Genomic DNA, 65,623 nt, shown 5'->3' on the forward strand with positions numbered 1-65,623 from the left:
ATTAATCTAACAAGGAACTGAATTCTAACCTCTAAGAGATCATTAGCAATTATGTACCGTATACACGAAGATAATTACAGGAGTCACAATTCAGAATTCAGATTCACGATAACAAAACTAAATCAACATCAATGTTTTCTTGTACGCTATTTAAAATGCGTACACTGAACAGGATGTTTATTGTGTTGGTAATCTAAATCGTAGAGTGTAACATATTTTAGTTGGAACACTTTAAGTGAAAGAAAAAAACATTGCTATAATTGCAATATTCAATCTAATTCAATGCTAATAAGATTATTTTATGTTCCAACCACATTCAATTTACTCACTGTTATGTATCTAATTGTTTTGCTTAAGAAAAAAATTTAGAATTACGTTTTGACTTTGATGTTAACTGCAACCTAACTACAACTAAACTGACGGACGGGGGCTAAAAGTAGTACAAATTTGATAACTATGGATAGATAGAGAGATAGTTGAATACAAACACAACAGAAAGATAAGGATTAAAACTGATTAGAAAATAAATGAAGGTTTTGTGTGCTGGTGTGGTAGGATCCTATGATAAATAGGGTGTTCAATGCAGATGTGGGACACTGAACGGTCATACAGCACTAAGGAATACTAATCAAACTTAGTTGGTAGATTATGAGAACTATTTATAGATAGTTCGGCTAAAAGACGTTTTGCACAGTTCAGAATTTACATTTTGATAAATTAGGCCAACAAATTTCAAGCAGAACGTTTTTGTTTTAAATACAAATCTTTGATGATTCCCAATGCAAATAGTTCTTGATTGGCGCCACACTGAGCCTATCCAGCCTAATCTTGACAACCATGTTTGTTACCTAGGACAGTATACTTTGAAAAGTGTATGCATTTATTATGCATATTATGCATATTATGGGTGAAGGAGGTTTTGGTAACATTTTATTTGATAAACAATTAGAAAGTTAAAAGAAGAAGGATACGCTTGCTGTGTACCAGGCTCACCAGAATTCTGTTTTTGTTAATAAAACCTAGTTTTCTTTTGATATTAAATGATTAATTATAATTTAGTATATTTTTATCCTTACTAAAACTTTCAGTTATAAAAAGAATTAAGAATCATATTTAAATTTCTCAAGAAGACCCAAAATAAAAATAAAACATACAGAGATGCCCACAAAGGATGAGACTTTGCAGAGAAGGTTGATATGATATTTATTCAGTTTTTTAACTTTTATTCATGGTTTCTTTCTTTACTAAATCATTATAAGGTATACATTAAGAAATAATTAAAATAGAATACCAAATTAAACTTCCGATCGTTAGATTTAGAAGAGTTTCAGGTCGTCAAAAAAAGCTCAACCTTTATGCGAAACCTTGTACGCTCCTTCAAATTTGACATAGATAAGGAATTTTCGATTCAAGAGTTACTCACTCCCTTCAACTTAAACCATGCTGTGGGAGGGGGGAGGGGTGGATGGTATTCCCATAGCTGAAATAAGGTTATTCACATATTCATCAATACAGAACCTTAAAAAGGATAAGGGATTTTGGGGGCGAGCCCCGGCCTTGCATAAAAAAGTTTATTATATTTTAAAAATCTCAGCACTCATTCATATGAATATCAAATCAGTTGTTGTCAGGCAATCTAAGAATTTCTTTTCAAAATCATATTAAATTACCTAATAATTAATTCAAAGATTTGAATAAGAAGTTCAGTTTTATAAAGGACCAAGGGGGGCACAAGAACCCCCCCCCCACCCCCTATGAGATACGGATCAGTATTTGTTAATCAAGCGCTTTACACTGTAAACATCAGGAGACAAATACATATAAATTTTAGAAGTCTAGTTAAAGTGGTCACGGGTCAGGGTTTTTACATATCTGCAAAAAAATATTAACATTAAAAGGGAGGGTTCACGATATACCGATTAACGGGGATGATAGCAATGAAGTGATTAATAGCAAAGCACAGTTGTGCCCCTCCAACCTTTTACCAACAAGAAACGCCCCTTTTAACGGATGGCCAAGTGCTAGAAATGGAGTATGCTGGCAGTGAATATAGTCCATAAAGAAACTTTCTTTTAAAATAAGAAGACTGGAAGATTTGAGGAAGGAGGAGCTCCCCCCCACCCCTCTAGTTGGATACCTAGAGTATAAGAGATTTATTGTTACGGTTACATTGTGTATTTTATGACCTTAATCAGAAACCAAAAAGCTTCGTGGAAAAACAAAGGAAAAATTAACCTGGAGTGAATTGACCTTGAATACATTTACTGTATTACACTTCAGTTTCAGGTCCGGAAAAACCAAGAATTCAATTGATGACGTCAGTCTAAATTCTAAATCTGTAGAATCTTCTCTCCGAGATTCTTAGAGAATAAGTATATATAAATGGTATATACTTTGTCCGATTTGAAGGCAAGTGCCATATTTATCGGCGACGAAACAAGCATTTAAGTGTTTAAATATAAACCAATTCTTAAAGGAGACTTGGCTTGGCCCCATGGATGCATGCTCTTAGCTTGCAATTTTATAAATCCCTGACAATGTAAAAAATATGCCATGTCGAAAATACAACTAAAAGTCAAAAATATCACTCGAAACCTTGAGCAACATGAAGTTATACCATGCTAAAAAAGAAATCTTCAACAGAATTTTTATTATATTCATTTATATATTCTCGAAAATATTGTAGAGATCAAAGAAATACGTAGGCTATAGATGGAAATGGACAACTATTCGAGTTATTGGGAGTTTTTTTTTAAACTAGCTGAAGTGCCCGGCGTTCCCTGCGGAATAAAAAAATCGAATTTTTTAGCCTTTGTTGCCCACAGGATAATAAAAAATGAACTGAACTTTTTTTAAGAAGATATATATACATTACATATGTGAGCGAAGAGCTTTACCATAAAGATTTATGTTATCAATTTTAAAAATAACACACATTAAACAAGTATTTTCAGATATATCCGCCTTGGGAGGGGGGGGGGGCGTATTAACGAACCTTACTTTGGTGAAAACAGACATTACGATTTGTCGTTTTTCTTTGTTCTTATTGTTTTATATGTTGAAAATGAAGGGAGAAAATATGTTTCCAAAGCCGAATACCCGCCGTTTTTTAAAAATGAAAGAAATATCTATAAATATAAAAATATTAAAACTGATAAGATTTGTTTGCATTCCAAACTTTGATTTCAGGCAAACTGCAACATGTGGCATTCATTCAGACTTTTTATCAACACTTACTTTATAGACTGAAAATAAAACTACAAAATAAATCATTGCTGTCCCATCTGTTCCTCTTTCGATTCTTGAGCCGTTTATTTTTTAAACTCTAATTTTTTACCTTATTTTGCAGACATAATTTCTCTATGAATCGATGAATTCGTAAAATAATAATAATGAACAAAAAGCGTATTAACTATTTACATACATTTTTTCAAGTTAAAAATCCAAAGCCCAGAGAATTCTGTCAATTCATAATGTATAATGTATATCTATTGGATAAGGATTGTATATGTATTATGTATATCAATTTGATAGTTTTATATATCTATTGAATAAGGGTTGAAGATATCTATTGGATAAGGGTTTAATATATCTATTGGATGAGGGTTGTCTATATCTATTGGATAAGGGTTGTATATATCTATTGGATAAGGGTTGAATATATCTATTGGATAAGGATTGCATACATCTATTGGATAAGGGTTGAATATATCTATTTGATAAGGGTTGTATATATCTATTCAATAAGGGTTGAAGTTATCTATTGGATAAGGATTGCATATATCTATTGGATAAGGGTTGAATATATCTATTGGATAAGGGTTGTATATATCTATTGGATAAGGGTTGAATATATCTATCGGATGAGGGTTGTCTATATCTATTGGATAAGGGTTGTATATATCTATTGGATAAGGGTTGTATAATCTATTTGATAAGGGTTATATATATCTATTGGATAATGGTTGAAGATATCTATTGGATAAGGGTTGTATATATCTATTGGATAAGGGTTTTATAATCTATTGGATAAGGGTTATATAATCTATTTGATTAGGATTGTATATATCAATTAGATAAGGGTTGTATATATCTATTGGATAAGAGTTGTATATATATCTAATGGATAAGGGTTGTATAAAACTATTTGGTAAGGGTTTTACATATTAATCTATTGGATAAGGGTTGTATATATCTATTTGGTAAGGGTTTTACATATTAATCTATTGGATAAGGGTTGTATATATCTATTTGGTAAGGGTTTTACATATTAATCAATTTGATTAGGGTTGAATATAGAGCATCGATGTATATCTTTATTATAGTTTTCGTTATCTGAATTCTACTGGATTTTGAATTTTCACACTTAATTCTGGATCAATATCCTCAGATTTGTGACTGAATGCAGCCTCTAATATAAATAAGAGCCTCATAACTGATGTAGTAGGAAATATATACTAAATATTATCCTTGGTATTTTTCCACCCCCGGCCCCACACACTAACCTCTTCCTTTCTTTTTATCCCATTTCTAGCTCTCCTCTTTTCTTACGTGGCACTCGCCATTCTCATAAATATAAATTAGATGTACAGGGTGTCCCACGAAACATGAAAGTTGGTGAATAGTTTTTAATGTCTAAATTTCACATACCGTATTAGATATTAAAGACTTTTTGCAGTTTATTTCTTTTAAAAAAATGTTTAACTCATATATATTTTACTGTGAAATCAATTTTACCGTAATATAACTATCATATAAAAATTTTTTTAGTCTATCAAACAACTTATCAAATTATGGAAGAAGAAATTTTAAACTATTCACCAACTGTCATGTTTTGCGGGACACCCTGTATGTTGATATTCATATATGAATATATATATCACAATTGACAAGTTTTGAAAAAAATTGAATGTTGTCTTTTAACTCTGGATCAATAGGACCAATAAGCAAGAAGATCCTTGGAAATATTGTTTGGAAGAGTAATATACTGGTCTAAATCACTGGAAATATTGTTTATGAAGTAAGGAAGAGTAATATACTGGTCTAAATCACTGAAAATATTGTTTGTGAAGTAAAGAAGAGTAATATACTGGTCTAAATCACTGGACATATTGTTTATGAAGTAAAGAAGAGTAATATACTGGTCTAAATCACTGGAAATATTGTTTATGAAGTAAAGAAGAGTAATATACTGGTCTAAATCACTGGAAATATTGTTTATGAAGTAAAGAAGAGTAATATACTGGTCTAAATCACTGGAAATATTGTTTATGAAGTAAAGAAGAGTAATATACTGGTCTAAATCACTGGAAATATTGTTTATGAAGTAAGGAAGAGAAATATACTGGTCTAAATCACTGGAAATATTGTTTATGAAGTAAGGAAGAGTAATATACTGGTCTAAATCACTGGAAATATTGTTTATGAAGTAAGGAAGAGTAATATACTGGTCTAAATCACTGGAAATATTGTTTGTGAAGTAAGGAAGAGTAATATACTGGTCTAAATCACTGGAAATATTGTTTATGAAGTAAAGAAGAGTAATATACTGGTCTAAATCACTACAAAAGTTTTGAAAACTTTGACAACAAATAACCACTATCTTTTCTGAAATTTGATGTTGTATCATTCTATCCAAGTTTATCTCCTAAACTATATAAGGATGCTATAGATAGGGCAGGAAGTTTTACTGAGATTATTAACAGTCAGATGAACACTTTAGTTCATTCAAGAAAATCTTTTCTATTTTCTAACCAAGACCGTTGTGTGAAAAAACTGGTCCTAACTTTGATGTAACTATGGACTGTTTAGATGGTGCTGATCATGTGAACTAGTTGGCCTTTTTATACTCTACAAACTAGAGTCAATCATCAAAACAACACACATATAGGACTATACAGAGATGATGGATTAGCTGTTTTAAACTTGCCTGGCCCCCGGTTCGACATAGTTAGAAAAGATATAATTCGGATTTTTAAAGAAGTGAGACTGCGAGTAACAATCGAAACAAACCTTAAATGTATAGATTTCCTAGATATTCATTTCAACCTTGCAGAAGAATCCTACAAACCATATCGAAAAGAGAATTCAGAGACTTCTTATATAAACGATTCTAAGACTATACTATCAAGCAACTACCTCAGATAAAAGGATATAGAATATCTAAACCCCTCCAGCTCAGTAGAAGTTTTTAGGACAGAGATTCCGTCATACATAGATGCACTCAGGAGATCTGGGTATGAAGAAAAAACTGTATTTCAATCCAAAACCCCAGAACTAATAAGAAAAGAAAATATAATATGGTCTAATCCACCTTTTAGTAAATCAGTTTCTATAAACCATGGTTCCAAGTTTTAAAATCTTGTGGATAAAGGTGCAATACTAGGAGAAATCTTTAATAGGAATACCATCAAAGTTTCATACCCTTGCATGGATATACTCTTGAACACCGAGGGGAGGAAGGCCAGTCACAACAATTTCTTGTCCGAGCCAAATTCTCCTCATTTTATCGTCCGAACCACCTCGAAATCCTCGTCCTTCGATTATTATGTGTTTTAAAGTGTTTATACTTCTTGAAGATAAAACTAGTATTAAGAAATCTTGCCACGTTAGGACATTACATAAGGGTAGAATAAAGTATTGCAATGATTAAATCATGTTTAAATCTTTACAGACATGAGAATGATGTCAAACTTTATTTAGGTAAAACTTAAAACTTTTCTGCCTCCGTAATGGCTAACCTACGCGATATAAAATAAATAGCAACTTATTTGGCATAACTCTGCCTATCATTTTCCTCCATGGAAGTGGAACCACCCGGAAAAAAATGCGCATAAAAAAGGTTAACATTTTAAGGACATAGAACTCGAAAACTTTTAATCAATTGAAATTATTTTTTAGATTTACTAAAATTCAATATTTCATGTATGCCTTAACGTGGCCTGATTCTTATAAAAGTTGTCCAAGTTGTCCTACTTGTCCAAGTTGTCCTAGTTGACCAAGTTGTCCAAGCTGTCCAAGTTGTCCAAGATTTCTGATCATAACTACATATGTCCAAAAGGGTCCGGGTTTCAGAGCCGGGCATATTTTTGGAATTTATTTTCATAAAAACATTTTACAATTGATCTGATATCCGAACTATAAAAAATTAAATGAATGACATGAAATGCAAACAATATTCACAATTGTAATGCGTGACATTATAAGATCATAATTAATATGTAATTTCTTTTGATCGATATTCTGAATTTGTAATTTGTGCAAGTTTGCAATACAAATTTTAGAGATAATCCAGTATTTTTGCCAAATGAATGTATCTACAAATTCACAGAATATCTTAGATTTTTTCTTTTGTTTATATTAGTACAATATTATACCGTAAAGAAATTGAGTCTTTGCCACAAACTCTGATTTTTTAATCCCTATATCTTTAGAACCCAATGTCATAGACCTTAGATATTTTAAACTATGAATTATGTTAGTTCAAGTGATCTAAGTTTGAAATATAAAAGGTTTACACCATTAGGTTGGCAAGATATAAGCATTAGAAAGTTTGAGTTTGTGACAAAAAGTCAATTCCTTTTGCAATAATTAGAAGTAACTCTTAAGAAATGAATTCAGTCAGTCTTGAAAAAAATGGATATTTAAAAGCAAATATAAACACTTATTTTTAACGATGATTGCACAACTTTTTTGAGTCAATTAATTGTTAAAATATTTTAATTTGAAATTAATGATTTATTAAATTGGCCATGCACATTATTTAAAATTACGAAAAAAACACTTTAAATCAATTTCAATCCAAAGACTAGTCCACTGGATTAACAATATGTTGAAAGCCAAGTTGAAACCTCCCAACCATGTCAAGAAGCTTTTAAATTTAGTCAAAATAATGCTAGCATGAGCTGCTTTGAATTTTTAGAGAGCTGTTGAATATTTCAAGTAGCTGTTGCATATTTTCTTGAGTTGTAAATCATTTTCACGAGATATTTACAGGAGCTGCTGAATAATGGCATAAGCAACTGAAATTTGTTATGAGATTTAATATAAGTGGTTTGAAATATTGTCAAGATATTTTGCATGGGGTGAGAGAGCTGCTAAATATTGGCAAGAGCTGCAAAGGATTGTCAAGGAACTGCTGAAGGTTGTCAGGAGTTGCCAAATGTTGTCAGGAGTTTCTACATGTTGTCAGGAACTACTAAATGTTGTCAGAAACTGCTAAATGTTGTCAGGAACTGCTAAATAATTATAGGAGCTGCTAGAGATTATGTAGATCTGCTTATTGTTGACAGAAAGACCGTGCGGAGATTTCATAAGTTATATCTGATAACAACAGAAACAAATAATATTTAATTTTGAAAAAGTTCGTCCAAACATTTAAAAATGAAAAAACATCTTTTATTCTAAACCAACACAATTTTCCTCAAAAATCGTAATTTTGTCAGCTTTATCTTTTTCACATTAACCTTCATACCGTTATTCATACTTTTTTAGACTGCTCTTCAAAAGACTATTAAACCCTGCTTCAAACCTTTCTTTTAACTAAAAGTTCTTTAAAGTCTAAAAAATTTATTTTGACTCTGTTCCTTGATACAGCAGCAGCAAGACCAGCCCCACGACCTACAATTAAATATATATATATATATTTATTAAGAGGGGGGGGGGTGCAAATTTACACCGAAGCAAAAAGTAAAATGTATTTGGGTTTTTGCACTTTGCATAAGCACCGTTTCATAACCCCCAAACTTTAAGAAAATCAACTTGCATGATGAAAGATAACTTTTATTTTCAAACCTGAAAACCCAACTTATAAGTACAGGAGTTCTGAAACCGGATTTAATAAAAAGCACAAGTAGTTGAACTACGTACTGCCATTTAAACCAGTTCTTCTGAGTATCAAGTCAAGCTGTGGAGAGTTGGTTAGATGGATTCAACGTTGTTTAACTATTTCTTCTATTCTGCATAATCTACTTTATCTAGACTCTTTTCAAAATCTATCATCTACATAAGTACTACAAATACGTAAAATTTACACTGTGTCACAAAGTTTTTTTTTCAGGTCTAGAAAGTAGGAAGAATACTTGATCTTGAACGTGCTTTGGGTTCCGTCTTTCTCTATTACCTGATCCGTCTTCTGAGAGAACCATTTGAAACTGTATTGAACTATCTACAAGCTGAGCAATCTAAAATCAAAAGCATCAGAAAGTTTTTTTTAAATGTGTATTACACAAAAAGTGTATTTTGATGCAACCCCATAAAATTTAATGTGTTCTGAATGTTTTCTTTACCCAATATGCAATAAGAAACGATCATTGATATGTATATATATATATATATATATATATACATTTAATTTATTATTCAATCAAAAACAGATAATATCTCCAGACAATGTGGAGAAAATAGTTTTAATCAATTCTTGCAGAATGTTCAGTATGGGAATTGAGAAATGAGATAGTTAACATGTTCTGTGAATGGTTTTTTCAAATACCCATGTCATGAAACACCAGTTATAGAATAAATAAAATAAATAGAGTATGATTCGAAATTCGAGAAATCAATTTCACAAATCAAATAAAGTGCACCTTTGTAACCATCCTGCTGTGGAAATGAGGATGAAATTTGTAAACAGAGCCATCCATACCAACAGTTATTCTATTTAAAACAAAGAATCATTGGAAATGAATGTGTGAATTGCACAGAATTGGCTTTTTCCATGTCTAATTATTATTATTTAACAGAAATGAATACAACTAGTAAACTTTTCCGCTTTTAAAGTAAAATTAAAAAAATTTGCTTTCATTCTTATTCGTTTAAGGAAAGTAATTTTATATCAAAGGAAACCTAGAAAATGCTAGTCAATGTTTTTTCCCTAATCATTCTTGTAATGCCAAGTGCTAAATTACTAATTGTTGGCAAGAAAAACTCATGTTCATCCTCGACAAAGTATAAAACATTTATGCATATATGAATAATTAATTCTGAATAAAGTTTTCCTACTTTTTCCTTGCCATCTTGTTTAGTAAAGCTGCTATACCCGCCCCCGCCAATACTGCTGCTCTAGTCGAGACACATTCACAAATATACCGTAGAATCTAGAAACAAGATAATCAAATATACCGTAGAATCTAGAAACAAGATAATCAAATATACCGTAGAATCTAGAAACAAGATAATCAAATATACCGTAGAATCTAGAAACAAGATAATCAAATATACCGTAGAATCTAGAAACAAGATAATTAAATTATTAAGAATAATCTTTTCAGTAAAAAGTTTAAAAGTTACTATTTAGAAAAAGGATTCAGGCTTAACAGCGTAATGTCTTAAAGATAAACAAAGTTTAGAACAAATGTGATTTGGCTCACTCGGCATCATATACACTAACTAACCCGCAAAGTTTTTAACATAAAATTATAAGAATTTTCAGTAAAATGAATGTCCTATAATACTAGAAGTCAAGGCTAAATATAGACGAATTCGGAAGACGACAATTTAAGAATGGTTCAAAGTTGTGATGAAGTTATAAGGAAAGCTTTTTTTCTGTGTGTTGCAATATATTGTTAATTAGTTTCATCAACATTTAACTATTTAATTTTATAATATATGAGACAGTGGCACCCTAAGTCGTTAATATCGACAGGAGGGATGTTTCCTCGTCCTTGTAATACATACAGTGTGTCCAAAAAAACTGCAGTGGCAGCAAGCTAAAATACATTTTGAACCAATATTAAAATAAATTTAAAATGTATATGATCGAATGGTGTAAACAAGAGGGTTCTATCATTCTCGTAGCCAAGTTTTATAAAGTTTAAAATTTTGGAATTCCCTGATAGAAGGCTCTGGTATTTACGATTCAATAAGAAATTTTTAGTGGATTTTAAAAACGCCAAAAATTTTTGATTGTTTCAAAATTAAGGCCTTAGCTATCACTCAGAGTTTTTTTAGGACACCCTTTACAAAAATGAATATTGTAAGAAAACTGCGTATTTTGAAAACCTGATAATCTAGGTCTGTTGCTCCCTCTGCAAGATTAATCTCCTCGAGCACCTACAGTTCACCAAATTATAATAATAAAAGCTTTTTTTTCTAGCTGAGAAAAAAACTGAAGGGAAAACCGAAAACCCTACTTACGATTTAAGACGAGAGTTCAGTTAAAATAATTAATTTGATTTTCTTAGTTCTTTATTTGATTTTACCACGAGAGAAGCTTTTTATAAAAGTTTAAATTTTACATTAATTTTGCCTCTCAATTGATTCATGGAAATCTAGGCAGCAGTTAACGGATTTGTAGAACCAAACATTTGAACAATTTAGATTTTAATCTGAAATTGTCTGTTCCGTCTTCCTAGTTTGCACTTTATAGCTTACTAGTACTATATTTAATTAGGGATTTAAAGGAACTCTAGACGTAATTGCACATGGCCCTTTACTGGTAGAGTGCATATGCAGCATAAACAACATTTCAATCTAAAAATTTATCTGATCAATGATGACTGCAAATTCTTGATTCTTTTTTTGCTGAAAATAGAGTGCTTTCAGTCGTACTCTCAGTTTTACAAGAGAATACGAAAATTTAGGGCTTCTCGCCAATCTTCTATTTCAACTTTTAATTGTGGCTCTATCTGTGAGCATCTTATCTTTGTTCAGTATAAAACAAATAAAACAAAAACAAAAACAAGTTTGCAAATTTATAATATTTGTTCGCGCATTTCACAAAATTTTGAAAATTCGATCATCCATAAACCTTCCCTGGGGTCACGCGAGGTCCCACTCAAAATTTGGGCCCGATTGGTTCAGCCGTTTTGACGTTTATTGGATACAAACAAACAAACAAACATCAAGACAAGCAAAGTATGTTTATACCAGGCTTTTAGGACGCTTCGCGCGCCCATCTTCTGTTTCAATTGTGAACACTCTTTGTATACATTGTAAAACAAAAACAAAACAAAAAATTCTCGGATGTTATAAAAAAAATTTCGTGGATTTTCAAAAGTTTAAAAAATCGAATTTTGTTAGAAGCAAATTTTGAAAGTTCGATTATCTATAAACCTTCAAGGGTAACACGAGGTCCCAGAAAAAAATTGGGCCCGATTGACGTTTATTGGATAAAAACAAACAAACAGACAGGCAGACAGAAATGCAAAATATGTATTGATTTAGACTGGGATTTTTATCTGTTATCATTTTCAAGTTCTAAAATATTTATATTTTACTTTACTTTAGTTTACTTTAGCGTTGCTTTATGATATAGGTTTGGTTCCTGAATCATGTTTTCTGTGCATCCCACTTCATCCGCCTCAATTTCAGAAATATGTCGGGTAAGAAACAGTTCCTTCTTCTAAACAATTTTATTAATCAAAATGTAAATAATTTGTAAATTAAAATTCACCAATATATATAAATATTAAAAATATTTGAAAAACTAAGAATGCATCTTTTTATCGTAATAACTAAGACTTTCAAAATTGTCTTCTTATTTAAAAACATGATCGAACAACATTTTTATTAAGAAAATTGTATCTATACCTGGAGAACTTCTGTATTACATCCACTAAATATTATTTTCTTCTCAGCAGCCTCTAAATATGTTTATCTACATAGTTACGAATTTACACATTTAAATTTTCAAAGTTTGTAAGACGAAATTATTAAAAATAGAATAGAGAAAAAACGGAAATTTAAAAAATATCGTAATTATAGAAATATTGCAATTTTTTCCAGAAATTTTTAATACAGACAAATTTTTCTAACCTAAATATTCAACTATTCCGCTATGTTTGAAAAAAGAATAAAAAACTCACCAACTAGAATATGCCTTGTTAGTTCACCAAGATACATTCCACTTATCAGCTTCTCATACACCTAGAAAATCAAAAATGAAATTTAAAAAAAGAAGGAAAGTGTTAAACTTATTCTCTTCTGAGGTGAAATAAACGGATTTTTCATTGGTAAAAACATGAGATGGTTTTATCTCCTATGGAGTTCAGCTCATTACATCCAATAGAAGTTCCCATTTCCAGCTCAACCTGCAGTACATACTACATACTCTGCCATCAACCTTTTTAAATTTCCACAATTTTAAATCACAATGTAATTTTTTCCTTTTTGTTCATGTTTGAGTTGTATAGATTATATAAAGTTAAATTAATTAGTCTGTTACCAAATTTCTGTAAAATCTAATTTGGAAACCTTTGATAATAATACATAACAAAATCTGAATTAATCCCTAGTGAGAAATAAACTTATAATAGAACTAAAACTTCTCCTCAAATTCTAATTAGAGATTTGAAGTTTAATGCAAATATTCAGTCCCTTTGAACCTGTTTGGCCGGATTCATGGAGTTCTGGTCCACAAGATGATCGAAGCGCGTGCGCATAAAGTCCAAGGATCCAGTGTTCCCTAGCGCACCCCATTCAGTGTTTATCACAACCTAAATCATAAATTATGGTAAAGTTGTTCCGTAAATAAAGTGAACCAACTATAGAACAAAGGTTGTTAATGATTAATGGTAATGCTTTCAATTATAATTACTAGTCAGACTAAACAGTTCATAGTGCACATGCAAAATGCTTAATACTCCCAATATCTAACTGAATCTAAATATCAATAACTTCATATAGTATGGAATTGCTATAAAAGAAAGAAAATCTTTTGTGTTTGAAGCAGCTGATACTGTTTAACTATCACTCCAATCAATTGTAAAAACAAATGGCTTTTTTATCAATTTTCTTCGTCTTCTATATTTAAATTTGCCTTGTCTATCTGTCCATTTGTATCCAATAAACGTCAAAACGGCTTAACCGATCGGGCCCAAATTGTGTAGGACATTTAAAAAATGTGTGCTTAAAAGTTTTTTATTTTTGTAAAAAAATTTAAAATCTTGAAAATCCGCGAAAAAATATTGTTAAATCCGAAAACTTTTTTGTGTGTTTTTGTTTTATATTGGACAAAGAGAAGATGCTCACAGATAAAGACACAATTAAACGTTAAAATAGAAGATGGGGGTTCAAGCGCCCTAATAGCCAGTAAATCTAAAGTTTCTTTTATCATTTGACTAATTGATTAAAATGTTTTGTTTGGTATTCCTTTATCTAAAAATGTGAGCAATCCCTTTAATATTTACCTGATGATGTTTACCCGGAGTTCCCTCGAATAGTTCAACGTTGGCAATATCCTCAACATAGCTTGCATTGGTTCCTAAATCAGAAAATATACAACTGAGAATAAATAATAAATCATGAAACAAGAGAAGTATGAGACAATTCTTTAATATTAGTGGCGGTAAATACTGTACAAAGAGAAGATGCTCACAGATAAAGCCAGGATTAAGAGTTAAAACAGAAGATGGGCACGAAGCGCCCTAAAATCCTAGTAGATATAAATTTAGCTTGTCTGTTTGTTTGTATCCAATAAACGTCAAAACGGCTGAACCGATCAAGCCCAAATTGTGTGTGGGACCTCATGTGGCCCCAGGGAAGGTTTATGAATGATCAAAATTTCAAATATTTGTCTCCATCAAAATTTGATTTTCATTAAATTTTTGAAACTTTTGAAAATCCACGAAAATTTTGTAAAACTCCGCGTACTTTTTTGTTTTGTTTTATGATGTACATAAAAAGAACATGTTCACAATTAAAATAGAAGATGGGCGCGAAGAACCTAAAAGGCTAGTATATGAATAAAATCGGGTAACAAAGATTTTAGAAATAATTTAACAGTTACCTTAGTCTTCATAAAATAATTTTTACTTTCAGTGATTTATTTTGTAAGTTATGAAAGTGAGTTTTGTTCTGAAAAGCGGATTATACTCAAAAACGGGTTTTGTCTCGAAAACGCGACAATAATTCAAATTCAAGATATGTTTGAAAATGGAAAACCTGACATTGTCTTGAAAACGGTCAAGGGTTTTAGTATAAAAGAACTCATTATATAATTTTGATTTCAGAAAATAGTTTTAAAATGAGAATTGTTGCCATCGTCATGCTTAACTAAATGTTGGTTATAGTTTTTATTATCGACTTTCACTCTGATATGTGACGGGATCTGAAAAACCCAGTATTTTAATTTGTGCCAATTTCTAACGCTCAGTGTTTTAAATTGGCCAAGTATTAGATTTGTAACTATGTCCCCTGCAGTAGTATCAAGGAAACTGTGGAATGATTGCAGTCCTGTTTTTTTTAAAGAAATGTCGGTTTGGATTTTGTGATTACTATTGACATTTACTGACATTTTTTCAATATGTCTAAAAATGTTTATGGCATATTTATATAAATATATTAGTTACAAATTAGAAAATAATAAAATAATAAAAATAAAAAATGATAAAAACAAAGGAGGAAGACGACCAACATTCGACCGTTTTCTGATTACCACTAGCTTTGTATATCATAACTTGATTCAGAGAAGATATCTGGCTGTAGTTTCTTTGGATTTTTAAGCTCCAGAAATATTTGTGAAATCTATCACTTTCAAACTTCAAAATATCATTATCTAAAAGAAGCATAAGGAATCGTAATCATAAAATAACCCAGATATGGAAGCCCCCAACCTCTCATACTTCCTTTACATAATGCAGCAATTTTGGCTTTGTCAGGAAATTTAAACCTGAACTAAGCAACTCTAATCGTTTCATAGGAAGTTTTTTTTTAAATTTCCAAATTAGTTTTTTAAATCTACAATATATAAGAGAACAATAAAAAGCAGGTAATTGCTCAGCTTAACGTTTAAGCGGCACATATGTGACTTATATAGGACACTCTTAAATAACGTCAATTTACGTCAACAATTCCTTTAATAATACCTGTTCCAACAATTCCTTAAGTAATACCTGTTCCAACAATTCCTTTAATAATACCTGTTCCAGCAATTCCTTTAATAATACCTGTTCCAACAATTCCTTTAGTAATACCTGTTCCAACAATTCCTTTAATAATACCTGTTCCAACAATTCCTTTAATAATACCTGTTCCAACAATTCCTTTAATAATACCTGTTCCATAATACCTGTTCCAACAATTCCTTTAATAATACCTGTTCCAACAATTCCTTTAATAATACCTGTTCCAACAATTCCTTTAATAATACCTGTTCCAACAATTCCTTTAATAATACCTGTTCCTAGAATGACCCCCATTGCACAATCAGGTCTCTTGTATGCGCAGGCAAGAAGGCATCCAGTGGTATCGTTCAGAATAGCACAAACCTTCAAATAAATTGACATAAAAATATACTTATTTAACAAATATAAATAGGAGGGGAGAAAGAGTAGAGGAAAAAGAAATTGAGTCTTTGCAACAACTTTGATTATTTAATTCCTATATCTTTTTATTCCAATGTCGTAGACCTTAGATATTTAAAACTATGATTTTTGTTAGATTAAATAATCTAAGGTTGAAATATCAAAAGTTTACACCACCACGTTGCATAGATATATGAGTAAGAAACTTTGAGTTTGTGGCAAATACTCAAATCGTAAAAAAATATATCCCTTAATTAAAGCCAAGTTATATTTTACCTCAATATCAAGATCTGCATGCCTGGATATAGATTTTTCAAGAAGTGCTCCAACATCATTTCCTTCTACTCCAGAACAAACAAACCCCTGAACATTTTACTCAAAATAATTATGGAATTTTCTTCAATATGGCATGTATTACAATAAAAATGTGCATAAGATATAAGATTTTTTAGAGAAACATATAATTAAATAGATAGATAGTAGATAAGTTTTACCTTTGTCCACGTTGCTAGATCTGCTGAGCTGAGACTATGCTGAATAGTAGGGAAGGAGAATGTGAATCCAAGTTTGTACCTAGATTGGATAAACTTTAACCCTAAAATTAAATAAACTTTTTCTTAAATGTTTTGAATCCTAATTTTACTCTATTTCTCCATCTCGATCACTTTGTGTCCCAATAACTCAACCATAAACTCCCTGAGTGTATACCTGTATCCAAATAACTAAAGATCTACCATGAACTCTCTGAGTTTTGTATACCTGTGTCCCAATAACTCATGATCTACCCTGAGTGTATTCCTGTATCCCAATAACTTATAATCTATCATGAACTCCCTGAGTGTATACCTGTGTCCCAATAACTCATGATCTATCATGAACTCCCTGAGTGTGTACCTATGTCCTAACTCGTAATCTACCATGAACTCCTTGAGTGTATACCTGTGTCACAATAACTCATGATCTTTCATGAACTCCCTGAGTGTATACCTGTGTCCCTATAACTCCTAATCTACCATAAACTCCCTGAGTGTTGTATACCTGTGTCCCAAGAACTCATGATCTACCATGAACTCTCTGAGTGTATACCTGTGTCCCAATATCTCATAATCTACCATGAACTCCCTGAGTGTATACCTGTGTCCCAATAACTCATAATTTACCATGAACTCCCTGAGTGTATACCTGTGTCCCAATAACTCATGATCTACCATGAACTCCCTGAGTGTATACCTGTGTCCCAATAACTCATGATCTACCATGAACTCCCTGAGTTTGTCTGCCATAAAGTTAAAAAGATCCTCTCCTGGGCCTAAATATAAAATAGAGAACTAATGCTAGGAATATGAATGTCATCGAAATCTGAAAGTTTTCCAAAGATTGGATTTACCAAGATTGAAATTAGAAATAATAAAAATTCTTAACTAAAAACTAACGTGAAGTTAGAAAAATAATAATCTAACGGTTCATTGTACAATGGTATACATATAGATTACCTTGCATAAGATCCATACTAACAGGATGCTTTGCTGTCTTCATATTAATACTGGAGGTTCCAGCTTCCAGTTCAATCAAAATAGCCCTGAAATATCAAAATATCTATATCAAATAATTAAGTGTCGATCTAAAAAAATTCGCAATATAGAAATATTGAAACATCTTAATGAAAAAATACATTTATATTTAATATTGTTTCATACTTTTCAACAGTCTGCATTTCATTCTATAAATTTTAAGCATTGTAATTAAAGGACATTCCGTTCAGGCATGATGCTTGCTTGTGTTTATAATTTCAGTTGTTGAACCATGAAAACACTGACTTATCAGCTTTCTTACACACACAAAAATTACAATATCTTTCTTGCAAACTACATAGTTATTAAAACCCGAGGCGTGTTTATTTTTAGTGAAGAATTAAAAGGTAGGTGCAAACATTATGAGTCAAGAGCCAGAAGTTAGAAGTTAAAAGTCTAAAGTCTAAAGTCTAAAGTCTAAAGTCTAAAGTCTAAAGTCTAAAGTCTAAAGTCTAAAGTCTAAAGTCTAAAGTCTAAAGTCTAAAGTCTAAAGTCTTAACGCCTAAAGTCTAAAGTCTAAAGCCTTAACGCCTAAAGCCTAAAGCCTAAAGTCGAAAGTCTGAAGTCTGAAGTCTGAAGTCTAAAGTCAGTCTAAAGTCAGTCTAAAGTCAGTCTAAAGTCTAAAGTCTAAAGTCTAAAGTCTAAAGTCTAAAGTCTAAAGTCTAAAGTCTAAAGTCTAAAATCTAAAGTCTAAAGTCTGAACTGAAGTCTGAAGTCTGAAGTCTGAAGTCTGAAGTCTGGAATCTGGAGTCTGAAGTCTGGAGTCTGGAGTATGTAGTCTGAAGTCTGGAGTCTGGCGCATGAAGTCTCCATGGAGTCTGGTGTCGGGAATTCGCTCTAATTAAATCTTTTTTTTTAATTTTTAAGTTGTTAAGGAATGATTTTGTCCCTTAATTGATATACCTTCTACCTTCCAGAAAGCAGCGGATTTTGTCGAAATTTTTAAAAAGTGATGATCTATTGTTATCAAATTTACTATTTAGGAGCCTATAGAATTGTCACTTTAAGCTCTGAAAGTTTTAAAATTTGACTTCTTGGATCAGATATTTTTGTACAGAGCCGGAAATGAAAAAATAAAATAAAACGTTTAACGAAACTCCCCGGTTTCATTTTGGGGTATAAACATGTAGTAAATGCCCTACCAAAGTCTTTTAGATCAGTGCCAATCCAGGTACAACTCAATCTAGAACTCTAGGTTCTCCAATAATACCTTGGTCAGTATCAATCCGGATCCGACTCTATCTGCATTCTCAAGTATCTGTCTTCAAATCAATTTAGAACTCAAGGTTCCTCAATTATACCATGGTCAATTTCCATCCGGATATAACTCAATCCATATTCTCTATGATTTAAGATACAACTCATGTTGACTCTCTAGAATACTCAATCTGTATTCTTCAGGTATCTATGTTTCAAGATACAGCTCAATCCCTCTCGTTAATACACGAGTCTAGAACTATTCTGTTCTGTAATACAGTACAAATTCAGGAATCCTTCCGTATTCTCAGGTATCTATGTTTCAAGATACAACTCACTGTAATTCCCGATTTATATCTATCTTTCAAGAAAGTGATTCAGGACCCCTCTGGACCGCTAAGCGAGGAACAATTACTCTCACACCGTAATAAAAGTGTTGTCTATTCCACTGACGTGTATTTTGAGTTCTACATTAAAGGTTAAGTTAATGAACCAAATTTTAAGTTTTGCGTCGTTATATACGAGCATAGTTAGGCTAATTACAATCCAGGTTCGACGTAGTTATTTACAGGCGTAGTTGGGTTACTTTGTACAACATAATTTATCTAGATGTGTTTAGGTTTATAAATATGAGGATTGCTATGCTATTTATTACAAATATATACATTTGTGTAGATTTACATTGAGAAATATTTTTTTATATCTTCAAAATTGCCGTACACCAATGATGAAACCCGGTTTCCAATACTAAGTTTCATTACGATACCCAGTCTTAAGGTTTGGGCTCAGTGCAATAGTTCAATAGTGAAACACAGCAATAGTTCAACGTACATCATGCCCATTTCAAGCAAAATATAGAGAATCGTAAATTTTTGTCGAACAACTTGGAAGCAAATGACAAAAATTGATTTAATTGATATTGATAAACTAAATCACAAGTCTTTCAAAGAAGCACTAATTAAGATAAAGACGGAAAAGTGATACAGTTTTGATTGTCTATTTGTTTAGAACTTTGATTGATCAGTTAGATTGAGTCTGAAGTGAAGATAGTTTACCTGAAGTTAGTTCCTCCTAGATCTAAAGCAAGAAATCTACCATGCTCCCGACCAGTTGGTAGCTGGGTAACGTAGGTTATATACGACTACTCAAGTGATATTCAACATATTTTAATCTATATATTTCTTTGGCTTTTCTCTCAATTTGGTTTGTTTGTGTCCAATGGGGTCCATAGCGTCCCATAAGCCTAGTTTTTCTATATAATGGAAGGTATCGAAGTAATAATTTCTTTATTTGTTTGTCTGCTTGTATGCCCGATCATAATTCGTAAACCCCTTAAGATCTCGTTAAAACCAAGTTAGTGCAATCTTAGCGTTTAAAAATTCTAAGTTAAATTGCTAAAAAGATAAATCTTAGTTTCAAAGTAAAGCTATGGTCCTGCAAGCAAAGTCAGTTCTATGAAGACTTTTATACTTAACACATGTCCTGAATAAAATCAAGGCAAATAAATACCATGATTTAATTTGGCAAATTATTTAGTTAAATGTTGAATTTCCTTGATGTTTGAAGTCTCGTTGGAAGCTTTAGCCAGCCCCCAGTTAATCTCCATTATCATTCTTTTCTCTTTACAAACAATTAGATCATTTTAGAACACAAAGGGAATAAAGAGACTGTAGATGTAATTTCATGTAACCCTCCAGTTAATGTGTGCCTTGTTTTTAAATTTTTCAATTGTGACTTTTTCACAATTTTCACATTTAATTTTAAACATATTTCAAACTAGAAACACGACAATATTTTATCCTTATTTTTATCTTTGATCCTTGATATAGTCTTTTCAAAGAGAAGAAAGGAAGAGAAAAATCAAGAAAAGAGGAGAAAAGATTGAAAAAGAAAAGTATAATAATATATTATGAAAACATATTCACAAAATGTATCAATCCATCAATATTTTTTGGGGGGGAGGGGAAAGAGGTCCCAAATTATTATTTAATATTTAGAAATACTAAGCTAATAGGGCGCTTCGCGCCCTACTTCTATTTAAATTGTGAACATGTTCTTTTTGTTTACATTTTAAAACAAAGAAGAAAAAAAGTTTGCGGATTTTTTTTTAAATCGCGGATTTTCAAGAATTTAAATATTTTGAAAAAATTAAAAACCTTTAAAACACATTTATTTAAAATTTTTATCATTCATAAACCTTCCCTGTGGTCACGTGATGTCCCACAAAAAATTTGCGCCCGATCGGTTCAGCCGTTTTGACGTTTATTGGATACAAACAGACAGACAGACAGACAGACAGACAAGCCAAATTTATATATAGATGTTGGAAATATTTACTTATATGCACATAATTCGAGAATAGATTTATTAAACATGTAAGAGAGAGGGGTTGGGGGGGGGGGTGGCGGAGCAAGGTTTATTTTATATTCATATATATCTACCTATATGTTTCAATTGTTCATCTGTAAGATGAAACTCCTGCATCAGTTTCTTCAGTTCAATTATTCTCTTATTGTCCTAAATATCATCTTATTCAACTTCTCCAAATATGTATCTTTCACAACTTAACATGTGCATTGTACACAGATTTTGCTAATTATATCTTATTTTCAATATTTAATCACTAATTTTTAAACTCAAAAAGAATTTGATACTTGCCACAGCAGATCCTAATTTTCTAATCCCTTTATCTTAGTTCCTGATGATATTTATCACTAGCTTTATTTATTTATAGTTTAAAATATCTGAGGTCTGCAAATCAGGTTGCAAAGATACGAGGATAAAAAATAGGATTTGTAAAGAGTTTCAGACAATTTTTGAAACAATCTAAATAATGTAAATATGTATCTGGTTTATCAAGAGTTTTTAAAATGTCAATAAATGACATTATATTAAATATTGTATGAATACATGAAATGATGTGTAAGCTGATGAAAACTCCTAAACAGATGACACTAAATAATAATATTGTAAAAAGGTTTTAAATCAGCACTCAGCAAATGATATCGATTTCAACCTCAGGCTTCAGTTTCATTTTTCATGAATAGATGTGTTTTTAGGTAGAAAAAGTAGATACGATTTTCAACTTTTTGGTGGGTCGAAAGTTGAAAAATAAATAAAACATTTCTATGTAAAGAAAATGAGGAAAACATCAGGTTTTGTTGCTCGAGTTGTTATAAATATTCAAATAGGTGCAGGAAAGATAAGAATTTATATTTCTAAAATGGTTGCATTATTCTAGATTTGTAATTGTACCATCTACAAAATAGAAAAGTTGGTTTAACTAGAAAAGGGAAATAAGACCTAAAATTAATAAGGAGATAAAAGGGATAAAAAATAAATAAAATTACAGTGACAAATGAGTTACACAATTAAACAATTTCAACAAACCAATCATAATTGTTCAATGGCTGCAATTGACAATTGACCAATGATAATGAAAACTTACAACTGGACAATAACAGTTGATTAATAACAATCAACCAATTTATGATTGAATTTGAATCCCTCGAGGTATAGATTTCTATTGGTTTTAATTTATCTGCGAGTAAATGACATGTCATATGTAAAGAGATATTTTCAGATAATTATTACATTAGCGGGATTCAATGAAAATTGTTGTACACCAAAAAAAACAGATGTTTCTAAAAAAATTGATATGGATTCTTGTATACCTGAATTGTCATTGGTTCAGGCAGGATTGGTTGCAGAAGCAGGTTTCCAGCTGCCTGAATTAATTAATTAATTAATTAAATAATTAAACTAATAGCTTTTGTTTTTCTTTTAGATCAGAATTAGATAGAGTGTTTTAAATGTACTCTTGAACTAAAATATCGTTGAGGAAAAACTGCATTTTTCTAATTTCTCTAACTCATATATTATGTATAATTTTATATTTTCCAGTTGGGAAAAGTACTTGTGACTGTTGCTATGCATAAAGCCTGTTGCCAGTGCCACAGCTGATCATAAAAGCATTGAAAAAAGGGGGTTTGAGACGGAGGAATGAGAAGGAGAAATTCATAAATCATAATTTGCAGATTATAGTTGATCGGCTGTGTCCCTGGATCGGTTCTGTCAAGCGATTTATTGTTCTTTCTCTGAGTGCAGTTTCGTTCCTTGATCTATTCTTGTATACCATTGCTCAGGTTAATCTGCAATCGCTGCTGCTATCTGATTGGATCTGTCGATTGATTTACAACTCAATCCTTTCCTTTGGATCGATTCCGCCCCTTGACAACAATGTCGATTGATCTATCTAGCCATTTATCGATTCGTTTCTCTGAGTAGTTCCGTTTCCTGAGTGGTTCCGTTTCCTGAATAGTTCTGGTTCATGTTCTGTCCCTTGATGATCGGCTCTATACTTGATCTTTTTAGCTGACTATTCTGCCCTTTCTTCGACTATAGTCCCACTAAATAATTCACCCATCTAACAATTCTATATATATAGATCCCTAAAATTGCTTGAAATAATAATATGTAAACCTGTAGGAGTTGGGAAGGTGGAAGGTTCAGTAAAGATGAATCTATGTAGGAAGGAGCTGAATCTAGGAAGGAGGCTGGGATAAAGGAGTTAGCAGGAGTAGGAGCTAGATTAAAGTATATTTTTTATACTGTCCAAATTTAACAACGTAACGTAAAAAAGACGTTACGCTCCCAAATATAAAGGGAATTGAAACTTTTATCAAAATTCAAAATTTCAACAAATAAAAGAAAAATGTTCACTTGATTGTTAATTTTTAATGATTTTTTTTTACAAAATTACGACGTCCTTTCAGTTTTTGAATTATATTTGATATCCCAAAAGAATAAAAAAAAATTAAAAATTGTTCGGATTCTAAAACTGTAAAATGTTAAAGATTTCAAATGGATTAAGCATTTGAATATAACTATTAAAATTAGATTATAAAAATACTAAATTCCTGGTGCATTTGGATGAACTGGGGTTTCTGAATACCATACAATAGTTAGTAATTAGTAAATATTTGTTAAAATGTTTTGTATTTTCAAAACGCTTATTGCAATACTTATGTAAGATTTTGTATACTACATATATTACAATTAAAGTAGGGCTAAGATACAGGGTGTCTGACATTTGGTTCAGATTTCAACAAATTAGGTTTTATATATTAAAATTGAAATCTAAACGAAATCTCAATATCTCCAGACATATTGACAGCACAAAAAAGGCATGTAATAAATACAGCAAGACTGACTTTCTCAAATTTAAAATCGTCTTGCTATTGTCATGTTTCGTGGGACACCCTGTAGCAGTAGCACTGCATAATGTAAACTACAATGAGAACTCGAAATCTGTAGAATGAAGGAGGTCTTCGGTTTTCATTTACTTCAGAAATGTAGCTGCGGATTTTGTAATAATAAAATGTTGCAATAGATATATTTCTATAATTGTTAGAGCACTTTTTTAGAAATAGTTTAATTGAAAATAACAAAATCCTTAGCGACCTTTCATAACGAAAATTCAACTGTTTTCTGTTTACAAACAAAATTTATACTGCGCAAGTGTGGTCACCGTGTACTATTGAACTCCATATTGTACAAATAATTTTGAAAATACTGTGTACTGTACACTGTATACTATTTTACTGCAGTCCATTGTGTACTTTATTGTACTGCAGCGAATACTGTTTACTATTGTACTGCTTATTGTATTGTTCCTAGATTAGAAAATGAATCTGTTCTTCTCCTTCCCCCTGGTGCCCGTGGTATCTTCAACATTGTACAGGCTTCTCACTTCAAATCTGAAAACAAATAGTTTAACAAATTTTAATATTTCATGGAATTCTACAGTTTGCTAACCGAATAAGAAAAAACATCTTAAGCTTAGATTATCAGCAGACAACAAGGCTATTTTTTATCAAATGAAATCACTAACTTCAAATGCATTTATTTGTATTTATTAAATTAGGTCTTACAAACCCGGGTATCTTGGTCACTTTGTTTAGTACTGATCATTTATCACGATATATCTTTAAATCAAGAGTTGTATCAGGAGAGCTCCTGCACAATGGGCTTGTATGGGGGTAGCAATAAAATAAAATGTCTCAGATTCCAGAAAATGATTTGTATATTTGTCCGGTTGTGTAATAAAATCATTAAGGAGATAAAATTATTCCGAAATCAAAAAACTGTTCTAGAATTCTAGAATTCTGAAAGTAAAAAAATCAAACTTATCTTTTTTAGTCAAAGGTGGCTAATTTTAAACTGATAAATTCTAAAAGGTTGAAATCTCTTTCCTTTCTCATTTATCAAAATTCCGAACTATTTATTGACCATTGAGAGAGGAGAGAAAGATTTTAACTCTCTTAAACAGATTCAAATAAGTTGTGTCCGGCCTTTTAATTATACGACATATTTACGGCTTCATGGGTTAAAAGGATGAATTGAAAACTTGTTGAAATTTAATGTAAAGAAATTGAGTTTTTGCCACAAACTCTGATTTTCTAATTTCAATATCGTTGCAACCCAATGCCGTAGACCTTTAATTTTTCAAACTATGAATGCTATTAGATCAAATAATGTAAGTTTGAAATATCAAAGGTTTACATCATAAGGTTGCAAAGGTATAGGTTTTACAAAAACTGAATTTGTGGCAAAGACTCAATTCCTTTATATTCATTTTTATCATGTATTCAATTCATATTTAATGTATTCCAACCGGTGTGCAATCAGACAGTTCAGTTTGACGGTCATTTGAGTGGGTGATATGTTCCAGCCGAATAGAATGAAGTTGGAGTAGAGGGGAGGGAGGAGGGAGGGGGTAACCAGAATAACCGGATTTAATCTTCCCCCCTTTTAATTGCGCAGAAAACGGTCAGTTCTTTCCACTTGGTCAAACCCACAGGATCAGTTCAGGACACATAACTACTAACTATAGTAAGTAGTATCCCGTTCCATTGCGTGAAATACTTAACTTGGAACAATATCATGTCTAGGCTAATGATGTGTATAGAGGAGGAGGAGGAGAAACTGGAGCTGGAACTTAAAATGTTCCTGGAGACAAAACTTCAGGAGACAACCCGGAGACGGGGGATAATGGAGATTCAGCTCAATAAAACATTCCGTCATAGTGTCACACTGGAGCAGAACTGTAAAGTGGAGCAAATGTGGATGACAGAACAGGAGTGTAGGAGGAAGCAAGAGATGAGAAAGGACCAGGATTCTCAGATTGATCTGGAGAACAGGAGTACTTTAACAGATGATGTTGGAGTAAATGATCTCGTTCTACTGATTGAGACACTTAGGTTACAGGAGAAGGTTTTGGAAGAAGAGTTGAGAAGAATAGATCATTAAATAATAAAAATCACTGAAATATTTTGATTCATTGATCTTTTTTAATAAGTTTTTTTTATGAAAACTGTTACAATTATTTTCTTTTACAGGGATGAAAATTATTAATAATTTATCTAAATGTATTTATGAATCACCAGCTAGTTAATCAAATTGTTGAGGTGATAATACGACCTTTCAGACATTACTATCTCTCTATCACCTCTCTTTACCAATTAAGATCCCTGGATGCGATGTAATGATTTAAATTACTTTAAATAAAAACATTTTTCTTTGTACATTATCCGCATTGAATTTAAGTGGGCGTCCGTTCCGACCAACAATTTGGGCACAATGGTTTAGCGGTGTTACGGGGCCATCAAATACGCGTAACCCGTTCAATTAAAAGAAATTTTGAATTGAATTAAAGCAGAAAAAACAGCTAAATTTATTTATTTATAAATGTTAAAAAATTACGAATTGTATGAAAATCAATGTATATTTTACAAAGTGACGCGAAGTGTCCTAAAAGCTAAAGATAATGTTTATATTTCTGGGTCGACTTATATAAAACTGTATTTGTTTGATCACAGTAGGCCAGGTCTATTGATACTATTACTAGAATTTAAAATCTCGCAGCTTTATGCTAAAGGGTTCTAGGAGGGGCGGGGTGAAGGGCACAGTTTACACAGATAGAACAGTAGAAGCAGTCGGGCATAACTTCTTATCAATACTGAATCTGTACATAGTTATCTTCTCAGCTATAATATTGTAGGCAAAAGTTGTCGACAATGGAAAACTATATCTCTCTTGTCCTATCTGATAGATCTGTGAGGTACGATGTTAAGATATCAAGAATTCCAGAGTAAATAAAACCAAAGATAAACTGAATTATTTTTAAATATCACCATAATCTATTCCTGAACTCTAGTTCTAGTTATCCTGAAGTGTTCAGAGTTGTAGCGTTTTTAAAAAAAGGTTGTAATGTTAGGCTTGTTTCTTTCTTTGAGAAATAATTAAATATCCCATTAAAATATTATATTTCAGACAAAACCCATACGTCCACCTTCAGCTCGTTATATTCAGAAATTTAAGTCATCATCAAAGTCTCATCCTTTATAAGAAAAACATTGTATTTTTAAAGTTTCCCAAGTATAAAAAAATAGTTGGTGAAATTGTTTTAAATTAAGACAGAATTTTTATTTGGTCAATTGGTGTTTCTTGGCTTTAGCTTAAACGGGAAGGAATTTGTTTTGTATTTTTGATCTGCATACAGTATAAAGTGATTCCTTTATTACGACCCTTAGACCCGAAAACAAAAAAATGTCGACCTTTTTAAGCAAAATATTGTTACGTCAAAATTCATTACAATAATAGAACTATTACATGCAACATAAACGTATTTTAAAGACCATACAATTATACATTTTTGTACTACCACAACTGGTGTTAGAGAAGGACCAAAGCTTTGAGAAACGCCAGTCATTTTCTAAAACTTGTCACTTGTGTTGTAACAGCATACTTAACTAACAACTAATGAGTCTTCGTAATTATTATCTATGGTTGTCAAAGTGTATATTTTCACGATCTTAAGCCGCAGATGTTTAATTTTACACTCCCCTTGCACAAATAAGAATGATGCTTTGACACTGGATTTTTTTTTATCTCCCCCCCCCCCTACTGCAGTAAGCATATATATATATATAGCATCAGCTATGACATTTCCCAATCAATGTATATTTCTTGAATCTGTCTGTACAATATATGAAGTCGAAGATGTTAAAAATGTTGAAAGTTCTAAATACCTTAAATAATTTTTATCTTTTTCTAGCTTTTATAGTCGGGGGGCGGGTAGGATTATAAAAAAATTTTCTTCCAAATATTTCTTGATATACTTGCATTTAAAAAATATCGTTGGTTCGAGCTAAACTATGATAACAATACCAAAATAAAAGAAAAAAGTTTTGCAAAACCATTATTGTATAAGTAATGCCATTTTATTTGGAAAGGAATTGAGTCTTTTTGCCACAAACTAGAAACTTCTAATCCAATATTCATGCAACCTGATGGTATAAACCTTTGATATTTCAAACTTAGATTATTTGATCAAACAGAATTCATAGTTTGAAATATCTAAGGTCTACTACTTTGGGTTGCAAAGAGACAGGTATTAAAAATCAGAGTTTGTGGCAAATACTCAATTCCTTTGAATATTGTGTACGAGTTTACGTAATACACAGACTAGACCGTACTATATACAGAAACGGGTATTACTGCCAAATCTTATAAAGATTATATATTCTCAGCGCACAGTGGGAATCACTGTAGGCATGCAGTAACTATATCAGGTAAAAGCGTCACCAAGGTGACCCCTATCGTAAGTTTGAAAATGTTGAGTGTCTGAAAACTAAGACGTATGTCAGTAGACTAAAACACAGCCAAAATTTAAAATCACATTTTTGTGTTTTTAGATGCACCTAGCTCTCCTTTCCTTTAACTGTGTGCGTATATAGCTATCGTTAGAGTCCATGTATTGTCTATTTAAATATCTATCTATGTGATCAGCTGACCTAGCCAGGCCTTCAAGTTAGTTCTGGAATTCAGATAAAAAACTAGATTTAAAAACTGGATTTTAAGCAGAACTATAAGTTTAAAGATTCACTTGATTATATAATATCCACACTTTTTTCTTTTAGCTTATATTTTATAAAACTACTGTTTTATTTCAGACCTAAAAAATATATGGATATGTTAAAAACATTCCTTTGATCGGCAATTTATTTAAGAAGTTATTGTAGATGACTGTCGATATTTGACAACCTTTGCTTGTTAAAAGTAGGTATTATATTGCATAGATAAGGAAAACGAGTAAGGACATCAAAGTGGTTTCAAAAGAATTGTTTCTGTATCATGATGACAAACTGATTCTGTATCTATACCATCAACTGACGTATGCATACAGAGTCTTAGCTAACTAAGCTAACAGATTCTTGACAAACAGACGCTCAGCTCTTAAAAAAACAGACCTACAGACTCTTAACTGACAGATAAACCGACGGACAAAAGGACTCTTAACTGACGGACACAAAGACTTTTAACTGCATGACGGAAACACAGACTTTTAATTTAACAAACGCGCAAACAGAATATTACACAAATTGAGAGTCAAATAGACTTAAAAACTGACAGACACACAGACACTAGCCTGCTGACGACGATAAATTCGGCCTGAAGCAGAAACTAAACTGAAGAGCTTACAGAGAGAATCTTAACAAAAATGCTACGCATTAATTCAGGGAGATATATACTCTATAATATATATACGTAACACAGTAACATAAGAATATATTATATATCTTTATATTAACACTTTCTTTGGAGATATGATATGGTTATTTTATATGATATATGTAAATATACTATGTACCCATCTATAGGCAATACTAGTAAACCGAAAGACTTTGGTCATACAAACATAGAGCATCTTTGATTAAAACTATGCACCATCTAGTATTCAGTATACCAAAATATCGGATGAAATGGATGTGTAGAGATTAGCAATTTGAAATTAGTTCAGGCGCGCAACTAGGGGGGGGGGGGGGGGCAAGCCTGATTAAGGGGGGGGTATGCCCCTCCCATAAGAAGCCTTGCCCCCCTCTGTAGGGGGGGGGGGGAAAGTCCACTCTGTTTTGCAATTTAGCGATTCATGAATTCCTGGGAAAGGGAAAGGGGGTTTATTAAGTATTTTAGATATTTTCACTATAAGTTCTGCCACTTATTATAATAAAGCTTTAATACTGTAGTACAACTATTAAATTAATCCTACATGTTCACCGCGAATGTTGTGTGATATGTCATATCAAAAAAATATTTTTCATGTAAAATCATGATTTTTTGATGAGTACAATGTACAATGTACATATTTGAAATATTGATGAATAATTAATTTATATTTATGTAAATTGTAAAGTAATTATAATTTGTGATTTATATTAACCAGAACAGATATCGTTTTTTATCATATCAGATGAGTTGACTTACTGAATGTCCGGTTAGCACGGTTATATCTTTTATTGTTTGAGTATAATATACATTTTTATTGTCCGCCCTCGCCTAAAAATGTTTAGGGGGGGGGGCAAAAATATGTTTGCACACTTAGTGTCAGGTTTGGGCCAAATCAGGGTTCGGAACTTTCTTCCCCTGAAATATGTTTAATGTTTAATCTTGAGTGGGTTTTGTATTCATAATATTCACTTTCATACACAATCCATCCTTCATCCATTAACCATACATTTTTCATCCATCAACCATCCATCCATCCTCGTTTTTATTGGTTGGTAAACAAAATAAATACACAAAATAATAGTCTTTACCAGAAAAAAAGTTAATTTTTATGGCATTATNATCAACCCCTGAGAACCTATCAACCCCTGAGAACCTATCAACCCCTGAGAACCTATCAACCCCTGAGAACCTATCAACCCCTGAGAACCTATCAACCCCTGAGAACCTATCAACCCCTGAGAACCTATCAACCCCTGAGAACCTATCAACCCCTGAGACGTTAAGTTTGATTGTACAATAAACAGCATCAAAATAATTTGTCGAGGTGTTTCTAAATATTCTCCTGGTTTCAAACATTACAGTAATCAAGTTTATTATGTTTATTGATTATTTAACGATACATGAAAGCTAAAAAAAGGAATAACCATATTAACACATTAAACAATGCCTTTTGAAAAGTGGAATGACATGGGTCTCAAAAATTTTCTGGCTGAAGAAAAATATATATTGTAATGCTATTTTGTAGAACAATGAACGCCAAACGAATAAATTGGACCAAAGCATGACATAGGTAAATTCGATAGTTTGACAATAATTGTGCATATATTTCTAAAATGTTAAAATATGTATTCAAAACATACCTAATTTTTGTCCAAAATTAAATTACATTATTTAAGAAAAAAACATTCCCTAGTTGAGGAAATAACTGTGATAATGATTAGGCTTGAAACAGTTATGACCAATATAAACCGAATGATTGTCATCTTCGTTCTTAATTTTGATTAGAAACGCCCATTATGGTTTTGTTATGGGTAACTGTTTAAACTTGAAAATCTGAGAAGCTGTTCGGGAAACATTTTCAGAGATATAACAGTACTAAAACACAAAATCCTGGTTGGCATTTCAAATTAAGAAAAAGAAAGATGAAAATCATTCCGATATATTTTGGTCATCTGCTAATAAGTTGACCAAAATCTAGCTAATTGACAAGTTAAAAATAATTTACCTTTGTACATTTAACGAATGAAACGAGAAATTGTTTTGTGCGGTAAAATATGTACGTATCAGAGATATTTAGAAAGTTTTTAAATGCATGGAGTTTAACAACTTCATATAGTTATTTTAAAGATCATCAAAATATTTTGAAAAACATCTATGTTCATAGATTTGATATTGATTTGATACTTTTCCGATTTATTTAGGGAAGGGAGGAAAGCCAGCCACAACAAATTCTCGTCCGAGCCACAATCTCCTCATTTTCTCGTCCGAGCCACCTCGGAATCCTCGTCCTTTGATTATTTTGTGTTAAAAAGGTTCCAATTCTGGAAGATAAAACTATTTTTAAGAATCTGGCCATGTTAGGGCATAAAATATGGATATATAGAATATTAAAACCCATGAGAATGATGTCAAACTTTGTTCAGGTAAAACTTAAATATCTTCTGTCTCCGTAATGGCTAATCTTCGTGATATAAAATAAATAGCAAAATATTCGGCATTCCTCTGCCTATAATTTTCCCCATGGAACCACCATGGTTTTTACTATAGTAAACAAAAAAGATTGAGGTTCTTTAAACTTGGAATTATTTGCGGCATTCTACACCAGGAATATCTGAAATTGCGCGTAAAAAAGGTGAACATTTTTTAAGACATTAAACTTGAAATCTTTAATTCACTTGAAACTTTTATTTTGGTTTTATAAAAATTTGATATTTCATTTATTACCTAACGTGGCTCGATTCTTAAAAATACTATTATCTGGAAGGATTAGACACTTAAAAAAATAATATTGAAGGGACGAGAATTTCGAGGTGGCTCGGACGAGAAATTGAGGAGAATGTGGCTCGGACGAAAAAATTGTTGTGGTTGGCCTTCCTACCCTCATTCAGGTGACCATTGTATAGTCTAAAAAATGTACATGTAGATATTAAAAGTTTGTAAACTGTAAAAGTGAATAAGTTAAAGAATTAAGATATTTATCATCTTGACGATGATGATGATAAGAAGAGCTACTTGTGCTCCTTGATCATCATGTTGGTGAACTCCTCCTGGGATAGTTTTCCGTCCCCATCGTGGTCATTCCTGATACACAGATATTATATGTAAATACATAATACAGGGAAGAAAGTTCCAAACCGTGTTTATGTTCCAAACCTGACACTGAATGTCAGGTTTGAGCACAATTATTATAATCAACGTTTTAATAACTCTTCCTTTGCCGAGTGCAAATACAGGAGAAGAAAGTTCCAAAAATACGGGAAATTTTTATTGAACTGGAGGAAACAGTATAATGTGCAAAACAGATTTTAGAACAATTTAGAAGATAAAATATTTTCATGCTATTCTGTAAATTATTTACGAAAGTGCGTTTTATTCTGAATTGTTGAATATTTTCAAATTATGGATTGTTTAAAAGTTTGTTTATGTTCCAAAATGCGTCCAAGATTTGAATTCGGTATAAGTGCGAAAATAGAAAACCTTCAATTGTTTCGAAAGCATGGCGAGAACTACAAATAACGCTATTTACTTCCTTTCTAAAATTAAAACTGTTAGGAATCATTCTGTTCCACTGAAAACACATACCATTTTTGAAACAATTCAAGGTTTTCCATTTTCGCACATATCACGAATTTGAATCTTTAACGCGTTTTGGAACATAAACCAACTTTTGAAACAATCCATAATTTGGAAATATTTGCTGATTTGACCCAAACCAAATCACGGTTAGGTTTCTTCCCCTATAAAAACTACACACTTTTTCAGAATTGTTTTTGAGTGGCTTTAAGGAATGATCAACATGGTCATTCTAACATTTATTGAAGAAACAATGAAGGAAGCTAGAAAAACTCGTGAATTAAATAAAAGCTTCTATTTTCATTTAGTTTCTTTAAGATGACAATATTAAGGCACAATGTCAAATGTGTATAAATCATCGTTTTGAACCTTTTTATGAATCGTGAATATAAAGAAGGTGTACCATCTTTATATAGCCGTTCAAAGCCTAGGGCTGCCAGCAATTATTTTTTAGCATATTTTTTTTAAACGTCCTATAAACCGAATAAAGTTTAATACTGAGGGGTACTGAGGGGTGCTGCTGAGCACGGCAGGGTTACTGCGGGGTACTTCAGGGTACTGGAAGATACTTCAGGGTACTGGAAGATACTTCAGGGTACTGGAAGATACTTCAGGGTACTGCAGGGGACTTCGGGGTACTGCGGGGCACTACGAGTTCTGTACCCCCCCCCCCGTTCTGCCCAGTACTTGCAGTACACCACAGTACCAAAGTATTTACCTCCCAGTACCCCCCATTATTCCACAGTAACCCGCACTACTCCGCCTTACTCTGCAGTACTCCGCAGGTCCTTCCCTAGTACCCTACAGTACCACCACACTACCTTGTAATACCTCCCAGAACCCCCCAGTTCCCAGCAGAAACCCACAGTACTCGGCAATATCTCACAGTACCCCGCGGTACCTAGCAGTGCCCAGCAGTAACCCCACAGTACCCCTAGTACCTCTAGTACTCCCTAGTACCCCACAGTATCTAGCATTCATAAAGCAGGTTTAGGGATTAATTGGCGAGGTTGCCATTCCTCCCTCCGTTAATAAAACAGCTGTTAGCTGTTTAGTTTTAAACCAGCTTTTACATGAATGGAAATAATGAAAAACTAGAATAAAATTATACCATGAATGCTTCTATATAAATACTTAATATTTTTGCAAAAAATAAAAATTTGGTACCACCCACTAACCCCCCCTTCCCCTCCAAGTACCACCCCAGTAGCCTCAGAACAAAGGAGAAATCTGAGAACCCTGTTACAAGCACTTTCCATAAAGCAGATTTTTGGGATTAAAAATTGGCGTGGTTGCCATCCCTCCCTCTGTTGAGAGACCAGTTGTTTATTGTTAAGTGTTAAACCAGCTTTTACATGAATGGAAATTATGCAAAACTAGAATAAAATTATACCTAAAACGCTTATTTATAAATACTAAATATTTTTGTTAAAATTATTTTGTTTGGTTTGGCAATATCATATGCAGAATCTTTCCTGCTTTCTGAAAGGTTTTACATCGGTATGTTTAAGAATATCTACTCGATATAAAGCAATATTTATCAATACTTATTTTGACTTAGCCTCATTAAATGAATTTTAAAAAAATATGCCGAAAAAAAAATTTATCTGGTTTTAAAAAATGTTAAAAAATAATTTCTGACACCCCTATGCTTTGTACGGCTAAATAATTCACCAAAACCATACTGCAGTCCTGCAATTATCATACAAAGAAATTTTCATCTTTCTATATATCCCTATTTCTAAATATATTAGTGCAGTATACGAATATTTGATTTAAGCCTGAAAATTTTGTGCAAAATTTGTTTTAATTTACAACATTTAAAAAATGCTGGCTCAACTAGCAGTTGAATGAAATTTTCTGTCTAGGTTTTTTTTCTGGGTCAGAGATATAGCTTTTGTAATTAATATAAAAACGTTGTTTTACAGGATTGACTAAGTAAATTATACTATTTATAAGAAGTACTACTGCAATGCATTATTTCTCATTAAATTCAACTATCATTGACACAAAACAAGTCTTCGTTTAATGGTCTGATCATTGACAACTCAGATATTCTTATTCTTTCAGCTATAAATAGAGTGACTGGAACTCCATGGCGACAAATAAGACAGACAAATTGATTTAAGATATAGATAGATGTATCGGATATACCGGTCTACGAATAAATGGAGCGCCACTTTAAGTTAGGTTTACACTCCCTTTAATACTGGATATTTTAGGTGCTTTCTCTTCTTTCTTTAATCTTGCACTTCTTGAATTATATTTACAAAGTCTCACCTGTAGAACACTGCATCAACCTACAATGAAACTCATTAGTTTTTTGCAAAGATTTATTTCGAATTATATATTCCAATTATAACTTGCATAAATAACTGCAGGTATAATTGTTTTAAAAGCCAAAGTGATTTAATTTTCTGGCACAGGAAGAGGACAAAATTAAACTAAATTAAATAAGGACTAAAGTCACGAGTAACTAGGATACAACTTGATATGGATATTCATTGAAGCATCTCATTCTCAATAGACTGAATATTGTCCAGTTATTTTTACTTCAAAATCTTATTTATTTCATCCCGTGCATTGTAAAATGTTTAATTAGTATAGAAAAACTCTCTTATTAATGGGTATAAATTGGTATAAATAAAGGTTCAGTATTCAATAAAATATAATATTTAAGTGATAATAACCTGATGTGTGGTTAGTTTCTTTATTGTCGCCAACATCTCGTTTTTTGTAATATAACCATCCCTGTTTCTGAAGAATTTACATTTTTCAAATAAAAAGCTGTTTTTGGTAAGAAACAATTTTCATCTATATGTAAATTAAATTAGATTGTTTTTTGTTCTTTGCTGGGTTTTCTGTATCCCATAAACCACAAAACGGCTGAACCGATTCAAAGATTGGTTCAAATGATTTGTGAGATTCTCTGTTTTCATTCGTAGAATTTGAAAATAGTACACAGTAAGAAGTAAAGTATAGTATACATTATATGTGTTTTTAAGTCAATCTCGTAAAATTGATAAGTAAAATAAGTAAAGGGTGTTAATAAAAAAAACACATAGGTGGTTAAAAGTCATGAAGTTAGCCAACAAAATCAGATGGTCAAAAACCCCAAAAAAAATTTTAGGAAAAAATAATGACAAAACTCTTTCACACACTTTTTTCTGTTACCTTTCCTAGTCTAAAACCCTTCGTCTAAATAACTTCTTAAGTTTCAATTGTCATATTTAGTACAAAAAATGAAAGTATTCTGTTTTGATGACCTGAAGGGTAATAAAAAGCAATAGCTTCAAAAAAGAAAAATTGGTTGTGTGATAAAGGAATTGAGTCTTTGCCACAAACTCTGATTTTCTAATCCCTATATCTTTGCTACCCAATGTCGTAAATCTTCGATATTTCAAACTATGCATTGGGTTAGATCAAATAAGTTAAGGTTGAAATATCAGGTTTACACCATCAGTTTGCAAATAGATAGAGAGTTTGTAAATAGGACTCAAACCCTTTAATGATCATTAACATCCATGTATTACTAATAAAACTGTGACGTACTAAAATTAGGATTCAGGTCAAAGTTTCAGTAACGTGCAAAACAAAAATACAGATAAAAAATTCAAAAACGAAAAACTGTCCAATAGGATTATGTTAAGCTAAAGATAGTTTTCAACACAGATTTTATTAACCCATGGAAAAGATGCACATAGCGTTTCCTAGCTTTTATACCACGTCAATTTTAGTTCGTTTTAGATAAAAATGGGAATCTAAGGAAATAGATGACTGAAATAGAAATATCAAAATTATATGCAAACCTTCAGATTAATACATATATTTAATCTTTATTTCAATCATTTTTAACTCCAATAAATGCTAACTTGCATTTTGTGAGGTTTATTATTAACACCCTTTATGTTATATCTTAACAAAAATTCTTAAAGTTGAAATAACAAAATATTAAAATTAAAATGTCCTTCCCAACATCAATATAAGGTGTGGACCTTTAAATTAATTCGTTGCAGAAAAATAAAATGAAAGTTTTAATCACTTGTCTATAAAGTTGAACGCTAAACGAGCCTTCTCCTGTGCTGCAATCAGGTCATTCTGAAACAAAAATATTCTGTGACAAATATATTCTGAAACAAATATATTCTGTGACAAATATATTCTGAAACAAATATATTCTGTGACAAATATATTCTGAAACAAATATATTATGTGACAAATATATTCTGTGACAAATATATTCTGTGACAAATATATTTTGTGACAAATATATTCTGTGAAAAGCATATTCTGAAACAAATATATTCTGAAATAAATATAGTCTGTGACAAATATATTCTGTAACAAATATATTCTGTAATGAATAAATTCTGTAACAAATATATTCTGTAATACATATATTCTGAAACAAATATATTCTATAACAACTATATTTTGAAACAAACATATCCTGAAAAAAATACATTGTTTATACAGTTCTGAATATATGTGGAGAGTTTTGGATGGTAAAAATATGATTTTTTACGGGGACATATCTAGATTTATTTTCGGAATCTTTTACGGGGACATATTTAGATTTATTTTCGGAATCTTTTACGGGGACATATTTAGATTTATTTTCGGAATCTTTTACGGGGACATATTTAGATTTATTTTCGGAATTGTCAGATTTCTTGATTGCAATCTAATTTAAATATGAAAGACTTCAAAGAAATAAAAATAAGATATGATTTGTACCAATAATTTTTTATGATTATGACTCGTGATATCTACAAAATATTTTGATTTAAAAAAAGAATCAACGTTAAAAAAACATAGATAATTATATATTGTTCTCTAAAAGACCTTACAATCACGAAATGTCACTATCTCTCGTCTCTACAGATGGTGTATTCAATTCAATATCAAGATAATTTGATATTTATTGAAAATTTGGCCAGATTTATTTCCCCTGGATGCTTTCTATGTCTATTTTCCCATTTTTTTCCCATGTGTCTCTTTCCATATTTTGTTCCTTAGGGTTCGTTTTCCAAGTTTCTTTTTTCCAGGTTTCGTTTTCCATGTTTCCTTTCCCGGTTTATTTCCCTGGTTTCTTTTCTACAATAATTTCTTCGAAGGTTCCTTTATTTCCAAGTTTCTTTGGATGAATCATGTTTGTAAAATTAGGTGGATAAAAGTATGCCACCAATCATTTCAAATATCAATTATGATTTTTCAAGTCGAATATAAACTAATTGTGAGGAAACTCAGCTTCTTTATGAAAGGGAAAGTTAATAAGTTGATAGAAAATACCTCCTTTGCTTGTCCGTGTATAAACTCATCCTTTGTAATGAACCTAAAAAAATATAAATTGTTCTTACAAATGAGAATTTTAATATTAGAAGAATTAATCTTAGTGGGACTAAAAATTGTGGAACACTTAGATCAAAGTTTATCAAGAATCTTAGAAATCTATATATTAAAACAAGACATTCGTATATATGTTTCCTATAGCCGGTCAAACGGCTGGACCGAATGAGCTAAAATTTTTTTTGGACACTCATGGGTAGTCTGGGGGTGAGGCTAAAAAAATGATTTTTTTTTCAAAATATTTTTCCAGCTTGTGTGAAATAAGGTTAGGGGTAAAGTTCATAAGATTGAGTCGTTTTTATCCATATAGAATAGAATATATATTAGAGTGGAATTTAGACAATTCCTCGGTATGACTTTTTTCAGTTCAAAGTGTACAAATCATGTAAATGTTCACAAATTATATGCAGTAGAGTACATTAATACAGTATGTTCCCTAAACTATCAATTTCAATTTAGAATTTTTTAAAGCTGTTAAATAAACTTTATAATGAATTAGGTGAATAAAAAACATCATTTGATTTATAGTTATAACGGAAAATCATCGTGAAAGGCATAGAGTTTATGTGAAATGATCATTGGTCAATTATGAAACCAGCCTATTTCATAATTTGGTTTTCTTTTAATATTAATTTTAGATTTTCTATAAAATGATGTTCCAGGGCCCAAAAGGTTAAATAGCACAAATATGTGAAGTACATCTGCAGTATGGAAACAGTACAACAAAATGGCCGTTTTACACTTTTTTCTAGTAAATTTCACTCTAATATATATTCTTTTTTCTTTGTTTTTATAATATGTTAACAAAATCAATACAAAAATTATGTTCTTAAATTCTCACCCATCATTGTCTTTGTCTGCTATATCCAGTAAATGTAGGATTTCGGACTGTGTCGTGCTAAAATCAAAAAGATAAAGATTTTAAAATAAAATTAATACTTTGTCTTTTGCAATCTACTTTTTCATTTATTTATTTACTTGAATTAAACTTTAAAAATGAACTGACAAATAATGCTGTCAGAGAAATAGCAAATTTTAGTATATAAACTATATGTTTAACTTATTGTAAATTCTACGATTTAAAAATCTTATTATTTTCCAGAACGTAAATTCTTTACTCAATCCCCGCCTGGGTTAAAAATGAGCTAAAAACGTGTAATCTAATAATTCAATTCAAATCTTAAATGTTAAATGTCTTCTAAATTTTGCAGAATCAGTTCAATGATCAATAGTCCTAATATTATGGTTCACCTTATTGAGTGGCTTTTGAGAATATCATAATATTCTTCAATACTCAATCTTCCATCTCCGTTCTTGTCTGCTCTCTTAAATAAAAACAAAGAAGAGTGATTACTGATTCCTAGCATTAAGATCTAATTTAAAATCCTATCTTAGCCATCTGACAAAGGAATTAAGTCATTGCCACAAACTCAAATTTACAATCCTTAAAACTTTGTAACTTGATAATTTAACCATTTAATATTTCGAATTTCAATTATATTATCTAACAAAATTTATAGTTTGAAATATCTAATGTGTACGTCATCGGGTTGCAAAGATATAGGGATTAGAAAATCAGAGTTTGTGCCAAACACTCAATTTCTTAATAATGAATTCGATAAGATAAAAGTTTTAAATATCAAATTAGGTTACAAAGATCTTAGGGGTCGATCGATACTTACGCATTGTTACGATCCATAATTGTAAAACTATCCCCTCACTTTCCAATTACATGAAATAAAAACAAGACCAAAAGGAAGAAAAGATACATAAAGTAAAATTCCAATTTGTCCGAACAATTTTGATCCGTAAAGGCGGTTACGGAACCTGTTAAGAAATTTTAACCATGTTAAAACTTGGAAATAAAAGGGCGGACTTTTTCTTAACCCAATTAGGAAGAAATCTACCCCCTGGTACTCAAAGAAACGGATCAATTCGAAATGGATTAATTTTTTTCAGAATGTAACTCATAGCTCTGTGTAGCATTTAGTTGGTAGATTTATTTGAAATCAGAAAGAAAGGTTCCGCCCTTAAATTGTTTTCATTTTTGACAGCTTCAGGAAATGCCTTTCCGGAACCAAATTAATCCATGAAAATGGAAACCCCAAGTCGAAGATTTAATTTTGAAACGTCCCTGAGCTCTGTTTTGGGAATTCAAGCATATTTGTAGATTTTATTTTCAGAAACGGAAAATAATTCTGCAACCATTTGCAAAGAAATCGAGTCTTTGCCACGAACTCAACTTTTCTGATTTCTTTATCTTTGCAATCAGGTTCAGGTGTAAACCTTTGATATTTCAAAATTAGATTATTTAATCTAACAGCACTCATTGTTAAAAATATCTAAGTTCTATAGACTTGGGGTTGCAAAGATAAGGGGATTAGAAAATCAGAGTTTGTGGCAAAGACTCAAATCCTTTAACCATAATTTTACAGGGCACTATATTTTAAATATTCAGTATATACGATAACTCTCCATCAAGGTTCAAATATCCGGCATATTGGTTTTACGTGATTTCACAAAATAACAATAATTACTCAAAGATACTTTTTCCTTATTTACCTCAAAAGCTTCTTCCAATGCATGCTGTTCTCGGTTTATTTTAGATTTCTAAACAAAATAACAAAAACAAATAATCTAAAGATAAAGAGATAGAGAAAATCTTTTAAAAAAATCTAAATTTTTTATTGTAAAAAACGTCTATGGAAGCACGTTCACGGCGTATACCTAAATATACTGAGAAGAGAGATGGTTTTACCCAGGTTCTTTGTATATGCACAAACAGCTTTAATGTTTTTTTTTCTTTTCTTTTTTCATGGGTTTCTGCTAAAACCTCATTTTTTTAAAAGTATCAATCTGTTTTGCTCAAGTTGGTTCAGAATCCAAATTGAAACATGAAACAATAACTATCCTTTTTTTCCTATAGCTATGTAATATGTGGATGAAAAAACGTGTTTGTTCTTAACAACACCAGATGTTAGTATTCTTTACCTTGACCATTAGAACATTACTTCCCCCTTTGCTCATTTTTTTCAATTCTGAATGTAACTGGTTCTGAAATACAACATGATTACATAAACAATAAACAATATTTTATATTATCTACAGATAGGTGCAACCGTGCACTTTCATGATTTATTAAACATTTTAATATGTGCGTGATCCCACATCGAAAAAAATTGTAATAAAGTAAAATTTTAGATGTGATGAAATTCTTCATGACCTTTAATATTTTAATAAACGTCTCCGATTTCTAAAGAAGGAAGGTGCTTAGTAAGCAAGAGTGTAGATAATGGAGTGGTTACCACTCCCCCTAAAATCTTGAAGCTGTTCTCCCCCCCCCCCCCTTCGATCCCCGCTCTCCTCTTTTTGTCGTAAGTAAGTCAAATTATGGTTTAACCAGAAAAATTTCTCAACAAGTTTAGCAGAAGAGACAACATCTTGATATCTTGATTCATAAAAAGTACTATCAATACGGGAACGACAATTCCGCACAGAAAATGGCAATTTGTAAGAATCTAATCAGCTGGAAACTATGATTAAGATTTTTTAGTTTTAAATGATTTTGAAGTCATCAATTATTTGAAAGTATTCCTTAAGGGTCCTTTTGTCCTTCAAATCTGAGAGGGACCAGTCGTATTTTTCCTGGGCTTAATTCATAATTAATACATTTCCTGAATTATCTTAAATATTCGAAAACGAATCACGCAAGATTAAAATTAGAAACAGTATAAAACAAAATAATGTTAAAAAATGATTCAACCAGTGAATTCTTTTCTTTAAAACATTAATTTTAAATTTGAAATACTACGATCATGAAAAACTTTATTTTTAGTGGTGTCATTAAATTTAAATTTGTGCTCCATGGCTTTCTTTTCAACACGTTCTTTCAATTAATGAAAAGTTAGATTTGTATTGTTGGGATAATACGTTTGATTATGGTTTCCAAAACAAGTGGATTTTACTTGCGCGCAATTTTGAGCCTGTAAATTCCGCACAATTCGAGAACAGTTGCACGAACTTTCGCGCAACGGAATTTCGATTGGAAATCCTACGTTTGATACGCCTATACTGTTTTTTGTTGCTAGTCAGCAAGCGTTAAATTTAAAGTTGGTCTTATACATCTCACGTCAAACTATAGTAAATATTACGTTAGATTAACATTAACAAATTTTACAATTACGAAGAAAAATGTGTTACTTGAAGAGGGGCGCTAAGCGGCCTAAAAGACTAGTTCTACATAAATTGCTTATACATTTTATGAAAACCGAAAACTATTGTTACCATTTAACATTGATATGAAATAAAGCAAATCTCTACAGCTTGAAAACTGATGTGAGTAAATCTACAGAGTATAGGAAAAAATGTATTTACAAGCAAAAAATGAACAAATAAAAGGTAGTAATGAATCATGGAATACCCGGAGCTCTCAAAGTGTAATTATATTTCACTCAAATCCAATTTAAAGGGGTTTATTGTATATTTCGTTAGGTGTTAAATATCATTAATAAGATAAGATAAGATAAGATAAAGTTTATTGCTAAAATACATGTATCTGTATACAGAACGAGTTTACAATTACAAATTGATGATTATATTAACTTCATGAAACAATTACAGAACGGGTATTAAAATTTAATAATAATAATATTTTCTTCCAAAAGATTAAAAACTATTAACTAATAAATAATATTGGCACAATAGTAATTTCAACTGAATACATTATGCAATGATCCAAGTTTGGCGGGGGGGACCCCCCCCCCTTGTTCGTCAAAAAGTGTTTTATGATAAACTAGTATAGTTTGTCTGACCCCGATCTGGATTGTAAAAAGCATGAATTACCCCAAGGTTAAATATCTACAGGTTATTTACAAGTTTTATATAAGTTATAAAAATATGGAGCTGCAGCATAGGATTTCCACAAGATCCCTCTCTCATTACTTTGCACTAAAATGAAGTATCTGCTACCTGGTGGATCATTAACTTCATACTGTTTGATGATTTTTTTATGTATTTTGAACACAAAAATCTTTTTTTTGCATTAAAATTGGTTTGATTTAACCAGTCTCGAAAAGCTTTCTTTGGCCTTTTGTTAAAGTTCAAATTTAAAAAATTGATTTAAAAGCCAAAATGTTTTTTTATGAAACATTTTTCTTGTAGTAAAGTAAGTTGTATATCTAAATCCTAAGCCATAAAGTTTCATTAAGGTTCGAATTCAAAAAATTTATTAAAAATCAAAACGGTTTAAAAAAACCTTTTCTCATAAAAAAGTATATGTTTTACATGATTGTATCTGAAACCTAAAATCTACATTATTTACATGCCATGATCTTGGAGAAAACAGTTCTTTGTTGCTTAATAATTTTTCAATAAATATCTTTTGATTTATAGCATGACTCGGGGAATATCTTTCAATCTGTAGAATATATCAATGTATCTATTGTGGAAAGGATTGGCAGAATTCAATATATCCGATAAAGGAATTGAGTCTTTGCCACAAACTCTGCTTTTCTAAACCCTATATCTTTGGATTCCAACGTCAAAAACCTTAGATATTTCAAACTATGAATTTTGTTAGATCAAACAATGTAAGTTTGAAATATCAAAGATTTGCGACATTGGGTTCCAAAGATATAGGGATTATAAATTCAGAGTTTGTTGCAAAGACTCAATTCCTTTTTAAATATCCTGATCTAAAAATTAAATGTGATTTTCCGAATTGGACTTCAAAAGATCTTATTTTAAAAAATGTGTTGACACCTTATTCCAGTATATAACTTTACTTTAACTTTATACATTGGAACATTTATTTAAAAAAAAACTCTTTTTAGATTTCTAAAGCTAAGTTTTATTCAACAGCCCTCCAATTCCCCAGTAATGGAAATAGACATAAATACGCTAGAAAATATTATCTTTGATCTATGCACCATTCCTTCTCAAGAACCTAAATATAAAACAATTTTCTTAGAATCCTGAGAATTCCATCAGGTTTAGTTTTCATAGTTTTTAATCAACTAACTATAATTATCTTGATTTCTGTTATTCTGTAACATTAATAACACATCTTCGTATTGTTCTGTGGCCGAAATAATGATGACAAACTATGCTATAATTATTAAGATACTAAGTAACACCCTGCCTGTATCTGAATAAAGTGTCGTAAATCTATTTTTCTATCATGGTTATCTTTTGATAAAATGACAATTTGTAAAATATAGGTTCCAAAAAGGCAATTTTCAATATGAACGTCTTTCAGATGCAATTGTTTCTGATAAACTGGAAATTAATAAAGCACTCAGTAATGTAAAATAACGTCCCAGATGTAGCGCACAGGTTGATGATAGCAACTTTACAGAACCCAACCTATCATAACTGGTTGAGATCTAATATTTTTAGGGGTTGGCATTCGGAAAGAACCCCTTGGGAAATGGGCAAAGTCTTTTGAAAAAAATGCCCACATTATAAGGTACAATTGGGAAAATGCCATTGAGCACTGAGTAATTAAGCTTTAGGAAAATACAGAACATGCCCTATAGAGTTATTATACTAATATTACGAATGTGTACACCGGCAGAGGTCTCCGATTTAACTGAGGTATAATCAGTCAACTTTAGACTATACATACAGCCTCTGATGAGGGGAGGTTCCTCCTTTTCTTTGGTTCAACTTGTTATTCAAACAAATAATTTTCTATTATGTCGGCTAGTAATTATATTCAATTTTTAGTTAAAGAATATACATAAAATACAAAGTGAGCCTCCGCTCCTGCTGTATGACAATGTTTTTTTGCACAAATTCAGTAGTATACACAGGGGGAAGGGGGGGGGGTGCAATAGTCCTCTTGCCCCCTTGACATTTTAATGGAGCAAAAGTAAAAATTAGGTTGCCCCCATCGTAAAAAGAGATGCTTTCCTTCTAAAAGTATCTTCGCGCCATTTGTTTATAAATTTAACCTTATCATCATTATCAAATGCCCCCCACCCCACTATTCTATCTATTATCATCGAAAATGAGTAATCTTATTCAGTTATTGGTTTCTGTAATGTATCATCGTTCAAAAACATTTTCTGTAGATTTCCTGGAATTTTTATTGAAAAGACGACATTTGAATAATTTAAAGAAATCTGCGAACAAATTCATAAAGAATAAGAAATTCAATATAATAGTGAAAAAGAAAAAATGTTTCTTAAATAAAAAACATCTTGCAAACAAAGTTAGCAACAATTAATAGCGTGTTAATTGTAGAGAAATAAGAATACACCTACAAGTTGGAGTATGAGTTCAAGAAATTCAATCTTTAATTTTAATTTCTCGCCATATTGTTACTTTTGGCTCAAAAATAATTGATAAAAATAATTTACTTATTAAAAAAGGATAGCATATAAAGTTTCTCTGTTTTCAAAAAGTTAAAAATGATTTTAAATCTAAGATTCTTTCAGACAATTAAAAATTGCCGTATATCATTTATCGCAGGCATTTTTTTTAATTAACAGAAAAATGAACTGAAACACTTATTATTGGTAAAAGAAAGATTTCTTGTTCTTCTCTCTTTTCCCCTTTTTTCCTTTCTTTTTTAATTTTTTATTCCTTCTTTTTATTTTTCCTTCTCTTTTTTTGAGTTAGCTATAATACGACCCTTTCTGAGGAAAAGGGGGGCGCGTCCTAAAATGCAGAAAGTGCTTAACAAACCAATAACGATTGTAAATGTAATTGTAAAATCAAGGTTCTTGTTCTATTTTGGGTCACTCTATGAATTATTAGCCTTGTTTAATAATATTATAGGAATTCAATTTGAATGTGTTGCATGACAAAAATACAAGTTTTTATATTTCATGAGTATCCTAATAAAGCTTTCCATCGTATACTTCCGAAATCAACTATTGCATATTAAATTGATAACTACTTACCCATTGTATATTTTCCGAAATCAACTATTGCGTATTAAAGTTGATAACTGTTTACCCATTATATATTTTCCGAAATCAACCATTGCATATTAAATTGATAACTGTTTACCCATTGTATATTTTCCGAAATCAACTATTGCATATTAAATTGATAACTGTTTACCCATGGTATATTTTCCGAAATCAACTATTGCATATTAAATTGATAACTACTTACCCATGGTATATTTTCCGAAATCAACTATTGCGTATTAAAGTTGATAACTGTTTACCCATTATATATTTTCCGAAATCAACTATTGCATATTAAATTGATAACTGTTTACCCATGGTATATTTTCCGAAATCTACTATTGCATATCAAATTGATAACTGTTTACCCATGGTATATTTTCCGAAATCAACTATTGCATATTAAATTGATAACTACTTACCCATGGTATATTTTCCGAAATCAACTTTTGCATATTGAATTGATAACTGTTTACCCATGGTATATTTTCCGAAATCAACTATTGCATATTAAATTGATAACTGCTAACCCTGTACCCATGGTATATTTTCCGAAATCAACTTTTGCATATTGAACTGATAACTACTTACCCATGGTATATTTTCCGAAATCAACTTTGCATATTGAATTGATAACTGCTTACCCATGGTATATTTTCCGAAATCAACTATTGCATACTGAATTGATAACTGCTTACCCTGTACCCATGGTATATTTTTCGAAATCAACTTTTGCATATTGAACTGATAACTGCTTACCCATAGTATATTTTCCGAAGTCAACTATTGCATATTTGCTTTTCTCGAACTTAGTTACATATAGCTGTATTTGATTCAGATAGACCAATAGACCATCATTAAACCATCAGTAAATCATTAGTAGACCAGTAGTAGATCATCAGTTGACCAGCAGTAGATCATCAGTAGACCATCACTAGACCAGCAGTAGATCATCAGTAGACCATCAGTAGACCAGCAGTAGATTATCAGTAGACCAGCAGTAGACCATCTGTAGATCATCAGTAGACCAGCAGTAGATCATCAGTAGACCAGCAGTAGATCATCATTAGACCATCAGTAGACTAGTAGTAGACCAGCAGTAGACCATCAGTAAACCAGCAGTAGATCCTCAGTAGACTAGCAGTATACCAGAAGTAAACCAGCAGTAGACCAGTAGACCAGTAGACTAGTAGACCACTAGACTAGTAGACCACTAGACTAGTAGACCAGGAGTAGACCAGCAGTATACCAGTAGTAGACCAGCAGTAGATCATCAGTAGACAAACAGTAGATCATCAGAAGACCAGCAGTAGACCAGCAGTAGACCAGCAGAAGACCAGTATTACTCGAAGATCAGTAGACCGGTAGAGACCAGTAAATCAGTAGAAAAATGTACAAATGTACAATAAAAATAGATAATGTTATTTTTAATATTATTTTTTTATATTTTTACAAGTTTCACACACAAACGATTCAGAATAAAAACATACAGAAAACTGTCTTAAACTATTTCCGCTTAAAGTATCTACAGTATACATCTAAGCATAGAAGATATTCGTCTAAAGATTAAGATGTAAAGATATATATATATGATAATGAAATGGATTGACATAAATGTATATGCATATATAAGTATGCAAACAGTTCAGGGATTTGAGGGTAAGATCTAATATTAATAAAGTTTTTATAATAATTTGTTTAACGGTTTAAAAAAGATCGAAATGTTACTTTAAAGGGATTGTCAACGTGATTTTAAGTAACCCTTCATTTACAGGGTATCATCTACTGTGTCCTTTACAATTTCTTTTTCTGTTTGCTTAGTCTTTTTTTAGAGAGAAATCTTGGTAATTTCATCCAGTTGTTCATGCCGTAGAAAATTTCTTTACTGAAAGATTTTTGTGAAAAGTTTATGACACGGCCATGAACTGTTTTGTTTATGACACGGGCATGAAATGAAAAGTTTATGACACGGCCATGAAATGTTTTGTTTATGACACGGGCATGAAAAGTTTATGATAAGGCCATGAAAGGAAAAGTTTATGACACGGCCATGAAGCGAAAAGTTTATGACACGGGCATGAAATGAAAAGTTTATGATACGGCCATGAAAGGAAAAGTTTATGATACGGCCATGAAATGAAAGTTTATGATACGGCCATGAAATGAAAGTTCATGACTCGGTCACGAAATGAAGGGTCACCTAAATTCTGATAATTATTCCACCAGCATGCAGAAGGTTGATAATGAATTTGTAAACATCTTAAAATTTAATTTTTTTTCTTATTTTGCATTTTAAATATGGCAAATTCTTGCGTTTAATGTGTACACGATATTTGAAATAATTGATATTGAATCTCAAATATTTTTCAAGTTCTGAAAAAGATGAACTGTACTTCGAGCAATATTGTTCATCTCTTCTCTCTACACATCATCTCAGTAAACTCTTCCTGAGAAAATAATTTCAGTCAAAATAACCTTGATTATGTTGTGTTAGTAAGACTCACCATAAAGATATATTAAGGACATATATTTGGTGTTTTTATTTCTTCTCTTTAATTGTTTACTTCCAAAACGTTAAAACGACTGAACCGGTCGGGCCTAGGTATTATGACAAACATTGCATGCCGACAGGGAAGGTTTATGTGCGGATACAATTTTTTTTTAAAGAAGAAAAATGGTTACAGACATGGTATAAATACAAAACCTAAAACATTAAAACTATTCCGTATCATCTAGAACTTGGCATCGTTTTATTAATTGAATGATTTTTACAAAATTGCATATATATGAATTTTCGAAAACACAGTTTTGTATCAATTTTCTCGAGACAGGAACATCATATAGATGTTTTATATGTATCGTTTGACGCCTGAGATTCTCAGGTTTCATCCTATACCCGCTTTTATGTTTTTTTTACAGTCTCTTTAAAAAGAGAATCACTCAATTTAACAATGAAAGTCCCGTAGATCTATCGTGACTCGATGATGATAAAAAATAATGAAAGATGTCTTACAACTTACAAGTACGTTTATCGAACCAATCTTAACAATTTTCTGGAGTAGACTTTGATATTTCAGACCATGGACCCATGGATAGATATTCTTAAAGTTTTTTCCATACTTAAATCTAACCTTTGATAGTTTTCCGTCCCCGTCCCGATCATTCCGTTCAAATACAGCCTCTATCTAAAATGTGTACAGACTACAGATACAAGGATTGTGTACAAATATGTATTGCATACATATATATTAAGAGTGAAACATTTTTCATAAGACACAAATCAAGCAGTAAATACTACTGTGTTTTTTAATTTAAGCAGCATTTACTGCTTTTTATTATTTTGTAAAACGGGCTTTTTTCCGTTTATTATCGACATTAAAAGATCCGCTTTTCCAAGACGGATCTTTTAATGCCCATATCAACATACTTTGAGAAGAGAAAACACTCTAACTAGCATTTTTTTACAACAAAAAGCCATTTGCGATGGTAAATTGTGATTTTAACGAAAAATGCCCTTTGTAAATGTTTCTTAGAATTAAAAAATACATTCGTTTTTAATACTTGATTCTTCTAAAATTTATGAAAAATCTTTCCTTTTAATAAATAAACCTTTACAAATCTTTCCCTTTATTTGAATATATGTTTTTTTTTTTTTTTTTTTTTTTGGGGGGGGGTGATTTTATACACTCTAAGTCCAAACTAAAATAGGAATATAATCTAAATCTCTAAATGACTGCCCCAAAATAAGGCTATTTTTTATCTCAAAAAATGTGTTAAAAATCTACAACAATATGACCCCTTCTCCTCAATATCTACATAAATATGCAATTATACGCTCTTCAAAAACATTTGCGATCTGCCAGCCTTCAATCCCATTTCCCTTTATAATATATCTTTAATGTTATATATAAAGGTTCATTAGTAATCATTATGTTATGTTAAGACAATAAACAAGATTATAGGATTAAATATATAAATAAATACACCATGCATAATGTAAATAATGCTTAAGATAGATAAACAGACAAAGGAAAGAGTGAAATTTATGTGAAATTACTGTCAAGACTTGCTGACCTCGTAGCTCCTCTAGTTTGAATTTTACGCCAAAGGGTTTTTATAAAAAGCAAATTTATTACAGGAATATAAACTTATTTGTTCTTCTAAAAACTCTTTAAAAAGAAAAGTCATAATTGGAAAATTTAAGATTTTGATGCAACGTTAGATTCAAAGATTTTGGAACAATCTCTGATTTTCCAATTTCCATATCTTTGCAACCTGATTTTGTAGAAATTTGAAGTTTTCAAAATTATAAATTATGTTGTATAAACAAGACTAAGGTTTAATCAAATATCATAGGTTTACACAACCAGAGTCTAAAACTAAAGAATGCGCGAATTTTAAGTTCGAGGTTAAAAGTTCTGTAAAATAATGAATGACTCCAGCATGATCATGATTATGGACTATTTTTTATAAAATTTTGCCAATTAAGTAAAAAAAATACCAACATTTTTCTTTCTCATTACAACACATATTACATATTACAATACATATATAATTTAAGGTTACACACAACTTGACAACCAAGAAGAATAAAAAAAAGAAATATAAGAAGGATTATATCGGACTATTGGGACCTTTGTAGACTAATAGACACTAAGAAATACATGAAAAAACACTAGAAGAACAGATTATTTATGCGCTTCGTGCACCTGTTTAACTAATTTACTTATGTCGTGCATTTTAAAGTTGTTGGGAGTATATTTTTTTAACACAAGCCATGAATATTACAAGAATTTCGTATATTATTAAGAGCAAAGAGCCAACCCTTCTAAAATAAAAAATGCTGGTTTTTTACTTCAAACCCTGAAAACAGTGTTTTCTTTTCTAAAAGTTTTTCTACAGAGGGGGCTAGCACCCCCTACCCTCCCCAACACCCAGCCCCTCAAAATAAAAATTTCGCCCCCCCCCCCTCACAAAAGTGCTAGTTGCGCCTGTGTAATATGATAAAGCTCTTAGCTCATATACATATATTAGGATGTATATATGCTAGTTAGCTAAAGCTGGCCAAACAGCTGTACCGAATGGGCTAATATTTTTTGAGGGAACCCTTAATGACCCCGGGGGTAACATAGGCTTTAAAAGATTCGATTTTTTTTTCAAAAATCAAGTTTATTTTTTTCAAAAATCGAAATGGATTTTTTTTCAAAGATCAATTTTTCATTCGATTTTAAAAATTCCACGGACAACACACTTTTACCTGTTTTTCAGTCAGTTTCTTTGTAGTTTGCAACATCTCAGATTTAGTTATATACCCATCATGGTTCCTGGAATAAGATTAATAGCAATACAAGGAATACTAGCAATAATTCATAAGATTTGTTTAGTAAAATCTCTTGATCCTAACTTGAGCAGAACATAATGCATTTTGCTATATAAAAATGACAACACATTGGCATTAGCTATAAATCGGTAAACTTAACCTAAACTAAACCTTCCCAATACCCATGATATTTTTGTAAGTAATAAAAATAATTCAAACTATAATATGTTTGACAACCTTTTGTTCGAAAAATCAACAATCAAGTCTGCTGTAAGGTATGGAATACGATTAGAATTAATTCAAGAACATATTTCTAGGACAATAATTATAACTGAAAATATTTGGCTTATGAGGATTTACCATAGATAAATGAATAAACATAGATAGCTTATGTACGCAAAATCACCAAGAATTGTACAGTCCGCGAACTCATACTTCTAGGGGTCAAAGTGTACTTCAATGATAAGCGGGTTGGTTTGGTGTTTTAATAGATTTCATAATTATTAAACCACTCAGGAGTGAATTTTATTTTGAGAATATCAAATTATCAAATTATCATATTGACGAGAACTGAAGAAGGACATGAGAAGGACTAAACTAACTTAAAGTAATCTCTACAGAACTCATGTACACCACAAGTACTCAATGACATAAGAACAGCTAATGTTCACAACCGACCTAGTTAATCTATATAATAGGGAATATCTTTAAAACATCTCTGTACATTTATATCTTTCAAGATTAAAAATGTCGTCTTATGCGCAATCTATCTTTGTCTATGGGATTTACATTTATAGAATTCATACGAAAATCTTTAATTGTGTGTTTATTTAGTAAATAAAATCAAATAATATGCAGACATTACGCCTCTAGGAAAAAAAAAATTTAAACAGGGTCTGTTCATTTTACTGTAGGTTTGAACAGATTTTATACTTTATTTCAATTTTATAGACAAGGCAAAGTGGAAAGTAAACAGTTTTTACTTGATGAAAATGACTAGAAATCCCAAAAATTCCCATGCGGGATTTTAAAAATTCTTTAAATATAAAACAGCTTTCATACAAAGATTATAAACCATTAGAAGCATTTTTTGGATAAAATTACGATAGCTTCTTCATTCTTGATCAGTTAAAGGTCTTACAGGTACCATTGTGAATCGTAAATGTCTAATGGAGATTTATTTCAAAATTACGTCTCCACTCAAAAGTCTCTTTTCATTGGGATTACGTAGAATTTTAGAAGGGATTGAACTTGTTTTTTAAATCCCAGCTTTACTTAATCTCTTAAAGAGTTCGAGTGCTTTTTTTTGCTAAATGTAGATTTTTTTCTTTCAAATTTCTAGTTTTCGATGACAAGTTGTTACTTCAAAGAATGTCTGTTTCCAAATTTAATGTTCCCGAGAGTTTAAAAACCTCCTTGCCTCGGAAGCATTACATGTCTAGAAAGTTTAACTTTTTGAACAAGGTTTTGTGGAAAACTGGTAACAGCGTAGTTAGTAACATTTAGGTAGATTACATACTTAAACTTTCTTTGTTATATCAGCAGTTTGGAGAGGAGTTAACATTTATCCTTCCAGTTAAATGTGTACACCAAACAACTTTATCTTAAACATTGTATGAAAAATATGACGCAGTTGACATAAAATGAATCTAATCCTGAAATGAAATAATCATTTTTAAAGTCAAGGGTTTTCAAAATTTGACGGAACTGTACAACACTTTAACAGATTTCATTTCCTCGTAAAAACATAAGAATTATATACATTGTTCTTCCGGCCTGTCTTGCATAGAACCTAACCCCCTTTTTTAACTTGTCATCTCAAATAATGTATATGATCCACTATAATCATCTAATGGACATATATATGTACACCGTACACTCGCTCATTGTGCTAAACTGCAATCGTTTTTTATTACATTATAAAGTGGAATGTGATGGGAATATATATGTATGATATATTGATATTGATAGTTTAGTTTCTTATTCAATATTTATACTGAATGCATTATATATATATATAAAATATCGTATTCTGGAATATCTATCTTGCCTGCTTGGCATTCCGGGGGGTCAGTTTTCTTACCTGTTAAATGGGGCGTGGAAGTACTGGATTACATTTTTAGATCTTGAAGAGCTAGACTTCTTTTAATTAAAGTTTTTAACCTTTTAAGGGATATTTGTCTTATTTCTAATTGAATAAAAGTGAATACCGGATTCACAACGGTGAGCTTTTAACCTTTTTGCATAAAATAAACTTTCTAAGGCTAAATGATGCTGGTTCTCTCAAAATAGACTGTTTCATTTATTAGCTTGGGAACCCATATCTACACTTTCTCTATATAGAAAAGTCAACACGCTCCGGTTAACTTTAAACCAAGCTAAGAGCATTCCCGTTCTTCTCCAATTAAAATTTCAGACATGTGTAGTCAAGGGGTTTTTGATTTATGATCGGACATTCAAACAAACAGAGATTACTACTTTATGTATATAGAAGATGCAGACAGGAACAAAACAAAGAATTTATATTTTTCAAGAAAACGACGATTCCTTCGCCTTTCATACATTGTTATTAGCCAGATAAAGGTTTAAATGGTACCGTTGTTAACTGGTAGTCACTTCAAATTGTGTCAACATCTGTCCAACAATTGGACTTTTGATATCGGTACATACAATACATACTTATACTTCATGAGTTGAGCCCCTCAACATTTATATTTAATATAAAGTTATGCGTATCATTGTAACTTTATTTTCAATTTGAAGTTGTAATAAGCTGCATGTGATATATATTATATTTTAGCATCTCTATATCACAGCTTAGAATAAGGTTAGACATATATATATTTGTATAAATGTGGAGCACGTCTATATGCATGGTTAAAAACTGGATTGCGAATTTAAGTTTTCTTGTTCCCGAATTTCCTCTTTCTGTGGAAGACAATATCTGGTCACTACAGGAGTCCCCCCCCCCCCCCCCTAAGTCTCGAAGCAGTAGAGGTTGAGACTGAGATCATTTTCCAAGAGTAGCAGGAATTCTTGTGACTGGAGCTGTTGTTTTGAAAAATTATAGCTGATAAGATATTGTTCATAATCAAGTTTTGACGGAATATATTGTTAATGGGTAGTGAAGAATAGGCGGTCGTTTGTTTAACTTGAAGAAGTAGAGCTGCTAATATATTTCAGGAGGAACAGAAGTGCCTAGCTCGACACGGAACACAAAGCTAAAAATGTCTAAAAGAAGTTGTAAAAGCGGCATATTTGATATTATCATCTGTCTCTGGCTCTTTGTGCATTTGGTTGTGAACCGTATCTTTTGTTGTTGGCCTGTACTATATTACATCTATATTATACATGTACGGACTCTAAGAATGCAAGCGCACATACATTAATCTACAGTATGACAAGCGGTCTTCAATTGCTTGGTTGCTTTTTACTTATATGTGTGCCAGGTAATATTTTGAAGTTTTTCGGTCTCATGGCAATCCTCTCGTTTCCCTTTGCCTGGGTGATCTACGGGTTCTGTTAACAGAAGCTTGAGGTCTCCATTAACTCCAGGGATGCTCGGTGATACCGATAAACTTCGCGCTGATAATATCCATCTGGTAGATCGTTTCGAGTACAATAATTATCTTCCTATCCATGTTTCTGCTGGTCCCCATGGCGACTAAGAAAGCTATAGATGAAGAAGAAAGTATTGGGACTTAGGAACCTTGTATAGGAACCTTGTATAAATATGGAGCCCGTCTATAATTGTTAAGAACTAGTAACTACTGGATGATGGGGGAAGGTGACTGGATTGCTAAATTATGTTTTCTTGTTCCCAAATTTTCCCTTTCTGTTGAAGACGATATATTGTCGCTACAAGATATGTTTATGTTTAAACAATATAAAGAAAGAAAAAAAAACTTTTTATGTTGAAGCCTGAATTAAAGCCTTGAATCGACACACTTGCTAATTATGGTAAATTATAATTTCAATTACAAAGTTAATATAAATTCAATATTGAATTATCTTTTTGGTAAAATTAATATTTAATTTAGTTTAAATTCGTTCAAGTATATGCATGCATTTGATATTCAAACAATGCATTTGGATAAAACTACTGTAGGAAAGAATGACGCTTAAAGGGAGTGACCGGCTATGTAAGGTAGATGAACTGAGAATGCAGTGTTGTGGAAAGCTTCTTTCGGATTCATTTGAGACATATTAAACTTTTTAAACTCAGTTCAACTACCTTACATAGCCGGTCACTCCCTTTAACGTCGCTTGTCTCGCTTCATCATCTTATATTACAAAAACTTTTATGTACACTGTTGTTGACTTTAAAAGTCACTATAATAAAATAAAAAAAAGATCTAAAATGGATATTTCTAACATTTATTTAATAAAACCGAAAGTTTTGAAATATTTGCACATAAAGCGGAGTTAAAATTGGTTGATTTAGAAATTAACAAAGGAATTAATGATGGATATTTGATGGCACTTCATGGGAGTGTTGTAGAGCTTCATGTTGGTGGAGCAGATCAATAGGAACTGGGACAACACTGCTTATAAATGGAACTAAGGCAATGCAACTCGAGATAGCGGAAACTTCGGTCAGAGCCGGGCACAAGTTTCCTAAGTAAGCTTCTCAAGAAGTTAATAGGGAGATCAGAGGTATAAGCACTCCTGCTGTTAGCTCAGTATCTGCATCATCAGCATGAAGGAGTCAAGAGGCTCCCTATGTCGGAGCTGTTACCAGCCCAACTCTTCTAACCTGACTGAGGGCTGGGATGTGTAGAGGGGTGAGGCGGGAACGAATGAGCGGGGTTTGACATGTGGGTGCTTCATGGAGGAAATAGATGAACACGTCTTGAGAAAAGGCTACGACATTTGAGTCGGTAAAATCGTCTTCCTTATATTTCGAATTTGTGTTAACAACTGTACAGTGTACACTGTATACACTGTACTGTGGATCTATACCTGCTAAATAAATCTTTAATGTTTTCAAAACAATCCAATATAAAATTGTTGTCATTAGCAATTTCACTCCAATTTTGTTTGTCAAAATGATGACTTATTATTTCTTATTTATTAATTTACATTATTTCTCTACATATATTATCAATCTAAACATATATCATTAATATTTTAATATCCTTTTGAGAGTTTGCTTAAACCCAGTAAAACATAAAGCCAGTAAAAGATAAACCTAGTAAAACCTGGTTTTACAGATTTTACACCCAGGTAAACCCTGATTGAAGATTTTTCACTATAGTCTTAAAGCTAGCTTGTTACTCATAAAGGATGAGGCTTTAATGACGACCTAAAACTCTTGAAGTATAACGATCTGCAGGTTGAATTTGATCCTCGGCGATTTTTTTTAAGGTTCAAATAAAGAAGGAAAAATTTGAATCGATTTTTTTTTCTTATTTTAGATTTTTTATTAAATAGAAAACCAAATATTCTTGAGTCTTCTATTTTGAAATTAGAAAATCAATTTTTCCCGTCTTGTCAGTTTACTTTATTTTTGCAGTATAGCTGAAATAAATTGAGTATTTTTCAGAAACTCATATTCATATTCTATATCTTTGCAACCTGATATTGTAAATCTTTGATAAATCAAACTGAGATTATTCGATCTAACAGAATTCATAGTTTTAAATATTTAATCCCTACATCATTATGTATACCAACGATATAGGGACTGAAAAATCAGAGTTTGTTGCAACTCAATTCCGTATCTTATTAAATTAAATGCCTAACCAGGGGATTGTCTAAAAGAAACATTGAACTTAAAAATAGTTTGTTTGAAAACTGTCTTTGATATATTTCTTAATATTTATTAAATATGATGTCAGTTACATGTATATTAAATATGATGTCAGTTACCTGTCAATTATATTAAATTTGATGTCAGTTACCTGTCAATTATATTAAATATGATGTCAGTTACCTGTCAATTATATTAAATATGATGTCAGTTACCTGTCAATTATATTAAATATGATGTCAGTTACCTGTCAATTATATTAAAGGCGCGTTCTGCCTTTTCAACCATTTCCTGGGTTTTAGTTTGGGCGCTTGCCTCTCCCATAAACTCCGCACGGGTGATATACCTTAAAAGACAAAAGGTTTTTTAAATGGACTGTCGTTATCATTTTATGTGACCCTATATCAAATATGGACGCGGCTGATTCACAACGGTACCTTTAATAAGCCATTATCTGTCCAATACTGAGGATAATGAGAAAGATATCGTCATTTTTCTAGCTTCTGAGTTTCAATTCTGATAATTTCCTCCAGCGTTTTAGGGTACTTTAGAGAATTGGACATCCCAGTCTATAAAAGGAGGGTTACTTAAAACTACGCTTACAGTCCTTTAAAATGCTTGAAACCTGCAGTTCATTCACAAATCTAATCACGAACCAGTTATTATTAGATCTTGTAGTTAAGAGCCATATTAACACTTTTAATATGATGCCCTGTGATTATTCAAAAAATAGTTTGATTATCTTCCCAATTGTCACACCCTGTATGTTACATTATTTCTTTTAATGAAAATGTTTATGTTTATAGATATAATATTAGAAAGTGTATATTTTAAAATAATCTTACCCATCTTTCGTTTTGTCCGCAATCTCCATTAGATTGGATATTTCTTCTTTGGTTGTACTGAATAAATAGATTATATGATATGTACAGACATGTAGGCTGTACGTAAATCTATGAAAACCATTGTATTACAGAGAGAAATGAGTAGGATAGCACTGATATCTAACCAACATTAAGGTTATTCATCAAATATTATACAGCTTCGAATTTGAAGTGTCGAAACATTTAAAATATTGAGCTTTGGTTTTACCTCACTAAGTCACTTATACTTTTCTGTAATCCTAGACTTAGACATTCGTATACTGCAGTTATGACAGTTAAGGATATTTTGATTAGATTTTGATATGAATAGGTCATGATAAGATGTATGAGATATTCAGTGAAGAAAAGAGCCGAGAGATGAATTGTAAGAAACTCCTAAAAAATGAAAGAATGAAATGTTTTTACTTGATACTGTGGTCTTGGAGAATCCTGAAATATTCATCCACAGTCAGCTTTCCATCTCCGTCGGAGTCTGCTTTCTAAACCAGGATAGTTTTATCTATTTTAACCGTGAATGTTATAGATATTTATAAACCAGGCTGGTTATAGATCTTTTTGAATTAGGATAGTTGGAGAATCCTGTAATATTCATCCACAGTCAGTTTTCCATCTCTGTCGGAGTCTGCTTTTTAAACCGGGATAGTTATAGATCTTTTCAAACCGGGATAGTTTTAGATCTTTTTAAACCAGTGGCCGAATTTAAAGAATTTGAGCGGCGGTTTAAATTTAAGCCGCGGCTTAAATATGGTTGGTTCCACTTAAAATTGTGTCAAATGTTTCAAGATTTAGGCCGGCGCTTAATTTAAACCGGGTTTTGGAAGATTTAAACCGCGGTTCAAATTCTTTAAATTCCATCTCAGGATAGTTATAGATCTGTTTAAACCAGGATAGTTATAGATCTTTTTAAACCAGGATAGTTATAGATCTTTTTAAACCAGGATAGTTATAGATCTGTTTAAACTAAAAAAGCTTTAGCTCTTTTTAAACCAGGATAGTTATAGATCTTTTTAAACCAGGATAGTTGTTTTAAACCATGATAGTTATATATCTGTTTAAACTAGAAAAGCTTTAGATCTTTTTAAACCAGGATAGTTATAGATCTTTTTAAACCAGGATAGCTATAGATCTTTTTAAACCGGGATAGTTACAGATCTTTTTAAACCAGGATAGTTATAGATCTGTTTAAACTAGAATAGCTTTAGATCTTTTTAAACCAGGATATAGTTATAGATCTTTTTAAACCAGGATAGTTATAGATCTGTTTAATTAAACTAGAATAGCTTTAGATCCTTTTAAACCAGGATATATTTAGATCAATTTAAGCCAGAATAGTTATAGATCTTTTTAAACCAGGTTAGTTATAGATCTTTTTAAACCAGGATAGTTATAGATCATTTTAAACCAGGATAGTTATAGATCTGTTTAAACTAAAAAAGCTTTAGCTCTTTTTAAACCAGGATAGTTATAGATCTTTTTAAACCAGGATAGTTATAGATCTTTTAAAACCAGGATAGTTATAAATCTTTTTAAACCGGTATAGCTATATACCTTTCTAAACCAGAATAGTTATAGATCTTTTTAAACCGGGATAGTTACAGATTTTTTAAAACCAGGATAGTTATAGATCTGATTAATTAAACTAGAATAGCTTTAGATCCTTTTAAACCAGGATATGTTTAGATCAATTTAAACCAGGATAGTTACAGATCTTTTTAAACTAGGATAGTTATAGATCTGTTTAAACTAGAATAGCTTTAGATCTTTTTAAACCAGGATAGTTATAGATCTTTTTAAACCGGGATAGTTACAGATCTTTTTAAACCAGGATAGTTATAGATCATTTTAAACCAGGATATTTATAGATCTGGATAGTTATAAATCTTTTTAAACCGGTATAGCTATATAGCTTTCTGAACCAGGATAGTTATAGATCTTTTTAAACCGGGATAGTAATAGATCTTTTTAAACTGGAATAGTTATAGATCTTTTTAAGCCAGAATAGTTATGGCTCTTTTTAAACCGGTATAGTTATAGATCTTTTTAAACTGGAATAGTTATAGATCTTTTTAAACTGGAATAGTTATAGATCTTTTTAAACTGGGATAGTTATAGATCTTTTTAAACTGCAACATCATCTTTTTCTAGTGAATTGTGCATAAACCTTGAATGCTACTAGCAATGCTTGTTCCTGTCTTTTATCTCCTGCTTTCTTAAGCATTAGAACATTTGATGCTGCCATTTTACTACTCATACTGATAGCTTTTCAGTTCTCTGAAATTGTAGAAAATTATTATCCGGCGTAATGAAGACTAGGTTATGGATGTACATAGAAGATCATATATCAGAAGTACAGTAGATAATTGCCTTGGAGTATAGGATATCATATCTATGGAGTTCAGAAGATCATAGCTGAGGACTACAGGACATCATTTCTTAAGAGTATAGGAGATTATAGCTGAGGAGTACAGGAGATTATTGCCTAGGAGTATAGGAGATCATCGTTTAGTAGTATAGGATATCAAAAATAAGGAGTGCAGGAGATCATTTTTCAGGAGTACAGGAGATTATTGCTTAGGACTACAGGAGATCAATGCTCAGGCGTATAGGAGATCTTGAGTCATAGCTCAGTTGTAAAGGAGATCATATCTCAGGAGTAAAGGCGATCATTGCTCAGATCAAAGCTAATGAGTATAGGAGCTCATAGCTCAGGAGTAAAGGAGATTTTATCATTAGTATAGAAGATCATAGTTCTGGAGAACAGAAGTTTATAGCTTGCGAGCATAGGAGATTGTAGCTCAGGAGGAAAGAAGATCATAGCTCTGAAGTGGATGAAATATTGTGCTCAAGAGAATAGGAAATTATATCTAAGAGGTGTATAGATCAAAGCTAATGTCGAGTATAGGATTTCTTAGGAATATAGGATATCATAGCTTTGGAGTACAGAAGATCATAGCTGAGGACTACAGAACCTCATTGCTTAGAAGTATCGGAGATTAGCTAAAGAGCACAGGAGATCATGGGTCAGGAGTATAGGAGATCATCGGTCAGGAGTATAGGAGATCATCGGTCAGGAGTATAGGAGATCATCGGTCAGGAGTATAGGAGACCTTGAAGTATCAATCTCCATGCTATACATTTGTTCTTTATTTGTAAATAAATAAATAGATTTTATGAAATATGTTGACAAAATATAAATATGTCAACTAGACAATTATAACACAAAAGGTATTGTTATCCATTATATAAAAATGGCGCAGTGTTCCTTGTAATTTTATTTTTCAGGTCCTTAGTGTATTCACTACAAATATAATAATGATATGAATATATTTTATTACTCTAGATACTAAAGGATAATGTTATGACAAGGTTACTGCAGATATTTTCCATTTTTATCTTTATTTTAAATAGGAAAATAATAATGGTGGCCAAATCAATAAAAAAAATTAACTTAGCTTTTAAAACACGACAAAAACGTTAAAAACAATTATTTTCAATGTATGATATCAAGGTGTATTTAATTAAACTCTAAAATCTATAATCTAATTAACTTTAAAAATTTACGATGCTAACAATAATCTTCTTAATACAAACTCGCTCCCGCGGACGTTTATGTGAAAGCATGCACACTGTTAATTGTAGCATTTTCCATTATGAGATAACACACACTGTGTTTGTAGTATCTCCCTGTCAAATCGCTCAAACGTATGCTATCCTCTAATATATAATGTAGTTTTTTCTCTTGAACTGCTGCTCTGTCAGTACTTGAAAATAAATTTAACAGCAATCAAGACACGAAAAAACGAAAAAAAATGTATCTATTAATTTCTGAATTTGACCTTATCAAATTATAATTATAAACGATAATATCGCAAAAAAAATCTTTTATCCATAATAACAAATTGTGTAAACCTGTAATAATCTCGATACATAAATAAATATCTAGATCTTAAAAAACTTTGAAAATTTCCGAAAGAAATCAGTGGAAAATTAAATGCTTAGTGACATTTCTTAAAATTTGATGAGAGACCTAAAAGAAAACTCTTGATATAAACACTATTTTATTTACCTATGTAACAAGGGCTTGGTCACGTTAAAGGGAAACTTTGTTTTGATAAATGAGCGGAATTACCTTTCGACAGTCCCATCGTTCGAAAAAATTTACGAAAATTATGAATCCAGGAACACATTCAAAATATACAAGAGATAAATTAGATCTTAAACGTCTCCCCAGCCCCCCCCCTTCCTTCATCTCCTCGTTCCAACATATTCCCCTGATTCGAAAAAAAACTATATATTACGTCTTAACGTCTTTAAAAATAATACATCGTTGGAAGTCTTACATTGTTAACGATCATACTTTGTTGTTTGGTTATGATGAGAGTTAAAAATTACAACGTTCTTGAAAGATACATTCATTTTTAAGAGAAAGAAGAAAGGCGACAATCATTTCACTGTGTTTTAGTTGCCACTGTATACCTTCTGATAATTCAATGTTTGCGTAAAAGAATAATATCTTATTTGTTAATGTTATCACAAGATATTTGTTATTCTAAAATTTACACAAGTGACAAGTGTTACTGTGCAGTGTGCAATGTTGCATAACCAAAAATATTCACTAGTTTACGAATAAGATTTTGCTAAAAGAAATCTTAAATTATGCCTCCAGAGTCTCAATCTTGAACCGATTTCCATTTTTTATATTAGAAATATATTTCAAGATAAAAATAAAACTTGCATCTTGAACTTAGTATATTTTTTTTTTAATTTTTGAAGTTTTGGCATTTCTGTAAGTGATGCGGTAAACTTCGGTGAGTTTAAAAGTTTTGAAAATTTTGATGTGAATTCTGACCAAACAATTAATAAAATACAAAACCTAGTTAGGAAAATTCTACATGAGCCGAGGTGTTGTAAAATCAAAATCTACTAATTTACTAATTTTTAAATTTACCAATTTGTTTTACAGTTTTCACAAATATTATATATATTATTATATAAAGTGAAAAACCTTATACTATGTTCTAGTGTACTTATATGTACCCATTACTGAGAATACTAAAGACCGAATAGTGGCAAAATACGGACCCTTTATCCGGAGTATAGAGGACAGCACAGCCTCTCCACACATCCATACATCCTCTTTATCATTCCCATCCTCAATACTTAATATCATTCCCATCCTCTATACTTAATATCATTCCCATCCTCTATCCTTAATATCATTCCCATCCTCTATCCTTAATATCATTCCCATCCTCTATCCTTAATTTCATTCCCATCATCTATACTTAATATCATTCCCATCCTCTATCCTTAAAGGGAGTGTTCGCGAAAAATGAAAGGGGGTATAGGCTTAATGCGATAAAAAAGCGCTTTTTCAAAGTTACCCCTGCAGGGTATGACCACTACAGGAAATTGAAGAGAAATTGGTTCATCCGTAGGTCTGCACAGGGCATATCATAAAGATGAAAAATCCTGAGATTTAAAAGTTCTGACTTCAGAGCTGAAAACTTTTGAATGGAATATCCTTAATTCAGATCGGTTATTAATCTGGAGATTNATTCTCTATCCTCTTCATCATTTCATCCTCTGTCCTCCTCATTAATCTCATCCTTTATCCTCACTAAACCATTCTCTATCCTCTTCATCATTTCATCATCTATCCTCACTATTCCCATTCTCTATCCTCTTAATCATTCCCATCATCTATCCTCTTCATCCTTCCCATCCTCTTTCATATTGATTATTCCCATTCTCTTTCATCGATGGGCGGATTCTTGGTAACTAAAAATTTGGTAACTAACAATTTGGTAACTAAGAATATGGTAACTTGACAATTTGGTAACTTGACAATTTGGTATCTAATAATTTGGTAACTAATAATTTGGTAACTTGACAATTTGAAACCTAAAAATTTGCAGCCGCATTTTTGAGAACATCTTTGACCACGGTGGTATCCGCTACATTATTATGATTAAGAATACCAGTGTGTTCAAAGGAACAAGGAACCTTTAAGTGATGAACTATAGGAGGACATCCTTCGTCCTCCTTTTTATATCTCTTACGCGTGTATTTTTTTCATCTAATTGTTGAGAATCCGGCAGCATTACACCTCCCCTCGATGTTCGCAGAAACTCGTACCCTGCCATTTTGAAATGAGAGATTGTGAAGTCTACAAACAGTTTTAGCGGATTTGTCATACTAAACTATTAAGAAATCCAGTATATTGTTTTTTCTCTCTATGTTTTCAACAAATAAATATGCAAACAATGATTTTGAAACATTAGTTTCAATCACACAAATTGTTAGTTAACAAAATGTCAAGTTACCAAATTGTCAAGTTACCAAATTGTCAAGTTACCAAATTGTCAGGTTACCAAATTGTCAGGTTACCAAATTATCAAGTTACCAAATTGTCAGGTCACCAAATTGTCAGGTTACCAAATTGTCAGGTTACCAAAATGTCAAGTTACCAAATTGTCAAGGTACCAAATTGTCAGGTTACCAAATTGTCATTTTACCATATTGTCAAGTTACCAAATTGTCAGGTTACCAAATTGTCAAGTTACCAAATTGTCAAGTTACCAAATTGTCAGGTTACCAAATTGTCAGGTTACCAAATTGTCAGGTTACCAAATTGTAAAGGTTACAAAATTTTCAAGTTACCAAATTGTCAAGGTACCAAATTGTCGGGTTACCAAATTGTAAAGGTTACAAAATTTTCAAGTTACCAAATTGTCAGGTTACCAAATTGTCAAGTTACCAAATTGTCAGGTTACCAAATCGTTGGTTACCAAATCGTTGGTTACCAAATTGTTAGTTACCAATAATCCGCCAATCCTTCCATCATCATTCCCATGCCCTATCTTTTTTGTCATTCCCAAGTTATCCCAATTCTTTTTCCTCTTCATTATTCCAATCCTCTTTCCTCTATATTCTCTTTCCTCATAATTTCCATTCTCCATCCTTTTTCATTCCTAAATGTCGCTGAGCTCCTTGATTGAATTCGCTGGGTCAAGGGCTTTTCAAAAATGTATAACTTGTTGCAATTTTGCACTACATATTTGGAATTTTGCAAATTTGCCATTTTTTTCAGATTATTGAAGTAGAGCCCAAGAGCTTCACAAAAACGCATCAAATGTTATAGATTTGTATCACAATAAGAAAAAAAGGGGGGTCAATTTGAACCCCCCCCCCCCCTGGCAGCCAGTCAGACTAAATGGGGTTACAAAACTCAGTAGCGATTGT

General features: G+C 31.6%; 4 protein-coding genes and 1 long non-coding RNA gene across 9 annotated transcripts; 1 reads left to right on the plus strand and 4 right to left on the minus strand.

Annotated features, from left to right (window-relative positions):
- Window positions 1-7,847: 7,847 nt before the first annotated feature.
- On the minus strand, window positions 7,848-32,538 carry LOC111704411 (hexokinase). 4 transcript variants are annotated; one of them, XM_023476646.1, is made up of 26 exons: window positions 32,524-32,538; window positions 26,520-26,523; window positions 24,685-24,768; window positions 23,929-23,955; window positions 23,492-23,595; window positions 22,684-22,737; window positions 21,451-21,526; window positions 20,562-20,629; window positions 20,065-20,150; window positions 17,735-17,820; window positions 17,494-17,550; window positions 17,001-17,022; window positions 16,736-16,814; window positions 16,518-16,604; window positions 16,115-16,205; window positions 14,127-14,200; window positions 13,323-13,433; window positions 12,804-12,864; window positions 12,529-12,581; window positions 12,263-12,340; window positions 10,999-11,049; window positions 10,000-10,094; window positions 9,585-9,654; window positions 9,122-9,182; window positions 8,586-8,619; window positions 7,848-8,322 (listed from the first exon to the last, which is right to left on the minus strand). In XM_023476646.1, exons 3-26 carry the CDS (start codon window positions 24,743-24,745, stop codon window positions 8,310-8,312), a joined length of 1,599 nt encoding a protein of 532 aa, XP_023332414.1. In that variant the 5' UTR covers window positions 24,746-24,768; window positions 26,520-26,523; window positions 32,524-32,538; the 3' UTR covers window positions 7,848-8,309. The 4 variants fall into 4 exon arrangements, with proteins under 4 accessions (XP_023332414.1, XP_023332413.1, XP_023332415.1 ...); XM_023476645.1 differs by lacking the exon at window positions 17,001-17,022 and having other exon boundaries at window positions 17,472-17,550; XM_023476647.1 differs by lacking the exons at window positions 17,001-17,022; window positions 26,520-26,523; window positions 32,524-32,538 and adding an exon at window positions 29,502-29,520 and having other exon boundaries at window positions 17,472-17,550.
- On the minus strand, window positions 24,094-24,668 carry LOC111704414 (uncharacterized). Of its 2 annotated transcripts, none has more exons than XR_002765820.1 (2): window positions 24,473-24,668; window positions 24,094-24,353 (listed from the first exon to the last, which is right to left on the minus strand). It is a non-coding gene; the product is annotated as an uncharacterized LOC111704414 (long non-coding RNA). The 2 variants fall into 2 exon arrangements; XR_002765821.1 differs by having other exon boundaries at window positions 24,094-24,367.
- Window positions 25,688-26,456, plus strand: LOC111704413 (uncharacterized). The gene is made up of 2 exons (XM_023476650.1): window positions 25,688-25,903; window positions 25,963-26,456. Exon 2 carries the CDS (start codon window positions 25,967-25,969, stop codon window positions 26,318-26,320), a length of 354 nt encoding a protein of 117 aa, XP_023332418.1. The 5' UTR covers window positions 25,688-25,903; window positions 25,963-25,966; the 3' UTR covers window positions 26,321-26,456.
- On the minus strand, window positions 32,524-41,578 carry LOC111704412 (calmodulin). The gene is made up of 9 exons (XM_023476649.1): window positions 41,495-41,578; window positions 41,066-41,113; window positions 39,755-39,828; window positions 39,345-39,401; window positions 38,447-38,489; window positions 37,197-37,252; window positions 35,845-35,911; window positions 35,435-35,454; window positions 32,524-32,662 (listed from the first exon to the last, which is right to left on the minus strand). The coding sequence occupies exons 1-9, from the start codon at window positions 41,528-41,530 to the stop codon at window positions 32,590-32,592; spliced, it is 474 nt and encodes a 157-aa protein (XP_023332417.1). The 5' UTR covers window positions 41,531-41,578; the 3' UTR covers window positions 32,524-32,589.
- Window positions 41,579-47,846: 6,268 nt separating this feature from the next.
- LOC111704425 (calmodulin) lies at window positions 47,847-60,660 on the minus strand. The gene is made up of 7 exons (XM_023476659.1): window positions 60,540-60,660; window positions 58,784-58,857; window positions 58,340-58,396; window positions 57,742-57,840; window positions 51,680-51,746; window positions 49,554-49,607; window positions 47,847-48,869 (listed from the first exon to the last, which is right to left on the minus strand). Exons 1-7 carry the CDS (start codon window positions 60,627-60,629, stop codon window positions 48,831-48,833), a joined length of 480 nt encoding a protein of 159 aa, XP_023332427.1. The 5' UTR covers window positions 60,630-60,660; the 3' UTR covers window positions 47,847-48,830.
- Between the last annotated feature and the right edge of the window lie 4,963 nt (window positions 60,661-65,623).

This window comes from Eurytemora carolleeae, unplaced genomic scaffold, assembly GCF_000591075.1.
Source record: "Eurytemora carolleeae unplaced genomic scaffold, Eaff_2.0 scaffold362, whole genome shotgun sequence".
NCBI lineage: Eukaryota > Metazoa > Arthropoda > Copepoda > Calanoida > Temoridae > Eurytemora > Eurytemora carolleeae.

Excerpts from the sequence above, each read along its gene's own strand:
- LOC111704411 (XM_023476646.1), bottom strand. The coding sequence starts at position 24,745 with ATGTTGAAGATACCACGGGCACCAGGGGGAAGGAGAAGAACAGATTCA. Across the intron at positions 12,865-13,322 it reads CCATGAATCCGGCCAAACAG|GTGTATGAGAAGCTGATAAG; the intron begins GTTCAAAGGGAC and ends TTGATTTTCTAG. Across the intron at positions 9,183-9,584 it reads ACAGCAGGATGGTTACAAAG|ATTGCTCAGCTTGTAGATAG; the intron begins GTGCACTTTATT and ends TTTTGATTTTAG.
- LOC111704413 (XM_023476650.1), top strand. The coding sequence starts at position 25,967 with ATGATGTGTATAGAGGAGGAGGAGGAGAAACTGGAGCTGGAACTTAAA.
- LOC111704412 (XM_023476649.1), bottom strand. The coding sequence starts at position 41,530 with ATGAGCAAAGGGGGAAGTAATGTTCTAATGGTCAAG. Across the intron at positions 39,829-41,065 it reads CATTGGAAGAAGCTTTTGAG|AGAGCAGACAAGAACGGAGA; the intron begins GTAAATAAGGAA and ends TTTTTATTTAAG. Across the intron at positions 37,253-38,446 it reads TACACGGACAAGCAAAGGAG|AATGACCTGATTGCAGCACA; the intron begins GTATTTTCTATC and ends TTTTTGTTTCAG.
- LOC111704425 (XM_023476659.1), bottom strand. The coding sequence starts at position 60,629 with ATGAGTAGTAAAATGGCAGCATCAAATGTTCTAATGCTTAAGAAAGCA. Across the intron at positions 51,747-57,741 it reads GCCTTTAATATAATTGACAG|GAACCATGATGGGTATATAA; the intron begins GTAACTGACATC and ends ATCTTATTCCAG. Across the intron at positions 49,608-51,679 it reads AGAAACTGACTGAAAAACAG|ATAGAGGCTGTATTTGAACG; the intron begins GTAAAAGTGTGT and ends TACACATTTTAG.